The 72,089-nt window shown below is 47.1% G+C and overlaps 1 protein-coding gene and 1 pseudogene across 1 annotated transcript; both read right to left on the minus strand.

The window, feature by feature from the left end:
- Positions 1 to 23,807: 23,807 nt before the first annotated feature.
- On the minus strand, positions 23,808 to 26,050 carry LOC123067331 (BTB/POZ and MATH domain-containing protein 1-like). Its single transcript, XM_044490172.1, has one exon. The coding sequence runs from the start codon at positions 26,037 to 26,039 to the stop codon at positions 23,883 to 23,885; it is 2,157 nt and encodes a 718-aa protein (XP_044346107.1). The 5' UTR covers positions 26,040 to 26,050; the 3' UTR covers positions 23,808 to 23,882.
- A 2,920-nt stretch (positions 26,051 to 28,970) lies between these two features.
- LOC123064823 (uncharacterized) lies at positions 28,971 to 31,341 on the minus strand (annotated as a pseudogene).
- Positions 31,342 to 72,089: the final 40,748 nt, after the last annotated feature.

Consider the following 72,089-nt stretch of genomic DNA (forward strand, 5'->3'; position numbering starts at 1 on the left):
AATGAAAGTCATTTTAAGGAATAATGCTCAGGAAGATATAATTCACTAAATAAAGTTCTACTGATTAAAAATTGTTATATTGAGAGAGCATAGAAATCCAATACATTTTTGGGAAGTTTCCACTTGGGTAAAACTCCTCAAAAAAAGAAAGGTTCTGAAATCAACAGAAAATCCAGAAAGCAAAAATTTTAAACTCCTGGAATTTTTTTAATAATTAAAACCTGGTTAAATTTTTGGGTTGTTACACCTCCCCGCGTAACCATGGCTTCCAAGGTGGTGGCAACCCATGTTCCTCTCTTGAAGCCCCCTTCATGTACTTCGACTTTTCTTTGGCAGCTTCGGCATCGCAAGCCGCCTTGAATATTTCAAATCAGTCTTTTGTAATTGTCAGATTATCCTTTACAATCTTGGAGTAGGGTTCCTTTTTGTCGACGATCCTTGCTTTCACCCTTACTTTCAAGGCGGCCAACGCGTCGCTAAACTTGCTCATGGCGTGTTTGCTTATGTTCTTCATTGCCGGGTCTTTATCTGGATCATTATATTTCTTTTCATCCCGGCTCGAGAACAAGAATACTTGGTGCAACTTCGTTAGGAGGGAGGGCCTCATATTTTCTATCTTCCCTAGTTTCTCATCAATGATGGCGGCGGTTGTCCGTACGATGCATCATATTAGGTTGCCGTAGCATGCTCGCGCTTCGACAGGGTCTTTTGGTTGAAAATTGCCATCATCCACCTCCGTGACCACCACTCGAGTAGTGCTGAGCTAGTTTGGGCGTCGACGTCTCCTCTTCAATTTCGGTTCTATACCGGCTTCGCCAGTCTCGGTGCCGGTCTCGGTGCCGGTCTGGGTCTCAACGCCAGTCTCGGCATCGGTCTCGATGTTGGTCTCGGTTGTGATAGGTGGGCCCATCAACAACAATCGTTGATCATCGACAAGGCTCAAAAGTTCGTCTGCTGCCAGGTAGCGTCGTCGCAATCACGAGAACCCTGTCCTTCGTTGTTGCTAGCCATGTTTCCTACGATTAAATCTAGTGAATTAATTCTAAACCGAATAAAATGAATAATGACATAAAAAAGGCCTATGTTTTGCAGGAACGTTGATTGCTTCATGGTGCGGCAAATCCCAGGCACTCGATAGGTCCTAGTTTGTAGCACAAGTCATGCCGAAATTCACGGAAAATTTTGGCATGACCTTTGCTAAAAAGTGGACAAACCGAGCACCTGAAATTTGCCGGAATAGAAATGAATCAGCATTCCGACAAAACATAGGCCACTCGGCTTCATTCCCTGGAAACAACAAAAGGCCACTTGGGCACAATCGAAGCATTTCAATGAAAAGATATAACATGACCACTTCAATGAAAGGATATAATCAACAATAATGGAATATGCAAATAAACATCAATGACATATATCATATAACATCAATTCTGTTTTTTGTTTATAGCTAAATGCCATATCTACTATTTTTTATTTCTAGCTAAATGCTTTTGTTTTTTGTTTAAAGCTAAAAGTCTAGGAAGGGATCATCTTTAAAATAAAACTTGCCTAAATTCTATTCCTTGAAAAATAGTGGTCTTTGTAAAAATCAAAAACGAACTACATTTTCTCTAACCCTTCTGACCTAATGCTCTAAAATAAATTTTTGCTCTAACCTAGCCAACCTAGTTAACCTAGCTTGTTAACCTACCAAACCTAATTAACCTAGATAGTTAACCTATTTAGTTAACCTAGTTTACCTAGATAATTAACCTAATTAAACTAGTTAACCTAGCTAGTTCTCTATCAAAGCCCTAACTAAAATTTTGCACTAGCCTAAATAATTAACCTAATTAAACTAGTTAACCTAACTAGTTCTCTGTCAAAGCCCTAACTAAAATTTTGCACTAAGCTAGATAATTAACCTAATTAAACTAGTTAACCTAGCTAGCTAGTTCTCTGTCCAATGTTTGTGCTATGCATGAGAGAGAAGAGAGGAGGGGTGGGGGCTTACAGAGTGATGCAGAGCATCCCACAATCATCCCCATGGACACGTCTACATCTCCTATGACTCCACTTGGACCAATGACAGGAGCTCGAGCAAAGGCTATTGAAGATAAGGTGAAATCGCTCCTATCCGAACTACCACTTTCTATACATGAGACATGGCTACTACCTCAAGCGGAAACACTATGTGTGATCAGGTACTTGGAGGAGGGCCACAGAACAGTTACACCCGAGGGACAAGACGACGAGGACACCAACCTCGAAGGACAAGAAGAAGAGCTATGGAAGAAGCTCTAGCCACCGGACGACTGGTCGGGACCGGACGTCCGGTGCCTGAAGGCCAACCTGCCCAAGTCCCAGTCTATAGCGAGCGGACATCTGGCCAGGACCGCTTGACCAGCGACACCCTCCAACGAGCGGACGTCGGGCTAGGACCAGACGACCAGCGTCACCACCACCGAGCCGAAATTAGCGGAAGTCCGAAGTCACCGGACGTCTAGCGTCGCCTTCACAAAACAGAATTAGCGGAAGTCCGATGACACCGGACGTCCGGTCCTCCACGAGCCACCGGACGACCGGTCCCCAGCGGATGTCCGGTACCTGTCTGTGCACAGTGTTCGGGCCCGAGGCCCATGTATCCCTTTCCCACTTACCCCTTCAAGGACCTAGACTGTAAATACTCCTCCACCTCCTTCTATCTAGGGTTAGCGTTGTATTAGCTCATATGTGAGATAGAGCTTCGCTCATCCATCCGGATCTACTCCTCGAGAGAGACCGCGACCCGTCTCTGGAGAAGATCCACTTGGATTCAAGAACTCCTCGTGGAGAAGATCTCATCAAGATCTCCTCACGGAGAAGAACTGGTTACCCTTTGTTCGTCCCTTGTTGATCATGGATCATGTATGTCTTTGTGTTTCGAGGATCTAGCATATGTGTGACCTATTCTTGTTGGTTTGAGTGATTCTCTTGTGTTTCCCCACGTGTTCCCTCCTCGTGTTCTTCGTAGGATCCCCTCCAATCGTTAAAAATCGTGCCACTAGGGTTCTACCCTACATCATCTTGGTATCATGAGCCACATTGATCACGTATTTGGAGCCCCTACCCCTTGTTTTCTAGCTTGATTTTGTTGATTTTGCCCCAATTTAGAAAATCCCCACCAAAAATAGCCCCAATTTTTTTTGTGATTTCTTGGTGTGATGAAGTTTTGTTGGATTTGATCCATGCATTTTCTCTTCCACGATGGATCTAGCTTTCCCCTATCATCTCCACCATTTCTGTTGGGGATATAACTATTTGTGTAAGCCGCCCAGGAGGGGCCGGGTTACGCAAAGAAGACTTACCAGAGAGAAGCTCAAGACCAAAGGTGAAGATGGCGGTTCATAGAGGGCTTAAGGCCCACAAGCGACTTAAAGCCCATTGTAATAAACCGCCATAGTAATATGACTTGTATCATAAGGTAGACTTAACTAGTCACCGAGCCGGACACTGTTTATAAGCCGGCCGGGACTCTGTAAGCCGCAGGGTGTCAACACGTGTATATAAGGGGACGACCTGCTGGCGGCTTAGGGCAAGGAAACAACTCATCGAGAGCCAGGCATAGCGTATCTCGCTCCCTGATCATGGAAACATCAATACCAACCCAACTAGACGTAGGTCTTACCTTCACCGTAAGGGGCCGAACTAGTATAAAAACCTCTCGTGTCCTTTGTCCCGATTAACCCCTTCAAGCTTCCTAGTTGCGATGGCTCCAGAACTAAGTCCTTTCACAAGGACATCTGACGTGACAATTCCATGACAGTTGGCGCCCACCGTGGGGTCAGCGCACGGTGGACTTGAGTTCTTGAAGGGCAACTTCGAAGGGCTCAAGGGATAGGTAGTGGGCCGGATGACCAAGAGTTGTCGCGGCAAGATCTACTTCGACAATGAAGGCTGGGGCCTCGACGCCTGATCAATTGAGTACGGGTACCGGGTCCCCTTTGGAGGGATCCACGTCTTCATCGGCCGGATTGGTGAGCCGGGGCCCGAGCCGGACAACTGCACCAACCTCGTCGAGACGGCTCAGCGTGCGAAACCCGCCCGAGCTCAACCCGGCATGAAGCGTGTCTTTTTGGGCTGCGTCCACGGAGAAGAGCTTTCTGAAGGACCTGAAGATGGTGGTGAGACGGCCGTCCACTATGACGATGATTCGTCCGCTGGTTCAACAGATTCTCTATATCAAGTTCAAGATGGTGTGCTCGGGGGCTGTTCCGATGGCTTCAGTATTCCAGACCCCTATGAGTCACCGAATCGGGAAGGAGTCTTCATGGCTGGGACTCAACCCGGCCAAAACTCTACAGCCGCTACTGCAATTACGTCCGGGATAGGAGCGGCTGGGGCAGGAGGCCCTGTGCGCCCGCCGGCTCAAGTGCTGATAGACCTCATGGACACGCTTACGGCCCTATTAACCGCCACGGTTATCCCTGCGAACAAAGATGAGCATGACGCGGAGGTGGCACGGGTACGTGAGGAGATAGCTCAGGCCAAGGAGGCCTTGGCAGCTAAGGATACTAGACTAGCCACAGAGCGGGAGGCTCTCGACGCCCGGGCACAGCGGTTGCAGTCAGAGGCTTACCAGCTCACGATGAGCTTAAACGTGTCCAATGAGGTAATGAGGAGGAGACACTAGAAGACCCAATCCCGGTTACCTCTGAATTACAACCCTCGGGTTCTTTTCGCTACACCTGGAGCCGGCCCAAGTAACCCGCCAGATGCCAATCAGTTTATGACATCCGGAGCAGGAGGACCGGCTCAGCGTCGAGAGATGCCACCTCCTCATGTGAGCATGGCACCACCGCATTATGTGCCGATACCGAAGGGTCACTTTTCCAACCCCATGGAGAATTTAATCGCAGCGTCAACGCGTCTGGCGGCTCTTCCAGTTGACGGTGATGATCCAACAGCGGTGGAGACCCGAAGGATCAGGGAACTTGTCCAAACGGTCCTGGCTCAGCAAGAGACCTATTCTTATAGCCGGGATAGAATTCATTCAACTCCTCCGCCTTGGTTAGCACCGCCTCGTCAGAACCGGAGCCCGAGTTACAGCAGGCACATGGAGTCTGAAGCTTTGTCAAGAAATGCCCAACACCGTGACCAACATGGTGGCTATAACCCGGTGCAAGACCGAGTACGTCAGGAGAACGAGCGGGCGGCTCAGCTGGCGGCTCAACAGGCGGCTCATCAGAATATTCCAGAGTATCCAACGACTTCTATTGAGATGGGAGTAGCCACCAGAACCGATGGTGTTCCTTGTTTGATACCGACTTTGTGCAACGTGCGCCTGCCCAAGGACTTCAAGGGACCTCGAAAGGTGCCAAATTACACGGCCGACTTATAGCCTGGAGCATGGATTGAGAGTTATGAGATGGCCATGGAGCTGTTGGAAGGCAGTGACGCGGCAATGGCTAAATACTTCACCATGATGTTAGATGGAACATCCCGGTCTTGGTTAAAAAGTTTACCACCCAATTCCATTGGTTCGTGGGAGGAGTTAAAAGCCTGTTTCATCCAGAACTTCAAGGACACCTGTAAGCAATCTATGCCAATCGTGGACTTGAAAAATTGTAAGAAGGGGGAGGGTGAATCCACCACCCATTGGGTACGCCGGGTTAAGGAGATAATTCATTCATTTGATAAGATGGATGCCGGCTCTGCATGCCTCATGTTGGAGAAAAATTGCAGCTTTGAGCCGCTGAGGCAGAAACTAGGGCGCCTTAAGCGTGACTGTAGGGATATGGGTACGCTGATGGCGGCTTTAGTCAAATATGCCGATTCTGATAGTACCAAGGATCCCGCATCTGACAATGAGAAGACAGGGAAGGGAAAAAGGAACGGCAATGGAAAGGGTCAACAGCACAACCCGGTGAATCAAAGCGGTAGTAAGCATAAGGCGGACGGCAACCCGGAGCTTGTAGCCAACGCTAATACACAAGGTAACAATCAGAGACGTAAGGGTAAGTGGCCTCGATCCGGCGGGTCAGGCCCATCTCTTGAGCAGCTACTCAATGAGCCCTGCCCGAAACACGGCACCCGGGAGCACCCCTCTACACACCTGTGGAAAGACTACGCGATCATGAAGGCGTTTAAAAATTCCAATACCTTTGATGGAAGTCATGGATCTGGCGGCGGTTCAGGGGCTGGCGGCTCTCATGGCCCAGGCGGCGGTTCAAATTCGGGTTTTCAGGGACAACCGGGTGGAAATAATCAGCAGCAATCTGGTCAGGGGGGACAACAGCAGCAGCAGTCGGGTTATCAGAGCCAGCCGAAACAGTTGAATGGTGGGCAGTACCATGTGTTTACCACTAGCTTATGCAAACCTGACGAGAAGGTTCATAAGAGGGCTGTAAATTCAGTTGAGCCGGCAGTTCCTCATTATTTGAGATGGTCAGAGCAACCCATCATTTGGAGCAGAGAGGATCACCCTCCACGAGTCGATAATCCGGGTCAGTTAGCCTTGGTGGTAGCACCCCAGGTTGGTGGATATAAATTCACTAAGGTACTCATGGACGGAGGTAGCAGCATCAATATACTCTATTATGAGACCTTTCAGCGTATGGGGTTGACTGAGAAGAATCTGAGAACATCCAACACTGTTTTCCACGGGGTGGTTCCAGGCAAGTCGGCTTACCCAGTTGGCAAGATTGAATTGGAGGTGGCCTTTGGAGATGAGTATGACTCCAGGGCTGAGAAGTTGACGTTTGAAGTGGTCAAAATCAGGAGTCGCTCTGTTTGGGAGACCGGCTTATGCTAAGTTCATGGCACGACCGTGTTACGTTTATTTACAGCTCAAGATGCCGGGTTACAAGGGCACCATCACTATGCATGGGAGTCGAAAGGTGGCCTTGGAATGTGAAGAAGGCGACGCGGCTTATGCTGAGACTGCCGGTGCCGTGGAGGAGCTCAAATTCTATCAAGACAATGTTGACCCGGCGGATATGACCTCCCTCAAGAAACCAACTACTGAGCATGACCCGGCGTTGAAGTTTAAATCGGCCGCTGAGACAAAGCTTGTTGACTTTACCCCGGGAGATGCCTCTAAGCAGTTCAGTATCAGTGCCAATTTGGATCCTAAATAGGAAAGCGCGCTCATTGAGTTCATCCGTGAGAACCGGGACATCTTTGCATGGAAATCTTCTGACATGCCGGGTGTACCGAGGGAACTCGCTGAGCACACTCTGAATATTGATCCGAAGTATAAGCCGGTCAGGCAATTTCTCCGACGGTTCAACGAAAAGAGACGGAAAGCTATTGGGGAAGAGGTCGCCCGGCTCTTAGCAGCCGGGTTTATTGTTGAAGTTTTTCATCCGGAGTGGTTGGCTAACCCGGTGTTAGTGCTAAAGAAGAATGGCACTTGGAAGATGTGTGTGGATTACACAGACTTAAACAAGGCTTGTCCGGCTGATCCCTTTGCCCTCCCCCATATTGATCAAATCATTGATGCTACGGCGGGTTGTGAACGTTTGAGCTTTTTGTATGCTTACTCTGGTTATCATCAGATCAAGATGGCAGTTAAGGACCAGGAGAAGACAGCTTTCATCACTCCGTTTGGGGCCTTCTGTTATGTATCTATGCCGTTTGGACTCAAGAGCGCCCAGGCAACTTATCAGCAATGTGTACAGAACTTTTTGCACGATCAAATTGGGCGTAATGTTCATGCTTATGTGGATGACATCATGGTGAAATCCAGAGAAAAGGCAACCTTGATATTTGACTTGAGAGAGATCTTTGACAATCTCCGGGTTTACAAGATGATGCTTAACCCGGCCAAGTGTGTGTTTGGTGTACCTGCGGGCAAGCTTTTGGGTTTTCTGGTGTCAAACAGAGGCATTGAAGCTAATTCGGAGAAGATCACGGCGATTACCTCTCTGGCTAAGCTGGCGTGTATCAATGATGTTCAGCGCCTAGCGGGTCGTGTTGTCGCTCTAAGCCGGTTCATAAGACGGTTAGGGGAGAAGGCCTTACCGCTATATCAGATGATGAAGAAAACTGACACTTTCGTCTGGAGTGATGCTGCTAACGCTGCCTTTGAAGATTTAAAGAGACAGTTGTCTGAACCACCGGTTCTTGCGGCTCCCATTGATAGAGAGCCGCTATTGTTATATGTGGCTGCTAACTCGCGGGCCGTCAGTGTTGCCATCATTGTGGAGCGTAAGGAGGCAGGTAAGGAGCACCCGGTTCAACGGCCGGTTTACTACATTAGCGAGGTGCTCATTGAGTCTAAACAAAGGTATCCACATTGGCAGAAGCTTGTTTATGGTGTGTTCATGGCAAACTAGAAGCTGAAGCAGTACTTCCAAAGTCATCCTATAACGGTGGTAAGTTCAGCCCCTTTGGGAGACATCATTCAGAGCAGGGAGGCCACAGGACGAATCACCAAGTGGGCTATTGAGCTTGGGCCTTATGGTTTGAAGTATATGCCCTGTACTGCCATCAAATCTCAGGCCTTGGTGGACTTTATCAATGATTGGACAGAGTTGCAGGCACCTGAGGAGAAGCCGGATAATACGTATTGGACTATTCACTTTGATGGGTACAGGCAGTTAGAAGGGTCAGGGGCTGGAGTTGTTTTAACTTCCCCTCGAGGTGACAAATTTCGTTATGTGCTCCGGCTCATGTTTCCCTGTACTAACAATGCAGCTGAATACGAGGCCTTGCTCCATGGTCTCCGGATGGCTAAGGAGATGAATTTGAGCCGGGTAAGGTGCTTGGGCGACTCAGATCTCGTGGCTCAACAGGTCTCAAGCACGTGGGATTCTAAGGATCCCCTTATGGCGGCTTATCGTTGTGAAGTGGATGCTGTAGCTGGGTACTTCAAAGGGTATCAGGTGGAGCACATTGATAGAAGGAAGAATGAGGCGGCTGATGCGTTAAGCCGGTTGGGCTCTCAGCATAAGCCGGTGCCGCCTAACACTTTTCTTGACGTTCTGCATAATCCTTCTGTCAAGGTACCTACAGAGGAAGAGCTTGAAGTGCCAGACCCGGAGGCACAGTTGGTGGCCGCACTTCACGTCATCCCAGATTGGACATTGCCATACTTGGCTTATATGACCCCGGGAGAGCTTCCTGAGGATGAGACCTTGGCAAGACAAATTGTCAGGCGGTCCAAATCCATGACAATTGTTAATGGCAAGTTACATCACCTCAGTGTCACAGGGGCATTCCAGCGTTGTGTGTCACCTGCAGAGGGTCAAGAGATACTTCGAGAGATCCATGAAGGAGATTGTGGTCACCATGCCGGCTCAAAATCTCTGGTGGCCAAGGCCTTCCATCATGGTTTTTATTGGCTGACGGCTCATGCTAATGCAGAGGATCTTGTTACCAAATGTGACGGATGTCAAAAATTCTCACGACGAGCTCATGTGCCGGCTCAAGAATTGAGGATGATTCCAATTACTTGGCCGTTTGCAGTCTGGGGGCTTGACATGGTGGGACCCTTCAAGAGGTCTAAGGATAAAAAGACACACCTCCTGGTGGCAGTGGATAAATTTACAAAGTGGATTGAGGCAGAGCCGGTCAGTCAGTGTGATGCAGCCACAGCAGTTCAGTTCATCAAAAAGGTGATCTTTCGTTTTGATTTTCCACATAGCATCATAACTGATAATGGCACTAATCTCTCCAAGGGTGCCATGGAAGAGTTCTGTCAACAAGAGCATATCCGGCTTGACGTTTCGGCTGTTGCTCATCCTCAATCCAATGGTCAAGCAGAAAGAGCTAATCAGGAGATCTTAAGGGGTATCAAACCACGACTCTTGGTCCCCTTACATCGGACTCCGGGTTGTTGGGTGGAAGAGTTACCCTCTGTGCTATGGAGCATCAACACTACGCCTAACAGATCCACGGGTTATACACCTTTTTTCATGGTTTATGGAGCAGAGGCAGTTCTGCCAAGTGATATCCGGCACGATTCGCCCCGTGTGGCGGCTTACGTTGAGGCTAATAATGAAAAGGCTCGCCAGGAGGCACTTGACTTGTTGGATGAGGAGCGAGACTTGGCAATAGCCCGCTCAGCGATTTACCAGCAAGACCTTCGTCGCTATCACAGCCACCGGGTCAGAAGCAGAACCTTTCAGGAAGGCGACTTAGTGCTCCGGCTCATCCAGGATCAGTCCGATATGCACAAGCTATCCCCTCCTTGGGAAGGACCCTTTGTGGTCAGCAAGAATTTGAACAACGGGTCATACTACCTCATTGATATTCGAGAGCACAAAGACTCACGTAAGTCAGAGGAGGAGACCCGCCGGCCGTGGAATATAGCCCATCTTCGGCCTTACTATACTTAAGCCACCGACTCTTGATATGTATATATTTTTTGACGATGTATATATTATATAAAGTAATAAAGCAGGACCTATGTCCTTTTTCACCCTCAAAAGTTTATGTGTCTTTTTGTCAGGTGGTGGAAACAACCAACAGGGAGTGGATCATATCTGAATCCGGCTTTACCTTTGGTCCGGCTTATGATCATATCTGAATCTAGCCATGATCACTTGGGGGCTTCCTGTTCAAACATAGGTCGTATCCGAACCAAAGAGAACATAGCTGTCGATACCCACTTGATCGGCATACTGCCAAGCCTACTTGGGGGATTCTTGATCATATTTGAATCATAGCTTAACCCCTTTGGGTCTGACGTGGATCGTATTCGAATCATCGTCATTAAACAAATCTTATGGTCACTTGGGGGCTTGCTGTTCAAACATAGGTCGTATTCGAACCAAAGAGAACATAGCTGTCGATACCCACTTGATCGGCATCGCCAAAGCCACTGGGGGCTATATGATCGTATCCGAATCTTAGCTTAACCCCTTTGGAATGGTTTACTGATCGTATTCGCATCAGAAGCCCGTAAATTATTTTGACTATCCTGCGACTTTTGTGAAAGGCATTATGAGATGTTTTTTGTCTTTCTGGTTTAATATTGGTCACACCAGGTTGTTAAGTGCCAGGTGAGCATCATATCAACAGGAAAGTTTATCAAAGGATCGCAGAATAAGGTGAACAAATTTAACACGCCAAGGAAACAAAAGCCAAAAATATATAGCAGTGGCGGCTTACGAAAGTGTTGAGCGCTCGGAACATGCGCGAAGGCATGTCAAACATTGGGAAGTTTTTTCTACCCTATTACAAGACTCCCCGAGTCTGAATAAATGAAGCATTGTTTTTTGCAAAACATCTGGCGATTCACTCCTTCGGCGGGCTTGAAGACTCCGGGTTATCCTTCTCCGCTTCTCCGTCGGCTGTTTTGTCCTGGAAAGTTGACGAGGCCTAGTCAATGCCGCTCAAAGCTTCAAATTCAGCTTCATCATCTATTAAACCGGCTGGGTCCACTTTAGGGGAAAAAGTATGCTTACGAATTGGAGGGATCAGGCTGATTTGATCATATGGAGTGTTTGGAATTCTCCGGTTCTCACTGTCATAAGCCGGCGCATACTTGCTAAGGTCAGTGTCGTTTCCAATAAGGGTTGCCACGTGACGTATGGCTTTGACACAGGCGGTGAAATCATGGTCGTCAAATATAGTGCCGTCCTCCTTCAGACTTGGGTATCCAAGGGCAAGGTCGGCCGGGTCTAGTTTTGGGAGCCATGTTTTAGCCCGGCTCAATGCGGCTACGACCCCGACTCTTGAGGACGCCCGCCTTAAATCTTGGATCCGCTGACGCAGAAAAGCGAGGCTCTTCAACACGTCTTGCAGAAGGCGGGGAGGAGGGCTTGATAAGGCTACAACGGACAAAGCACGTTGTGACCCGGAGTACAGCTGTTCCACTAAGGTATAAACTGCTTTAAGATTGATCAGTATGTTTTGTTTAAGGTTGGTACTCCTGGGGCCTGTGTGTACACAAGTATAACAGTCAGCCGGAAGTAATTATTACAATAGTCATTGAGAGGTTACAATGTTTGAGGTTTTGCACAGTAACTTACCGAAGATGGATGAGGCCATTTGAGATATCTGCCGTTTTAAGTCGGACAGCTCGGTTGTTGCCTCTGCAAGAGATGCTTCTGCTGTCTCGGCCCGAGTCACCAGTGAAGGCTTCTCATTAGCCCAAGCTTTCTTCTCCGACTCAAAATTCTTCTTCAGCTTCTCATTTTCAGAGACACTAAATTCAAATTTGGAGTTAGCCTTCTGAGTCTCAAGTTCTTGAGTTTCGAGACGACTCTTCAGGACAGCAAGCTCCGATTCAAACTAACTTATGGTGGCCTGCATTGACACCAGGTTATGGTAACGATTATAGTAAGGTAACATTCAAGTCCCAAGCACTTTACAAGTAAAGATACTTGGCACTTGGGGTCTAATGTATGCTGAAGAATTTTAAACTTATCATACTGGGTCACACATATTAAGTCTCAAGCACTTTACAAGTAAAGATACTTGACACTTGGGGGCTAATGTATATTGCAAATTTAAAACTATCATGTTGTAACCGGGTTAAATATATTCTCTTTGAACCGGCTAAATTAACAAGTAAAGCAGATTTCTAAGTCTACAAGTAAATCTTACTTTCCAGGTCACCCTTCGGATCTTTTGCTTGGGCAAAGGCTCTGAGTCGGAGGAGATTATAGTTACCTCTTCATTGGCTGCTTGACTGTTTCCCGTATCCTCCTGAAGGGATAGAATGTCAGACAGATAATGACAAGGGAATTGAGAAAATTTAAAGATTACCTCTTCATCATCTGAAGAACTATCATCCAATTTGAGTAAGTCGGAGGCGCTGGGTTTCTTCTTTTTTGAGGTTCCCGTCTTAGCGGCTTTCCTTTTGGCTTTCTTGGTCGTCCTGGCTTGTTTGGCAGCCTCATGGTCATATTTGGCCTTCCAGAAGTTATCATCAGCCTGTGGAAAGGATAAGGAATTATGAGTACCAAAAAAGGTATAAAACAGCAAAGAGTATTTATTAAGATTGATAACTTACTGGAGGGGACGGATTCTTCTTGCAAAAGGGAAGTAAGCCGAATGTGTTACTCGTCACAGTGCCCTCCTTCAGCAGTGACTGGGTCGTAGCATCCACCACATCATCTGGTAAGTCGTCAGGGCTATGGCGTAACTGGTCATCCTTTTCGCCTATGTAAGTACACATTAAGCCGGGATGGCGGCTTAATGGAAGTATTCGCCATGTAACCCAGACTCGGACCAGATCGACGCCGTTTAAACCGTTTCCCAAGAGAGCTTTGATCTTCTTGATGGTGGGATTGAGAGGCAGACGTTCAACGGCCGTCAGTTTGTCTGCTAGCGGATGGTTGGACTCAAGGTGCGAAAGCCGGGCAGAGGCTTCTCATCAGCCGGAGAAGTGTCCTGACAGTAGAACCACGTCTGGTTCCAAGATTTTGGGTGACTCGGCAGCTCAGCATAAGGAAAAAGGCAGTCTCTCCGTCGCTGGATCGAGATGCCACCAAGCTCAAGACTGGGCCCGTTGGCACGTTCATTTTGCCGGTTCATGTAGAAAAGTTCCCTAAACAATAGCAGACTTGGCTCCTCTCCCAGGTACACCTCGCAGAAGACTTGGAAATTGCAAATGTTTGACACGGAATTGGGTCCGATGTCTTGAGGTCTAAGGTCAAAGAAATTCAAAACCTCTCTGAAGAATTTTGACCCTGGAGGAGCAAATCCCCGGCTCAAATGATCTGTAAAAATTATTACCTCCCCTTCTTTGGGTTGAGGCCTCTCTTCAGACGGGTCAGGGGCACGATAAGACATGATCTCCTTTTTTGGCAGATGGCCAGATTTCACGAACTCAGCCAGTTTGCTTTTGGTAACTATGGATGGGACCCAATTGCAGGTCACAGGGGCCTTGGTAGTCTTAGGAGCCATGATAACAATTGGCCTATGACAAAATAAGAAGATCCAATTCAATTTTAACCCAGAAGAAATATCTTAATTATTCAAGGTGATGGCTTAATAAGGGGCCCAATGATATAAGGATAGCTGTGCAACAGTGTATAAGCCGCCACAGGTATCAAAAGCAGTTCAAACCTCTTAAGGTCATAAGAAGCAAATAAGGTTAATAGATCAGTGTTATCTATTTGAACCGGCTACATAGGCAGTTGAGTTTAATGTGTTCAACAGAAGAAGTTTTCCGGGTGACACAAACAGGTTTCATAATCTGCTACTGTTGTTGGAGATCAAAGATCTGTTCAGATAAGAAAATTTTCTAGACCTAAAAGCTGTTGCAGACGTGTTCCTAGGCTCGAATGAGGCTCTTAGGCAGAGAAAGGGATCTGTTCTATATCCAAAACAAGTGCGAAAACAACTATCGCGGCCATTTTTATCATTCTCAGATCAGAAGAGGCATCTAAGAAGGGAACTAACTAGGGTTTGGTTCTAATGGTGATGAACTCCGACGAACTCAAAGGTCCTAATGCGGATCTAAGAGGCAGGAAAGAGGAGACTTACGGATCTGGATGGGCTGCGGAGGTTCGTCGCGTTTCTCTGGTCCAACCAGGTCGATGCAGCAACCTGAGATGATGAAGACAGAAAGCTCGACAGCAGCGGCGGCGGAGCTCAAGAGGAGGCAAGAGGAAGAAGACGACTGAAAGAGGGAAGAATGGAGGACCGGGGTCGCGCCTATTTATAAGAGAAGGATAACTGAGGCGGCGCGAGAAACGAGGAGATAAAATTTATTATCCAGCAGCCCTGACGCCTCGATTCTCGGGATGGTCAGTAAAGGCAAAGGTCCGTTGGAAGATATGACAGAGTAAAATAAGTTTTATTGAAGATGACGTCACGGTGATTTAACCCGGATCCAGATGATGACGTCACGACGGGTTAAAATCTTCGTGCAAGACAAATACTGAAGGACAGTTCCATAAGGTATTTTAAGATTGACATGAACAGGTTCAAATCAATCTGGGGCCTAATGTTGGGGATATAACTATTTGTGTAAGCCGCCCAGGAGGGGCCGGGTTACGCAAAGAAGACTTACCGGAGAGAAGCCCAAGACCAAAGGTGAAGATGGTGGTTCATAGAGGGCTTAAGGCTCGCAAGCGACTTAAAGCCCGTTGTAATAAACCGCCATAGTAATATGACTTGTATCATAAGGTAGACTTAACTAGTCACCGAGCCGGACACTGTTTATAAGCCGGCCGGGACTCTGTAAGCCGCAGGGCGTCAACCCATGTATATAAGGGGACGACCTGCTGGCGGCTTAGGGCAAGGAAACAACTCATCGAGAGCCAGGCATAGCGTATCTCGCTCCCTGGTCATCGAAACATCAATACCAACCCAACTAGACGTAGGCCTTACCTTCACCGTAAGGGGCCGAACTAGTATAAAAACCTGTCGTGTCCTTTGTCCCGATTAACCCCTTCAAGCTTCCTAGTTGCGATGGCTCCACAACTAAGTCCTTTCACAAGGACATCTGACGTGACAATTCCATGACAATTTCCATCCACAAAATTGCTTGGATTTGACCAATTTGGCTACCTCCACTTAGAACCCTCGCTGTTCATCCCGTGCCCGAAAATGCCCAGGCACCGGACGTCCGCTAGCTACCGGACGTTCGACGACCGGACGACCGCTCTCCCAACGGACGTCCGCTGATCCCTGAGAAAACTGAAAAATTTAAGTTCGGCCACCACCTTTTCTCCAGATCCAGATCCACCTCCGCTTACGCACTCCAATACCCCATTACCACCATCGTTTTCCGCAACCACCATAGCTCAACCGCGAAGAACTCTGACTCAATTTTGACACTATGGTTTTGTGATTTGAGTTGCGATTCATCGTTTCCTAGGGTGTTTCGGCTAACTAGGAATGATTCGACATCGACATCACCACCACTCATCTTCGCCAAAGGACTCGACATCGACCACTTCTCCTCGACCGTAAGCATGGACGGTAACATCAACGACACTTCGTGTACTCCATGCCATTACTTTGATAACCCCATAGCCTTACTTTTGCATCACTTACCCATCGAGACTAGCCTTTGAGTATTTCCGGCAACGTCACTTGTGCACATTAGTGATCATACTTCCCATAGCATACATACCATATTACTGTGGTGCATATCTTGGTATCATCTCTTGTGACACAAGGTTGTCATCGCATATACTCAATTGCTACCTTGGTTCGTGAAGTTTTTCATGAGAAAAGATCTCAAAAGAGAAAGAGCCAAACAAGCTTTTAAGCAAAGAGAAAAGATAAGCAAAGAGCTTATAAGCAAGAACCATAGCATCATAATACATTAAGATTGTCATATTCGATCATCTTGGATCATATCATCGGAATACCATACGAATAGCATACTTGGGATAGAAGTCGTTGCATTTTTGCTTAGTAGGCTGTTGCAAGTTTCGTATCCGCCTATTGTGCAATCGTGCTAGCGTCTCTCTAGTGTTGTGCAACAAGAGCATTTTCGTGGATTCCACATTTTGGCTCATTCCTTGGTTGCACGACCCCATCTATCTATTTGCGTGTGTGTATCCGTGTACCATATCTTGCTATTGGTCAACATGTAGCATTTGCAAATTTGTGAATCTTTTCCAACATTACTGAGGCTCATTAACAATTGCATCAAATTTTGTGCCACCATCCTAACCAAGCTCCACTATAAGCTTTATTTGTGTAGGTGTGAGAAACCAACAAGAATTGGTACCAATTGGGCTATTTCCTTGTTCCACATTTGAGTGATCATTGATCCATCTTCAACATCGGTCAAGGTACATTTGGTATAAGTTCTTCTCTTTCTCCCACTCACATATTTGCTTGGAATGATGGATAGGCCAAGTTCTTCTACCAACCAACTCTTCATCGAGCAAGATGGCGACATGTCCTACGTCACGAAGAGCCACCTATTTGGTGCACAACGAGCTTTGCATCAAGAGCAAAAGGCAATGAGCGAACGCATCGACAATCTCACCACCGACTTGCGACTCTCTGAGCAACATACAAGAGACTACTTCGACAACAAGCTCGACGACCACAAACAAGAGAATGACGCAAGAATGGACGAGATTCATGCTTTGTTGCTCAACCGCTCTTCTACCATTTCGTCCTACTCAAGACGGAGCCGCTCGAGTTGACACTCCGATGACACTATCTCCGGCTCAAGTACCCTGACATTAAACACTCTTCATCGTGCCGCGCGTCAAGATCGTCAAGCAAACCACAATCCTCTACACGACAAAAACTCTCAAGAGGAAGGTCGAGTGCAAGAACATCGACACCGTCAAAACCAAGCTACTTTCGAGCAAGCACAAGAACGGCAACACCAACACCAACGAGAAGAGGAGCAAGCGCGACAACACCAAGATGCACAAGATGCCGAGGCACAACGTCAAGAACAACTACTTCATGAAGCTCAAGCACTTGAGGCGCAACAAGCCCTTCGAGATTCAAGTTGAGCCGTCGCCACGCGCAACCGGCAAGCTCGTGAACAACAAGAAGCACTTCACGACGAAGTTCAAGAACGAATCTATCAAGCACGTGTGCATCGTCAAGCTCCTCCACAAGCTCGACTAGCTCCTCCATAAGCTAGACAAGAACCTCAAGTTCACCAAGAGCATGATGACTATGAAGATCCTCCTCGCCAAGAGCAATATGAGGTTGACAACCCTCCACGTCAAGGACGTCATCATCCCCGACCCCAACACAATGAAGAGCAATGCTATGGCAAGCTAAAGTTCACCATGCCCAAGTTTTCCGGAAGCAATGATCCCGAAGAGTACCTTTCATGGGCATTGAAGGTTGACAAAATCTTCTGCTTGCACAACTACGAGGAAGAGAAGAAGATCGCAATGGCATCCCTTGAGTTCCAAGACTACGCCCTTATTTGGTCGGAACAAGTCCTTGAGCGCCGAGAGGCAAGAGGTGAACCACCCATCACTACTTGGGCGCAAATGAAGGATGTCATGAGAGCATGTTTCGTGCCAACCTACTACAACCGCGACCTCTTCAAGAAACTCCAAGTCCTCAAGCAAGGAACCAAGAGCGTTGAAGAATACTACTCCCTCCATTTTTATATACAAGGCCACAAACTCAAATTACAGGTACCAAGGTAAAATTTAATGCCTTGCTATGTAATCTAGTTTTTCGTTTCGTTTACTAGGATCATTAATACGCTGCATGCATGCAAGTAATATGAGTGGAGTGTCATTATGACTGCTTGCATTCAAATATTAAATGAGTTGCTAGTACGAGAAAATACCATTAACTTTTGTCTCGATTACTGTTTGTGGCCTTGTATAGATGCAAAATGTATTTTTTATAGTGGCCTTGTATAAGTAAATGGAGGGAGTACAAGGAAATGGAGATTGCCATGATAAGATCCAATGTCACGGAAGATGATGAGCAAACTATGGCACATTTCTTGAATGGACTCAATCACCCTATCAAGAAGATTGCCGACTTCTAACCATACTCGAACCCCCATCGAGCTAGTGCACCAAGCTACCAAAGCGGAACGTCAAGTGCAAGTGACTTCAAATATGCCAAGTTCTCATCCAAGTCCTACGGGTTCTCCAACAACCAAGCTTCAACAACTTCAACACCTTCTACCTCCACCAAGCCTTCTACAAGCATCGGCAACAAGTCAAGTTATAAGAAAACTTCGACAACTTCAAGTCGCCCTCCTACTACAAGAAACTTCAAGCCGAGAGCTCCTTCATCTACTCTGACCGATGAGACCATCAAGACAAGTTCCTTCAAATGCTTCACATGCGGCGGCCGAGGTCACAAGTCCTATGAGTGTACCAACAAGCGCACCATGATTCTCAACGACGACAGAACCTACGACTCCATGAGTGAAGAGGAGATGGAAGCCATTGAGCAAGTGGCCATGCACCGGCAAGTGAACGAAGATGAAGATCAAGTCTTTTGTGACGAAGATTCAAGTCCCGCTCTTGTTGTCTCCAAGGTCTTGACTCTTCAACATCAACAAGATGAGGACCAAAGATGCCATATCTTCCACACCAAGGCCGGCATCAATGGAAGGTCAATCAAGGTCATCGTCCCTTGTTGATCGTGGATCGTGTATCTCTTTGTGTTTCGAGGATCTAGCATATGTGTGACTTATTCTTGTTGGTTTGAGTGATTCTCTTGTGTTTCCCCACGTGTTACCTCCTCGTGTTCTTCGTAAGATCCCCTCCAATCGTGAAACATCAGGCCACTAGGGTTCTACCCTACATCATAGAGGATGGCTCCGGTGGTGGCGAGGGAGGCAGGGGCGTCTCTAGTGACGGTGAGGGAGGCAGTTGTGGCGAGGGAGGCAGGGGCGTCGAGGGTGGCTCCGGTGGCGTTGATGAGGCCACGCGGCTCTGGTGGCGTTGGGGGCGGCTCTAGTGGCATCGACGGCGCGCGACTCTGGTGGCTCCGGGGGCTTCGACGTCGGTGAAGTGGGGCGATGGCGAAGTGGGAAGACGGCAGCAAAATGGGGCGAGGGATTTGGAGGAGAAGTGGTGGACCGGGGGGGGGGGGGGGGGGGGAAAACCTGGCGGGGGTTAAGTCAAACGTAGCAGATCTATTTTACTTTTCTTTTCTTATTTCCTTTTCCCTTTCAATAGCGCTTTTTAGTAGTAGCGCTTTTTCATGGAGACGTGCTACTGCTACATCCGTATCTATAGCTCGGTTAACGTGCACGCGCTATTGATATGTAGCACTAGCGCCCTTTTTAACAAGCACTACTGCTAAAGTTCTGTGTATAAGGTTTTCCCTAGTAGTGATTGTGTATAACGATGAAATCATCTCGGATGAAAGACTATATGCTGATGTGTTAGTGGTGCTATTAGATGCAATCTTTTATCATCATCACAAATAAGGTTATCATGGTTAAACCTTCGCTAAAAGTGGAGCATCCATCCCTATAGTTTTCTGTTAACAAGATGGCAGGTTTTACGTAGAAACTTTATTCTGTATAATAACTCCTATAGCATTCGGCGCTATCTTATCATGAAAGTGAGAAACCTTACTGCCTTAATTGGTTGTATATCTAGCACATATATCTGCATTTATCTAACAACCAACAACAAATATATCTGCCATGTGGGGGGCATGAGCTGCTAGACTCAGTTGAATTGTTCCTGCATGTCATTGTCTTGCCTAATAGGATAAGTTTCTTACTGATTAGGGGAGAAACCGAACTAGTAGTCCAGGTTGTGGTCTGATTGTGAGATTCGTAAGCTGTGGCGGTGGTGAGAATCATCTGACTGTTTTCCCACTTGAGTAGATTGGGAAAGTTTATTGTCGTCTGATAAAGCATAACTTGCTGATTAATATGATATATTCTTTTGTTGCTGTCCTATCGATGCTATAATATGAACTGGACTAGTGTGCAGGTGCTTCTTGTGCAATGATGCGTCAAAAGTTTTGTTGGCATCGCTATGCTGTTGTCGGGCTCTTATTAGCTTGAGGTGTGACTGAAGGACGGACGGAGGTCATGATGGTGAAGCCCGATGCCATGATGATGGATGGAGCCATTGGTTGTCGTTCGTCTAGACTAGTTACATCTTTTGAGAATTGTTGTGCTGTGTTTGTAGGATGGATGCATTGGACTAGGTATGTAGGTAGCAGCTCTTGGGTATCATACATCCTAGTAGTTGTATTGATGTTTGGTACAGGACGAGGCAAATCACATGTTGTATTTGTACCCGCAACAATATCAGATATATATAATGCTATTGTTCCGATGCTTCTCAAATTTCTACCCACCCGTTATGCTGCCGAAATTTCTAGCTGGACTTCCCCCGACTTGTCAAAAAAACGGCCTTCTTTGTAATGAAACAAAACCTTCAAGGTCTTCACTACAAAATCTTACAAAACCTTTAGGGCGTTGTCTGCAAATGTTCTGTGTTGGTAGGATGTTCCGTGAAGTTTGCCAAGTTTCTTATCAGCCGAGTCTAAATTTGAATCAAACTCGGTATCAAAACCATTAGGGTGTTGTCTGCAAATGTTTTGTGTTGATAGGCCGCGATGGCAACTAACGAGTAACGACAATAACTATTGCTTCGTTTGTTTAGTATGACTACAGTTCAGCCGATATAAACCCCACTGGAAGTGTAAGTAAGCAAGACCTTAGGGCTTTCCTACGATTGGCAGCAGTTAATCTTCAGTATTCTTCATTGGCTGAGGTTGACCCTATTTGTGCATATGATTGTCTTAGCCAGCTGCTATCAACAAAAATTATACTAGGTATCTGTACTCAAGTATTCTCATTTGACCCTATTCTCGTTTGACGCTATTTCTATTTAAATAGTTGGATGAAGTGGACATGGGGATGACATACGAGGAGTTATCGACATATGGGAGATTAAGGAAAATATTCCAATGCGGTGCTGTTTCAATGTTTCAGGTTGGTCTACAACTGACTTTATTATATTGTTTCCTAAACTAAAATTAGAATTCAAGTTATCCTCTTGCAGAACACTTAAAATATCCTTTTACATGGGTTATGTCTGTATGAGGAAGATGACATTCATTTGTAGTTACTGTTACATGAATTATGTCTGCTTTGTTAAGGAGTTTCCTTTTTATGGAGTGACAATTGATCCAACAACATAATGACACCAAGCCTCACTATCAATGACATATTTTCTAATCTTTCTAATCTTCAAGCGCATTTTCTCCATCTTGATCATGTGATCATTGACGACATCGGCAACATACAACTCCAGCTTCATCTTCTCTTCTTCAATTCTTTTCAATTTTTTTTCAAATACTCATTTTCATTTTCAACTAAATTTAACCTCTTGACAAGAGGGTCGGTTGGAATTTCCGATTCACATACCTCCTAGATAAAAATATCAATGTCAACTTGACGGGCATAATTTTTCATAAACACAAAATGCAACAAATATTTATAAAAGAGAATATAGCACATCGAAATCATAAACCGGACGAGGGCCGACAGAGACGGATATCAAAACCATGCCACTATGTATAACAAACAACGTACGGGTAAGAAAATTATACACGTAACTATATATATATATATATATATATATATATATATATATATATATATATATATATATATATATATATATATATATATCACAAAAACATGATTTTTTATATAAAAAGGATAAGAACAAGAGGCTCATCAAGGTGGTGCCAGCGACGGGACGGTGCGGGCGATCGACGGTGGTTAGAACGGGGACGGGAAGACACTAAGTAAACCACACCTACATATGCAAACTAAGAGTTAATTTGAGCTCAAATTGCATATAAATCAAATAAACTACCACATATAATTACTCCGAAACTAAAACCCACAAATCACTATATTTATAGAGCATTGCAAGAGCTAATCTAGCAATGAGAGATGAAAGGACAAAGTTGCTAACCTTTGTGATCACTTGGATGGATGGGGGGCTTCAAATCTTGAAATTTTTTGGGCAAAATGAAGGATGAGCTCGAGCAAGAGGGGAAGAACAGAGAGGAGAGGAAAGGGAAAGAACAGAGAGTTCGGGCTCGACGAAGGGTTTATATAGGATCATCTTTAGTCCCAGTTGGTGATACAAACCGGGACTAAAGGTGAGCCTCTAGTTTCGGTTGGTGCCACGAACCGGGATTAAAGGGGTTGGTGGGGTCCCAGCCTGACACCAGCCTGCCACCATCTCTTTAGTCTCGATTCGTGACACGAACCGGTACTAGAGGTTCAACACGAACCAGGACTAATGATGTCCGCCCGCATAGCCGTTGGAACCGGCAGTAATGATCACATTAGTGCCGGTTCATTTACAAACCGGGACTAATGTGTCTCACGTAAATTAGTTTTTCTACTAGTGAAACTGAATCTCAAAAATCTCATCTTTAGGTTCTTGAAAATTATAAATAATCACACCTGAATTATTTCTGTGCAAAATGAAAGAATTTGGACGGCTTGATTCAGTGATATGTGTAGAGAAAAGAGAAATAATGGAATCAAGGATATACAGCTAGCCCCGAAAAGAATAACTGTACCAAAAGCAATTTACTATCAAGATGTTCAGGGAGACATTCGTCGAGTTCAGCTGGTCTCGGAGCATCTTCGACAGAGCCTTGAAGAAACTTCCCCAATAATGGTTATTGGGATCTTCAAAATTTGGCGGACATTTTGAAATTTTTTAATTTGTAAAAAGAAAAAACTAAAAAAGGAAAAGGAAAAATATAAAAATAAATAAATGAGAAAACCCAGTGCAAGATGCTTCTAGTGTTTGGGATATCTTCTAGAAGGTTCCTAGAGCAGGAACACTGATCCAATCAAGATGACCAAGAAATCTGGATGACCTAGAAATCCAATGCCATTGTGATAGCTGTGAATAGCCATCTGCTACCTGAAAATAGGGCTTTCCGACATCTATTGGGCTCAAATTAAAAGGAAAACAAGCATCAACTGAGAGGGGCGTTATAAAGGACGGACTTCATGGAGCCGTTTTCCAAAAAGTAAATAATACTCCCTCCATTCCACAATATAGTGCATATAGATTTTTCTGGAAGTTAAACTTTATCAACTTTGACCAAGTTTATAGAGAAAATTGTCTACATTATGAAAATATAACTTATGATGTATCCAATGATGTGCATTTGGTATTTTTCTCTATAAATATGGTCAAAATTTGTAATGTTTGACTTTTGAAAGAATCTATAGGCACTCAATATGGAAGGGAGGAGTAATTGAAAATATATTGTAATGTTTCATCAACTAATTTGATTATCTGCATGCTACAAAAAGCCAAATATTTGGTCAGAAACAACAAAGAAAAAGCCTATTTTAATTGATGTATTTATATTTTCTGTTTACATCAGATTGAACATATATGTTCATGAAATTTTATACGTGTATACTACAAATATATGTGTATACTATAATTGGGCTGATTTTGATCTTTAGCAGACCAAAATTGACAAGAAAACAAAATAAGATTTGAACTGGTACTAGAGAGTAGAGACTATAGCTAGTCCTCCAAGCCGATGAATGTTTTCAGCAGGTCCTTGGCCACGTCTGGGGCGGAGACGAACTCGATGCAGTAATCTTCAAGCTCCTTGCAATGGTGACGGCGCGCGAGCTTCGCAGTGGCCAACAGGTTGTCTTTCGACAAGGACTCGCACAACAAGTTCTCACACATGGCCTTCATTCTCGTCAGCCCAAAGCGGCACGCCGCCGTGAGCATGTCCCCAGTCAGCAACCTAGTGCCATCTCCAGGAAGGAGCTCGTCGGTGTAGATAAAATGGAGCACGGCCTTGAACACCGCAGCCTTCATGTCGTCGACCCGTACCATGGCGGCGGCGTGGTCATCCTCCTTGCTGTTGTTGTTGTTGGTGGCCACCACCGCTTCGTGTAAGGCTGGTGCCCGCGCGGCGATCACGAGCTTGTGCGCGCGGATCTCGCTCTCCTCGACTAGGAAGGCCACGTCCGAGCCATTCTCGCTTGCCAGCAGCTGCTCGAGTTGCGTGGAGATTTCGGAGGGAGGAACGGTGACCATGAATCTGGCGCCAATGGTGCTAGCCCTAGTGTAGGGCTCTTTAGTGACGTCGACTTCGCAGCGTATGGTCAAGGAGCCATCACTTGCCATGTACTTTGATTTCGCATTTTCTATGCCGACACACTTGGGATAACCCCATGTTCTAGCGGTGTTCCCCCCAAAGAGAGTGACAGAGCTGCTCTTCACGGTGAGCGGCCACGTCCCGCTCGGGTCTTGGATCTTGAAGCACCTGGACGCCCTGACGCCGGGGAATCCTTTAGGAAGATCAGATACAAGCGAGAGGAAAACGGAGATGTACTTCCCAGCGTCGTCGGATCTCCCCGATGGGTACACGTCTAGCACCCAGTCATAGCCGCCGACCTTAAAAGGGCTGGAATGGATCTTTTGGCCAACGCCATGACTCCTCTGCACGGCGTTAAAGTTGGGGATCTTGAAGTCGTGCCAGCCGTGCACCTCCTCCGACGCGTTGAACGTCGATGAGCTCTTCTCCGACAGAAGGGAGGAGTTGCGGTCAAGGCCATGCATGGCCATTGCAACTCTCTCTACGATCTCGAGTATCAAAGGGCTGCAGGTTTCCTTGAGCTCCTCGTACTCCTGCGTCGCCATCACGGCCGCGAGCACGTCGGGGTGGGTTGCAATGTGCTCGATGCAGGATTGCTCGAGCTGCCGGCAGCTCTTCCGGCCACGCACCAGCAGCAGCGTCGACATGACGGTCGATGCGTTGAGGTTCTCAGAGAGGATCTTCTCGCACATGAGCCTCAGCCTTTCCAGGTCGTACCGGTCGGCTGCCACGAGCAGGTCGCGTGCCATGGCTTCACAGCGCCTTGCCTTCGAGGGGCGCCGTGCCACGTTTTTGCTTGGTTTGATGGGCATCTCGTCGGTGTAGATGAAGCGAAGCATGGCCCTGAATGTGGAGGCGCTCATGTCATCGATCCTGATGGCGCGCGCCCCCGCGGTGGAAGCGGAACCGTGCCACCTGAACTCGGCGGCGAAGACGGACGAACGCATGGCGAGCACGAGCTTGTGCGCCTTGATCTCGGTCTGCTCCACCAAGAACGTCACGTCCGGTGGTACGCTGCTGGACGCGTCTGGTAGCATAAGTTTTTCGAGATCCTGGGAGACGGTCGGCGATGATGGCACCGCGACGACGAAGCGTTTCGTGCTCTCCGTTTTGGCAACTGGTTTCTCGTCGAGCACGTCGACGGTGCAGAGAATGGTGAGGCAGTCGTCCTCCACGTAGCGCGCCTCATGGCCACGGAACAAATCTGGGAGCGTTAGCTTCCAGCTCTTGCCGGTTTTGGAGAAGACGTTGTGGCCGTCGCTCCGCCACACGGCAGCCGGCCACCGGCCGCGCGGGTCGTCCATGCGGAGGCTGGCCATGGCGACGACGACGTCTCCCTTGCTGTTGCCGGCGGCGACGAGCTCGAGGGTGATTGACGAGAGGTGATCATCGCCTTTCTCACCGAAGTCGCAGAGGAGGGCCCATGTGTGGCCGCCGGCAAGAAAGTCGCCGGACCTGATACGGCCGTTGATCCTCGGCACTCTGTAGCCCACGATGTGGAAGTGGTGCGTCGCTCTGAAAATGGACGACTTATGCGTCGACGCCGTGTTTTGCGGCGTGGAAGCCATGGCGGCCAGATTCATGGTTTGCTAGATCGATCTATATATCCGGGAAGAGGAAGAGGCCAATATCCATATATGGTCGTTGATGATTCGAATCGATCCCAACCGTAAAAGTTTCAATCTCTTTCCAAGTAGCACGCGCATGCTCTTTTTTAGTTCGACGTGAGGGCCGGGGGCCAATGCACAATGGTCACGCAAGAGACGTAGTGACTAAATATATATTTAAAAAATAATAATCAGTTTTTTCTTGCGAATAACAATAATCAGTTCTTAATGATGGATGGATATCAGATTGTACTGCTTCATCAAAGAACAATTTTACTAAAATCAGTCAACTGATTTCGATTTCGCTTTCAAGTCAAACACTGGTCCGTCCAATCCACGTCATGAATCTCAACGCGTTTGTGTCATTTTTGTTAGTCGTGGGTGGGTCTTGTTTCTTAGTTGGGCCTTTTCGTTCGTGTTTTCTTTCTCACCTTCTCTGGACTCCGACCCGTTTTCTCTGGGGCTCACTTTGTCGTTTTGACAATGTCGGGAGGAGGAGAGAGGGGTGGAGACGGTGGAGGTAGGCGACCTGTCGGCGAGCAACGTTTAGGAGGGAGAGGCTGTGGAGGGAGGCAAGCTGCGGGAGGAAGGAGAGGGGAGAAACAGAACTAAACCGACTAGTACAGGTTGTGGTCTGGTTGTGAGGGGAAGTTGACTGTCGTGTACCTGCTGATTAATATGATATCTGTTGTTGCTGCTGTCTTTTCGACACTATATCATATATGGAAGATGCACTAGTACTGATGTTTACCAAACTGGGCTGGTGTGCAGGTGCTTCTGGAATGATGCATCAAAAGCTTTATTGGCGTCGCTTTGCTGCTGGCGGGCTCTTGATAGCTTGTGGTGTGACTGAAGGACGGACGAAGGTCGTGGTGGTGAAGCCCGAGGCCATGATGATGGATGGATTCGTCAAGATTAGTTGTTTTGAGAATTGCTACGTTGTGTTGGTAGGATGGATGCACTGGAGTAGGTCTTGGAAATCATCTATCCTAGTAGTGGTATTGATGGGTGATATAGGATGAAGCAAAGCACACAGGTCATTGTATTTATACTCGCAACAATATTTGATATATAACACAATTGTCTCAATGCTTCTCAAATTTCTAACCATGTGTTATGCTGCCAAAATTTCTGGCTAGAATTCCCACGACTTGTCTAAATTTTGGCCTTCTTTGTGAGGAAACTAAAACTTCAGGGTCTTGACTGCAAAATGTAAGAAAACCTTTAGGGTCTTCTCTGCAAAATTCTCGCACATGGCCGGTGAATGTTTAGCGGTTTGGCGGCGGCGGTCTCCAGGGGAGGCGGCGGCGGCGAGAACGTGTTCCACGGGATGCTGACGGTGGTGAGCAACCCGAGGAAAGACGGCAGCCCTGCCGGAGTATGGACATATTGTTTAGACGTGTCAGGTGTACATACATTCAAACAGATTGTTCTGAACCCAATGATCTTTCTGAATGTTACAAAGTATTTACATGTAGTTGTCACTCCCTTCAGCTTCAGCTGAGGGTTGAGTTGTCTCAAACAAAAAAAAAAGATGAGGGTTGAGCCCTATATCACAAATATTCTTTGATACTTGCGTTCATTTATTGAAATTTGCCGACGTATTTGAAAACATTATTTTTTATTTTTTTGATCATGTTATAATGCAAATATTTTTTGAATTCATGAATAATTTTTAAAAACACGTTTTTAATTTTTTTGAAATCATAAACCATTTGAAAATTGTGAGCATTTTCCCAATTCTGAACATTGTTTGAAATCACGATTTTTTTGCAAGCTTTTGAAACTTTTTAAAAATTTGCGGACATTTACAAATTATTGTTTGTAAAATAAAAACAAGAAACAGAAAAAACCCAAAATAAAAATTAGAAACTCAATAAAGAAATAATCAGAAAACAAAAAAACCAGTTTAGAATGCTTCTAGAAGGTTCCCAAACCGGTACTAAAACACGGGCTAGAATTCTTCCATGTACCCTAAATGGGCGTCCCACTTGCTCTCGCTGGTGCGCTCGCCTGTGCGTTCTGGTGACAATTAGCTGCAACGAGCGATAAATAGGGTTTGGCGGCATCTACTGGGCTCGTCTTAAAAGAAAAAAAAGCATCTAGTGAGAGCGGCGTTGCAAAGGAGAGGCTCGATGGAGCCTTTTTTTTTTGAAAATATGTTTAGAAGTTTTAAAAAAAGGACATTTTTTGAAATAAATACATATGCATGTTCTTCAAGTATGTATAAAGTTCGATCAACTTTTTTTAGTGGGAAAACCTCTTTTATTAATCAATAACTAGGTTTACAAGGAATAACAAAAGGGTAATGGGAAACCCCGGTCACAAGTGGCACCCTGTTTCTAACTAGAAAGTTTAGCTAAGTTATGTGCCTCTTTGTTCATGTCTCGACCTTCAAACACAAAATCAGAAGTAGTAAACTCATGTGCACTCACACTGGTCTCCCTGATGATAGGTCCGTATCTTCGTTCAGTTCCTCCTTTAATCTCCGAAACAACAGATTTGCAGTCACATGAAATGATAACTCTTTGTAGTGAGAGGTCTAGAGCAAGAGCTGAACCTTCACGACACGCAAGCGCTTCCGACGTCGCGGCCGAATTCGTTAACAACAAAGAAAAAGCCCATTTTAATCTATGTATTTCTTATTTTTTGTTTACATCACATATGAACATATATGTTCATGATTTTCTTTACATGTATACTACAAATATATGTCTAAATATATACTTTTTCCAGATTTTTTGATGTATGGAAAATTTATTTTAGCTGAAAAACTAATAAAGAGCTCTATGGAGCTCGGCCTCTGTTGGCACTTTTCTGCATCTACTGAATTATACTACAGGCTGTTGGGTTGGATCGATGCATGTATGTAATTTGTTATGTGTTGAAATCAGATTGATTAAACAGCAACAAAATTGACCATTAGGATGCTTTTGATCTGACCAAAAATTGAGAAGAAATAAAATAAGATCTTAACAGGTACTAGGGACTATAATAGCTAATCCTGCAAGCCGATGAAAGTTTTCAGCAGTTCCTTGGCCACGTCCGGGGTGGAGACGAACTCGATGCAGTAATCTTCAAGCCCCTTGCAATGGTGATGGCGCGCCAGCTTCACAGTGGCCAACACGTTATCTTTCGTCAAGGACTCGCACAGCAAGTTCTCACACATGGCCTTCATTCTCGTCAGCCCAAACCGGCACGCCGCCGTGAGCATGTCCCCAGCAAGCAACCTGGTGCTATCTCCAGGCAGGAGCTCGTCGGTGTAGATAAAATGGAGCACGGCCTTGAACACCGCAGCCTTCATGTCGTCGACCCGTACCACGGCAGCGGCGTGATCCTCCTCCTTGTTCTTGGTGGCCACCGCCGCCGCTTCGTGTAAGGCTGGTGCCCGCGCGGCGATCACGAGCCTGTGCGCACGGATCTCGTTTGCCTCGACTAGGAAGCTCACGTCCGAGCCATTCTCGCTTGCGAGCAGCTGCTCGAGTTGCGTGGAGATTTGGGAGGGCGGCACGATTACAGTGACTCCAACGCGAGTGGTGCTAGTCCGACTAGCAGTGTAGGGTTCCTTAGTGACATCGACTTCAGTACTTCACAGCGTATGGTTAAGGAGCCATCATTTGCCAGGTACTTGGATTTCGCATCTTCCACGCGGATAAACGTGTTGTACCCCAATGCCATAGAGTTGCTAGTATGGTTGGTTGAGCTGCGACCCACCTTGAACGGCGACGACGGCCGGCTGGGGTCTTGGATCTTGAAGCACATGGCGGTCTTCACGCCGGCGGTTTGTACAGGAGGAGGATCAGACACCAGCTCGAGGAAGACGGAGATGTACTCGTCGTCTTGTTCCACCACGGTGGCATTCCCCGACGGGTACAACCTTATCTTCCAGTCGTGGCCACCGACCTTGAAAATGCCAGAATATATTGGTTGGCCAAGGCCATGGCTCCTCTGAACGGCCTTGAAGTTTGGGATCTTGAACTCGTGCGCGCCACACGCCACCTCCGACACGTAATACGTGGACGTGGAACAGCTCTTGTCTGCTGGCCGCGGGCAGTTGATGCCGTCGGAGGAGGAGCGGTTGCGGTCCAAGCTATGCATGGCTACTCTGTCCATGACCTCGAGTATTATAGAAGAGCTGGAGTTTTCCTTGAGCTTCTGGTACCCCTCCGTCCCCTTCACGGCGGCGTACACATCTGGATGGGATGCAATATACTCAATGCAGGATTCCTCGAGCTGCCGGCAGCTGTGCCGGCCGCGTACCAGCAGCAACGTCGACATGACGGTTGCTACGTTGAGGCTCTCAGTCAGGATCTTCTCGCACATGAGCCTCAGCCTCTCCAGGCCGTACCTGTCGGCGGCCACTAGCAGGTCGCGCGCCATGGTTTCACGGCGCCTCGACGCGTACTTCTCTTTGCAGGCGCGCCGCGGCCGTGGCATATCGTTGCTGTTTGGTTTGATGGGCATCTCGTCGGTGTAGATGAAGCGGAGCATGGCCTTGAAGGTGGAGACGCTCATGTCGTCGATCCTGACGACGCACGGCCCCACGGTGGTGGTGGTGCTGTGCAAGTCCAACTCCGCGATCAAGACCGGCGACCGCACGGCGAGCACGAGCTTGTGCGCCTTGATCTCGCTCTGCTCCACCACGAACGTCACGTCCGGTGGCACGCAGCCGGGAGTCATCTCGGCGTCCGTCGGCATAAGCTTGGCGAGATCTTGAGAGACGGTGGGCGACGACGGCACAACGGATACCGAGCGGTCCTTGTTCTTGAGGGTGGCGGCGAGCTCCTCCTTGAGGACGTCGACGGCACAAAGGATGGTGAGGCGGTCGTTCTCCACGTAGCGCGCCTCATGTTCGCGGAACGAATTTGGCACCGTCAGCTTCCAGCTGTTGCCGGTCTTGGAGAAGACGTTGGGGTCGTCGCTCCTCCACAGGGCAGCCGGCCACCGGCCGCGCGGGTCGTCGATGCGGAGGCTGACCATTGCGACGACGTTGGCCTTGCTGTTGCCGACCATCTGGAGGGTGATGGACGCGAGGTGACCATCTCCTTGGTCACCGAATTCGCAGGCGAGAGCCCAGGTGTGGCCGCCCGCATGGAAGTCGCCGGACCTGATGGGGCTGCTGACCTTGCGCACGCCGTAGCCGACGATCTGAAACTGGTGCGTGCCTCCGACAAGCGCTGATCTGTGCGTCGACGACGTGTTTTCCGGCGCTGACACCATCGCTAGGTTTTGGACTCTTGGTCGGCTCCGAGTCCTAGATCGATCGATCAGCCGTACGTACGTAGCAGTTAACTCTAGCTATATATGGCACTCCGCGAAAAAACCCCCCCAAAACTTCACCTATGTTATTGCAGGTTGTGATTTTTTCCCAAACGAACAGATAAATCCAGGAGTCCTCCCACTTTTTGATCTGAGCAACGCAAAGTGTGAGTGCGTGGAAAAAAGTTTGGGACCTAGATTGCCTGGCTAAAGTCAGAATCTTCACTTGGAAAACGCCGCATGGTATCCTACACTAGTAGAAAACATGACTTACATTCGGGCCAGATAAGTTCATTAGTCCCGGTTCAGTCACGAACTGGGACCCATGGGCCCATCTCGTCGCCGGCACCACCGTGGTGAGCCTCTTATTCTTATCTTCTTTCTGAAAGGAAAAAAATAATTCTTACTTGTATGTTTAGATAGATACTTGTATAATTTTCTTACTTTTATTATTGCTTCTTATTATTTAGTGCGATAGTTTTGGTATCCGCCCCCGTCGTCCCTCGTCCTGTCTATGATTCGGATGTGGTATATATTATCTTTATACCTATTTGGTTCATTTATTGTTTGTGATAATTATGCCGACCAACGTGACGTAGATTTTATTTATCTAGGAGATATGTGAACCGGAAATTCCAACTGACCCTATTGTCGAGAGGTTAGATTTAGTTGAAGAAGAAAACAATTTCTTGAAGGAAAAAATAAAAAAAAATTAAGGAGGAGAGATGATATTGGAGTTGCATGTTGCAGATGTCATCGATGATCACAAGATCAAAATGGATGCAATGCGCTTGAAGATTAGAAATATTAGAAAACATGCCATTCATACCAAGGCTTGGTATCATTATGCCGTTGGATCAATTGTTACCTTGGTTGTGATTATAATACGGTGATGCTGCAATGGGGGAAGCTGTTGAAGATCAAGAGGAACCAGACGATGTGTCCGATGATGATCTCCGCCGGGTCATTGTTGATGCAAGGAGTTAGTGCGAAAGTGAAAAGGAGAAGGTGAAGTTCGATCGCATGCTAGAGGATCACAAAAAAGGTTTGTACCCCAATTGCGAAGATGGCAACACAAAGCTCGGTTCCGTACTAGAATTGCTGCAGTGGAAGGCAGAGAATGGTGTGCCTGACAAAGGATTTGAGAAGCTACTAAAAATATTGAAGAAGAAGTTTCCAAAGGATAACAAATTGCCCGACAGTACGTATGCAGCAAAGAAGGTTGTTTGCCCTCTAGAATTGAAGGTGCAGAAGATACATGCATGCACTAATGACCGCATCCTGTACCGTGGTGCATACGAGGATTTGAACGCATGCCTGGTATGCGGTGCATTGCAGTATAAGATCAGACGAGATGACCCTGGTGATGTTGACGACGAGCGCCCCCGGAAGAGGGTTCCTACCAAGGTGATGTGGTATGCTCCTATAATACCATGGTTGAAACGCCTGTCCAGAAACAAAGAGCATGCCAAGTTGATGCGATGGCACAGAGATGACCGTAAGAAAGACGGGAAGTTGAGAGCACCCGCTGACGGGTCGCAGTGGAGAAAAATCGAGAAAAAGTTCTGGGAGGAGTTTGGAGGTGACACAAGGAACGCATGGTTTGGTTTAAGTGCGGATGGTATTAATCCTTTCGGGGAGCAGAGTAGCAATCACAGCACCTGACCCGTGACTCTATGTATCTATAATCTTCCGTCTTGGCTATGCATGAAGCGGAAGTTCATTATGATGCCAGTTCTCATCCAAGGCCCTAAGCAACCCGGCAACGACATTGATGTGCACCTAAGGCCATTAGTTGAAGAACTTTTACAGCTGTGGATTGGAAATGGTGTACGTGCGTGGGATGAGCACAAACAGGAGGAATTTGACCTGCATGCGTTGTTGTTTGTCACCATCAATGATTGGCTTGCTCTCAGTAACCTTTCAGGACAGACAAACAAGGGATACCACGCATGCACACACTGTTTAGATGACACCCAAAGTATATACCTAGACAAATGCAGGAAGAATGTTTACCTGGGGCAGCGTTGATTCCTTCCGACAAACCATCAATGTCGAAAGAAAGTGTTGTAGGGTGGAACCCTAGAGGGAGATCTTTCACGAATTGGAGGAGAAATCCCCAAGAACAAGAAGAACACAAAGGGGAAAAACAAGAGGAACACTCAAATTGACTTGATCCAATCACACATGTGCGAGATCCAATCACACAAAGAGAGATACAAAGGTCCAAATCCAACACAAGAAGATACAAGAGGAAACTAGTTCATCCCAATCCTATGAGGAGAGAGGTCTTGATGATCTTATGATGGGGATCTTTCCCTAGATGGGGTCTTGATATCCACAAGTGGATCTTCTCTCTTAGGAGGTCATGATCTCCATGAGGAGGAAGATGAGCAAAGCTCTCTCTTTGTCTATCCAATGCTTTGCTATCCCCTCTAATGAGATATGGAAGGGGTATATATAGCCTAGGGACGAAATAGAGGGGAGAGGGGGATAGAAGGGTCAAAAACCCCAACTTGCACGCAGGAATTCTCGGATGGGTCCGGGCACCCGGGGTAAAGTGGCCCGGGCACCCGGGGATGGTGCGGCTGTAGGTGGCTAGGCACCCGGGGCCGAAGGGCCGGGCACCCGGGCTGGTCAGGGCCGGCTGTAGGTGGCCCGGGCACCCCGGGGCGCGCCAGGCGGCTGGAGGCATGGGCGGGGCACCCGGGGAGGCCAAGGCCCGGGCACCCGGGCAGGGTTGGCGACACCAGGAGGCGGGTCAGGCACCCGGGGCTCCAAGGCCGGGCACCCGGGGCAGGCCAGGGGGGTGCGGGCACCAGGTCCCTCCAAGGTCGGGCACCCGGGGCCAGCAGGGGCCGCGCCCAGGTCAGGGCCGGGCACCCGGGGCCAGAGTGGCCGGGCACCCAGGGTAGCCAGGGGCTCCGCCGGCTGTAGGTGAGGGCCGGGGTGGTCCGGTACCTCCTTTGCTTCGTGCGTCTCACGCGTCCTTCTTCCTTCTCCTCCTCCGTAGGTCTCCGGTGAACTTGGTGATTCCTCTGTGCTTCCTCGCGACGATCTCCGAAGTACCTAAGAATGCACAACGTGTCTCTTTGAGGTAGAATCCCATTCTCAAGTGAATCCGGACGGAACTCGGAGAGGAAAGAGTTAACCTCGGTTTTGACGGTGCGTGCACGTGCTCTTGTCATTGGTCCATGAGGTGCTTGACCAATTGTAGTAGAGCCCATGGGGATGAGCGAGGGATGCTCAGCATCATCTCCCCCCCTGGGAGAGATCCGTCCACAGATCGTGATCTTCATCACCATGGAAAGAGAGGGCGTCGCCGTGTAGAAGTGGACAACCACCAAGCACCCACCGTCTTCAAGATCGAAATGGGCACTCTCCAATGTCGCACTGTCTCGTGATTTCTTCAAAAGGAACAAGTACAACAAACACTTGGAAAAACAAATGTGGTTAGCATGAGTGCAAAACCAAGCATTCAAGAGGTGACTCACCAAACAAGTGTCGTCATCAAGTGTAGCATATGGTGTGACAAGGGATTGTGACATGTCATTTAAGCGCATAAATTGAGCAAAATCAAGGACATCATGGAAACGAGCATATAAATGGGAGGTAGCGATGCAAATATGTGTGTCAAGAGAATAAGCATCTACCTCAAGATCATAGCAAACATGCATAAAGCGGTCGACAAATGGTCGATGGTAAGCATAAGAATCATTCACAACACCAAAGAAGAAGATATGTCTAAACACATGCATCAAGTGCAAGATAATCCAAGCATAATGTGCATATATAAGGTGTAGTGAAAATAGAGTGGCACTCAACACGATAGCAAGAGCAATTGTTCATCATGTGTGAGGCAATCAAATCAATCATGTGACAATCAATGGGACATGGCATATGTGAAAGAATGGCATTGTTGCAACCAAGCATGTGATAGGAGCAAGTAATCCAAGAATTTGGATGCAACACACAAGTCATATATATCATGATGCATGGAAGTGTGAAAATGGCAAGTCAAAGCAAGATCTCTAACAAGTGCGCAATCAAGTGGTCCAAGCTGACCAATAAGTCTCAAGGTGCAAGCAACACAAGTATTATGATCCTCAATATCCATGCTCAAGAAAGATGTCACCTTGAAGGCGTGTCCTTGTGCATTCTTCACAATGCCGAAACACAAGCAAGTGCGATGTAGAAGCGTCATGATCAAAGGTCGTTCGCTCTCAAGATCTCAAATGGTCAACTCACGTGAAGTGGAAGTCGAGTCGAAATCCAAGTATCCTACACATGCACACAACAAAACAAAGAACGTATGCGCATGGTAGAGAAACACATCATCCATCATGATGGTTCTCTTCTCTTTCACATAACCATTAGAATCACAAGTGCATGAATAATAAGATGCAACAATGGCTATATTCATGACACTAGGTATATGGTGCAAATAGCTAAGACAAGCATGCTTCACAAGAAATATGTCAAAAGCTCCAAATATATTCGAGAATGCTATGGTGGCAATCTCATTGTACAGACTAAAAGCATTGTTGCACTCAATATATGGCAAATTATTTAGCATGAGAGAGGCAACACATGGAGATATATGATAAGAAGCAATAACAATCATGTGCAAAGCATGTAGATGGTTGTCATCAACCGTATAAAGTGAGCAAGTATGAATCAAGGGTGATGCAACATAAGCAAGCATATCAATCATGTCGTGCAAACTAGTGGAGCAAAGATGCAACACACTAGAATAAATCATGGCAATCATGTCATGTGTGCAAATAATAGGCATAGACAATGCACATGACATATTGCAAGAACGAACAGAAAGCAAGATCATAGTATCATCATAGGAATGGGTCATAGATGGAACATGGCCATAACAAGCAATATCTCCACCAAGCTTGCAAATACACATACAAGTACTAGAATCAATCATCATGTGTAATGCAAAGCATGAGTCAGAAATGCATGGCAAAGGCATAGGAAAGATCATATCATGCAAAGTGAACATGGCAATATGTGCATATAATAGGTAATGGACAATAACCCATAGCCAAGTGAGTGCCATGTAGAAGAAATGCGCGAAGTCTTTGCGCAAAGAGAGCGGTGTGAAAGACAATCCATGGGATCCCAAGTCATCATTGCTCTCTAGAGCTCGTTTTGTCAACTCCTGGGATTGCGAGGTTGACAAGTATTCATGGGTACCTACACAAAAGAGACAAAAACCAAAGCAAGTGTGTGCGTGGTAAATGTACACATCATCCATCATGATGTGTATGTGCACGTGTGAGTTAGTACAAGATAAGCATCGCTCAAAGAAATTTGATGCATGGTATAAGAACATGTCATCCATCATGAAAGAATAGTTATTATGTATAACATGATGGTGATGCGAATCTAGCATGCAAGTATATGGCACATCAGTAGCATTTTCATTCATGGGGAGCATATGGTGCACACAAGTATTGGGATCATGGAAAGGGTAGGATGGATCAAAATCTCCTAAAATGTATGAGGAAACTATGGGGGTGTCCTCATGAGCAATAGTGGAAACATCATATGGAGAAAATGGAGAACATCCAAAACAATGCATATCCGAAGCTAGGTGGTCATGGCATGGCATATGAGATAAATGATGCAAAGGAAGCACATAAATATCATCACAAGAAAAACAAATGCCAATAACCAAGGGCTTGTCATCTATGCCATATGTGCAAATTGGGTTAATTTTAATGGCATATGCATAGTCACTACGATGAGATTGCAAATATGACATATTGTTGATCTCATGCATAGCATATGACAAGTCAAGTGGATTGTCAAACATGATGTTTCCAAGAGAATTATACAAGAAATCCTATGTAACATGGCATCACAACTAACAGACTCCACATGGCAATCATCAAACTCATCATAAATGGGTAAATCATCGCATGGGGAAGTCGCACTAGCATGAAGCATGACAATAGGTGGATCAACATCATGCAAGCAATCAATGTCAAGAATGTCCACTAGTGGGACTAGAGCATCACCTTCACCTATGTTAACTTGTGCATTCCACTCAAGTGGTGTAGGTGAGGTGGCAAAGACCAAATGGTGGTCATCATCATCCACTTGATGGAACCATGTGGGGGGTGCATCATATTCCACCATGGCCATCGTCTTGTCCAAAGGGAGGACGAAGTCGTCGAGGATCGGTGCGTCATCATATATGGGACCTAGCACCAAAGGAGAAGACACAATAGAGGTAGATGTTAAGTCGTTAGAAATCATAGTGGCCTCACATGCCCTATCAACTACCTCACTCTCTCTATGTGGTGGTGGCTCACTCGGTCCCTCAAGGTAGGTGCACTCAATGTCACATATGGTGGAGTCACTCAAATCACTCAAGTGGTGGTGGTGGTGGCTCTCCTCACATGGGAATTGTGGCAACTCATCATATATGGGGCTAGTGGTGAAGTCACTCTCACTCTCAATATGGTGGCACAAGTCACTCAAGTCATCATACGTCGCCGTGGTCGAAGGGAAAATCCCATGCTCAACCATCTCGTCGTCGTTGCCATGGATGAAGGCCAAAGACGGAACATCATCGCTCTCCTCCATGACCGAAGGGAAAATCCCATGCTTGATCATCTCGTCGCCGTCATCGTAGATGAAGGCCGATGTAGGCGTACTCGTTGAAGGTAGGCGAAGATGCCATACGTTCAAAGGCGAAGATGCCTTGATAACACTTGGCAAAGATGCCTAAGTGGTGGTAGTAGCCATAGCTTCCTCTCGGGGTGACGGTGTTGTTGTAGTCGATGGTTCTCTTCGTCGCCATACACCTTGGGCTTGCAGTCGTCTCAAAGATGATGATGGTGCCACATGGTACTTCCATCTTGTGGCCCCTCTGAAGACTTGCGACTTGAGCGTCTCCACCTTGAAGATGACGAAGAGGAAGAAGACTTGTAGTTGGCCCACACGTGTCAGATGTCATCCAATTGTGCATCCAACGTGGTGACGATGTAGTGCCTTGTCCGTGCTTCGCATTGGTGAATGTCGATGGTGAGTCGCTCAATGCCTCACATTGCTCGTTGTTGTCCGAAGATGGGCATTTTGGTGATGTAGTTGTTCGCGCCATTGTTGTCGTGGAAGAACGGAGATGAAATGCCTTGCCTATCCATCACAAGACTCGAGCAAATGTGAGTGGAAGAAAGGAAAGAACTAGACCAATGTACCTTATCCAATGTTGAAGATGGATCAGTGATCACTCAATAATGTATCAAGGAAATAGCACAATTGGTACCGAATCTTGTCAATTCTCACACCTACACAATTAAGGCTTATGGTGGAGGTCGGTGAGGATAGTGGCACAAAAATTTGATGCAAAATGTTAGCAAGAGTCAATAATGTTGGAAAAGATTCACAAATTCGCAAGTGAAACAAGTAGAACAATAGCAATATGGGGCACATGGAAACACACACACGGATAGATAAATGGGGTCGTGCAACCAAGGAATGAGCACAAAATGTGGAATCCACGGAAAACGCTCGTGTTGCACAACTCAAGAGAGACACTAGCACGATTGCTCAATAGGCGGATACGACACTTGTGCACAACCTATAGGATAAAAATGTATGATCTTTCTATCCCAAGTATGCTATGTGTATGATGTTCCCGATGTTCTTCTCAAGGTGATCCAAGATGATCGGATATGACAATCTTATGTGCAATGTGGTATGATGCTATGGCTCTTGCTTACAAGCTTCTTTGCTCTCTTTTTTTTGCTTAAAAGCTTATTCTTTTTTTTTGATATGGCCACTTATGCGAAATGCACAAACCAAGATAGCAAATGTGTATATGCGGGAACAATCTTGTGACACAAGGGATGATATGATGATACCAAGATGATACCAATATGATATGGTATGTATGCAATGGAAGGTACGGGTCACTAATGTGCACAAGTAACGTTGCCGGCAATACTCAATGGCTAGTCTCGATAGGCAAGTGACGCAAAATGGGCTAAGGTGTTAACAATGTAATGACAAGAATGTACAATGAAGGGATACCACGATACCAAGGTGATATGGAGGTGACCGTTCTTGCTTATGGTTAGGTTGTCAAAATGGTAAAGCGGTCGATGTCGAATCCTTGTCGAAGGTGAGCGGTGGTGTTGTCGATGTCGAACCATTCCTAGTTAGCTGAAACACCCTAGGAAACGGAGAAACCGCAAACTCAAAATCTCAAAGGAAAATGTCAAATGGTGGTAGCGGAATGCGTTGGTGGTTCTGGAGTTAGCAATGCGTAAATGGTGGTGGTGGTTGATGACAAAGCAACCGACCCTAAGTAGCCGAAACACCTTAGGAGACTCAAGTCACCGCTCAAGCAACCACAAATGCTAAATGGAGCAAAATGGGTAAAGTTGCAGAAAGCGATGGTGGTATGGTGGAAGATATGGTGGAGGGCCTATGAAAAGATGCCAAAATGCCAAATTTTGGATGGAGTCAAATGGTGTTGCAACCTATCTAGATGGATGGGGATGTCAATAGCTACTAAACGAGCTAAAGAATGTCAAAATTGGACTCCGAGAGCAAAATTTATGGCCGAAACGGTTTTTGTTGGTGAGCTGAAACTGGGAGGTGCAGGTGCCCGGGGGTTGGAGGTGCGGTCACCCGGGGTGGTCAGCGACGAACAGCCCGGGGGTGCGGGTGCCCGGGGCTCGGGGTGCGGCCACCCGGGGGGGAGGGGGGGTCAGAGGGGATGCACGGGGGGGGGGGGGGGTCCGGGTGCCCGGGGTGTGAGGTCTGGGTGCCCGGGGGTCACGGATTTGGGCAGAAATTCGTGAGAAAATGGGAGAAATTGGTGGATTTCGTGGAGAGAAAGGTGGAGATGGATGGGGGGAATGCTAGATCCACTTGAAACCAAGCAAATCCATAGATCAAATCCAATAAAACCTCATCAAACCAACAAGTCACAAATTTTTTTGGGGCTATATTTGGTGGGAAATTTTCGAAATTGGGGGAGAACACAACAAAATTAGGCTGGAGAACAAGAAGGGGGGATCTAGTTTCATGAGAAACCATGGCTCATGATACCAAGATGTTGTAGGGTGGAACCCTAGAGGGAGATCTTTCATGAATTGGAGGGGAAATCCCCAAGAACAAGAAGAACACAAAGGGGGAAAACAAGAGGAACACTCAAATTGACTTGATCCAATCACACATGTGCTAGATCCAATCACACAAAGAGAGATACAAAGGTCCAAATCCAACACAATAAGATACAAGATGAAGTTAGTTCATCCCAATCCTATGAGGAGAGAGGTCTTGATGATCCTATGATGGGGATCCTTCCCTAGATGGGGTCTTGATATCCACAAGAGGATCTTCTCGCTTAGGAGGTCATGATCTCCATGAGGAGGAAGATGAGAAAAGCTTTCTCTTTGTCTATCCAATACTTTGGTATCCCCTCTAATGATCTAGGGAAGGGGTATATATAGCCTAGGGACGAAATAGAGGGGAGAGGGGGATACAAGGGTCAAAAACCCCAACTTGCACGCAGGCATTCTCGGACGGGTCTGGGCACCCGGGGTAAAGTGGCCCGGGCACCCGGGGATGGTGCGGCTGTAGGTGGCCGGGCACCCGGGGCAGAAGGGCCGGACATCCGGGCTGGTCAGGGCCGGCTGTAGGTGGCCCGGGCACACGGGGGTTCCAAGCCCAGCCGGCTGGAGGCATGGGCCGGGCACCCGGGCAGGCCAAAGCCCGGGCATCCGGGCGGGGTTGGCAGCACCAGGAGGCAGGCCGGGCACCCGGGGCTCCAAGGCGGGCACCTGGCCCCTCCAAGGTCGGGCACCCGGGGCCAGCAGGGGCCACGCCCAGGTCAGGGCCGGGCACCAGGGGCCAGAGTGGACGGGCACCCGGGGTAGCCAGGGGCTCCGCCGTTTGTAGGTGAGGGCCAGGGTGGTCCGGTACCTCCTTTGCTTCGTGCTTCTCACGTGTCCTTCTTCCTTCTCCTCCTCCGTAGGTCTCCGGTGAACTTGGTGATTCCTCCGTGCTTCCTCGTGACGACCTCGCGAGTACCTAAGAATGCACAACGTGTCTCTTTGAGGTAGAATCCCATTCTCAAGTGAATCCGGACGAAACTCGGAGAGGAAAGAGTTAACCTCGGTTTTGACGGTGCATGCACATGCTCTTGTCATTGGTCCATGAGTTGCTTGACGAGTTGTAATAGAGTCCATGGGGATGAGCGAGGGATGCTCCGCATCAGAAAGGCAAGCACTTCAAGGCGAGGAAGATCACAGGAAGAAGCCTTCCATGCATACCAGTGATCATGTACTTGCTATGGTCAATGATTTAAAAGTGATCTTCGGACAGGGTCCCGGCGGACTATCTGTTTCGAATGACGCTTGTAAGTGCATCTAGTGCCCCTTAGTGATTTTGGTGTATTGAAAACTTATAGGTTAAGGGACTAATGTGTTTGTGAGTGTACACAGGTCTATAAGTCTATGAGGAGTTTGATATTTACAGGGAAAGTCGACCCCTAAAAATGAATATCTTGGACTGAAGATTTTGGTATTTCTGAAGACTTTCATGAAGACTTTGAAAGTGAAGAAATTGGTGTAACCATGAAGAGTTGATATTCATGCGAGGAATATGAAGCTTGAAGACTTTTGTTTTCATAGTTTTGTTTTTCTCTTTCTTGAGTCATAGGAAACACCGTACTGTTAAAGGGGGTCGAGGAAATACTAAGGAAAAATTTCCATGTGATGCTCAACTCAAAATCCTACACCTACCAAACCCTTCGAGTGAAGCCCTTGGAAATCTCATACAGTTCAGTCCATTTCTTCAGTGACAGAGACGAAGTTCTTCTGGTCGCTGAGGAATTTGTTCTGACTGAGGAGTTAGGAATTCGCCAGTGCAGATTGCCTACACAGTGAGGAACATGATAGCCCTGAGGAATTTGAGAGTCAAATTTCCGACCGTTGCTGTGCTGCGCGCCAGCTGTCCCAAAATATCTTATCCACCTAACGGTCATATCAGGCAAGGGCATTTATGTCTTATCATTCAGGCTGCTCCCTAGGCTATAAATAGCCGCCCCCTACAACCACTAGCTGGTTGGCTGCTCTGAGAGAAACTAACACTTGTCATTTGAGAGCAACCCATCCTCCGAGGACATTGAGCGAAAATCATCGAGTGAGGAAAAACCCCAAACCCAAACACCTACAAACCCAAAGTGATTGAGCATCACTGAAGAGATTGATCCTGCGTGGATCCGACGCTTGTTACCTTTGAAGACTGTGCTTCTTCCAGACGGTTAGGCGTCATGGTCTAGAGCATCCAAGAGGAATTGTGGATCACCGAGTGACCGAGTCTGTGAAGGTTTGGAAGTCGCCTCAAGACTTACCACGAGTGATTGGACGAGGTCTGTGTGACCTTAGTTCAAGGAGAATACGGTGAGGACTTGGTGTCCTGAGCTGCGTGCTCAGCGACTGGGTGTCCGGGACTGTGTGTCCTCGATTTTAAATACTCAGCCGCTCCAACCAGATGTACAACTGAGACAGCAGTTGGAACTGGTCTACCAAATCATTGTCTTCACCAACCTTACTGGTTCTATTTCCTCAACTGTTTCATTTCCTCATTACTGTGTTGAGTGATTGTTCATATATGTGTTTGAAGACTTTGACTGAAGACTTTCTCAATTTCTTCAGTTCAATTTCTTCAGTATGTTTGTCTTCATCTTGTGTTATCCTGTGTTTACGCTTCCTGTACTCTGTGCTTGTCTTCATTTCATCATGATGACTATGTTTGTATCCTGTTATGCTTACTTCTGAGTACTTATTCCGCTGCTAGTAGTTCTTCGCTAAGGAATTTCCTCACCGGATAATTCCTAAGTGAAGAATTCATAAAAATCGCCTATTCACCCCCCTCTAGTCGATATAACGCACTTTCAATTGGTATCAGAGCAAGGTACTCCCTTGTTCTGTGTGATTTTGGTTTAACCACTTGGAGTTTTAGTTATGTCGACCACAAGTATGATCAAGGTCTCCGCTGGGTGTCCTACCTTCGATGGCACGGACTACCCCCACTGGAAGAATAAGATGCGAATGCATCTTGAAGCAATTGACAATGATCTCTGGTACGTTGTGGAAAATGGTGTTCCCTCCGTCATTCCTTCTCTGAATGCTGCTGATGTGAAGAGATTCAAGCAACTCGATTCTCAAGCGAAGAATATCATATGTGGTCATCTGAGTAAAGGGCAATATGGTAGAGTGAGTGCTTTGGAAACTGCTAAGCTTATCTGGGATAGGCTCTCCAAAGTAAACGAAGGAGTCTCAACTCAATATGACTCTCGTGTTGACGTTCTTCGCAATCTCTTCGACCGCTTCAAAGACTCGACAATGAAAATGTTCAGCAAACCTTCGATCGCCTCACTGACATCTCAAATGAGCTTCAAGCGCTTGGCGCCACTGACATCACCGACCATGAGGTGGTGAAGAAATTGCTGAGATCGCTAGATTCCTCATTTGATACTCTGGCACTGATGATTCAAGAGCGAGCTGATTACAGGTCACTAGATCCAGCTGATATCCTCGAGAGGCTAAATACTCATGAGTTCCAGCTTGCTGAAAAGGGAGATCTCTATGGTTCAAGCTATGGCAAAACACCTGCCCTGAAGGCCAAGGCTGTGTCTGAATCTGAATGTGAAGACTCTGGTAGTAGCCTCGGTGATCCTGAAGAATTGAGGCAGGAGCTAGCACTGCTCGTGAAGAAGTTCCAGAAGTTCTCAAGACGTGGTCGGTTTGGAAAATCCTCAAGAAGCAGTGATTCCTCATCAAGTGACTATAAGAGAAGACTTTGCCACAAATGCAAGAAACCTGGTCACTATATTCAGGATTGTACTCAATGGGAAAAGGAATTAAAGAAGAAGAAATACAAGGATTATAGTTCTGATGACGCTAAGAAGAAGAAGAAATCTTCAAAATCTTCATCATCAAAATCCTCGAAGTCTTCATCTCACAAGAAGAGCAGCTCCAAGAAGGCTCGGGCATTCATTGGCAAGGAAATGGACTCTGAAGCTGAATCTGAGGAACATGAGGAAGAGGAGGCATCTGAGGAGTCCGAGTCTGGTGTGGCGAGTCTGGCTCTCGCTACTACTTTCGTCAGCAAGTCTATCTTCAACCTTGAAGAAATTGACTGCACCAACAAGGCTGACGAAGACAATGATGACTACGCTCCCACCTATTGCTTCATGGCAAAGGGTGCTAAGGTAACAAAATATCCCTCCTCTGAATCTAGTGAGGATGAATCTGATGAAAATCTTAAGCCTAGTTACTCTAAACTTGCTAAGATTGCTGTGAAACAACAGAAGGCTATTGAAAAACTTCAAATCATGCTAGACAAAAGTGATGATATGTTGGGTGATGAAATGGACCGCACTAAAGACTTAACTGAAAATCTTCAGAAACTTCAGTCTAAGTTTGACAACCTTCAAAGTAATCATAAAACTCTCTTATCCGATCACGAGAAGCTTTCCTATGAATTTCTTCAAAGGAAGAAAGATCTTGAGAAGCTAAGAGTGAGTTATGAAGATCTTCAGAAGGAGCGCGATTCATTACTTGCTCAACAAATCAGCGCTTCTCAGGAAGAATTTATTCCACCATGCTTAAAGTGCATTGAACGTGAATCTGCTAATTCATCACCTGAATGTTCAAATGCTTCAATTGTTACAAATTCTTCACCTGCCTCTGCTATCACTAATTCCTCATCTGAGGACATTGCTAGTATCACTAACGATGCAGGGCTGAAGGAATTGTGCACGACAGGCATGTACAAAAGCCTCAAAGGGCATCAGATTCTTTGTGATGTGCTCTGTCAGTGTCAAAACCGGCGGATCTCGAGTAGGGGGTCCCGAACTGTGCGTCTAGGCGGATGGTAACAGGAGACAAGGGACACAATGTTTTTACCCAGGTTCGGGCCCTCTCGATGGAGGTAAAACGCTACTCCTGCTTGATTAATATTGATGATATGGGTAGTACAAGAGTAGATCTACCGCAAGATCGGAGTGGCTAAACCCTAGAAGCTAGCCTATGGTATGATTGTTGTTCATCCTACGGACTAAAACTCTCTGGTTTATATAGACACCGGAGAGGGCTAGGGTTACACAGAGTCGGTTACAATGGGAGGAGATCTTCATATCGTATCGCCAAGCTTGCCTTCCACGCCAAGGAAAGTCCCATCCGGACACGGGACGGAGTCTTCAATCTTGTATCTTCTTAGTCCGGGAGTCCGGCCAAAGGTCTTAGTCCGGCCATCCGGACACCCCCTAATCCAGGACTCCCTCAGTAGCCCCTGAACCAGGCTTCAATGAGGATGAGTCCAGCGCGCAAGTTGTCTTCGGCATTGCAAGGCGGGTTCTCCTGCAAATTCTCTGTATCCATCGAAGAGTGTCCGGCTTCTAGTGCGCGCTGTCCTCCTCGGCTTCTGTGCCCCATAATGACCATCTTCCACGCGTTAAACGAATGCGAAAAGCCAGGGGGTTTTCTTTTCACTTACCCCCCCGGTTGCGTTAATGAGCCGCCCATAAAAGAGATGGGGATTTAGATCCAATTCGCACCATCTTCCCTCCGCGAGTCTTCATCAGAGCGCCTCTGACAGAGATCCATTCCATCATGGCCAGTTGGTGCCGCTCCTCCTCTCGCCCCTCCAGCCCTCGGCCCGGAGATTGGGGGCGATGTTCTGTCCCGCATAGCAAGTTAGTAGTGCTTCAGTCCAAGGGGCTTCTCCCCCCAGCATATATGGTCCTAGTTCGAGCCGGGATTGCTGCCTATAGCGGCGGAGAGCAGGCGGAGGGCATTCCAAATCCCTCTCAAGGAGAGCGGGTATGCTTAGTCCCTTATTTGATGAGAGGACTAGGATTTCCAATTCATCCATTCCTCCGAGGGTTGCTGGAGTTCTATGGCCTCCAGCTACATAACCTCACGCCCGCCTCCATTTTGCACATCGCGGGCTTCGTGGCCCTCTGCGAGCTGTTCTTGGGTGTTGAGGCCCATTTCGCGCTGTGGAAGAGGTTGTTTTGCCTTGTGCCCCGTTCTCAGGAGGGGTCTATTTATCAGGTGGGCGGAGCCGAACTATGGCGCATCGCCGGGACCGTATATCTATCCGGCACCCTAAAGAGGGCATCCGAAGACTGGCCCTCGGAGTGGTTTTATATAGATGATGTCCCCCTGCCAGACCCTGTACGGATCGGCCTCCCCGAGTTCAATAATGCCCCGTTGAAGAAGCGCCTGAGTTGGCGCCCACGGAACCCTCAGAGGGAAGCTGACAGGGACGTCCTGTACCTGATGAGCCGGATAAGGTTGTTGGCTCATTTCGGACTGACCATGATTAAGGTCATGGCCATATGCATTACGCGAGGGGTGCGGCCGCTTCAATACAGAGGCCACCCCATGTGGGATTTCAACGGAGAGGATGACGCTACCCGGTGCGGTCGCAAGGGGCCAGATTCGGCTGCCACTTTAACGAGAATCTTATCCGCTTTGTACAAGAGGGAAGAGGAAGAATTCCTCCGTGTCAACCCGAAAGGCGGATTCTCCATGTACAATCCTCCTAGTTGGGTGAGCGGACACTTTCAGTTGCCTATCCGTTTTTGAAATTCCCGTAGTTGAGTACTTAGACTAGTAATGTTTAAACGCAGGAGCTGCGCCAGGCTGTGAAGGAAATAAACAGCCCTTCTCCACAACCCGAGGACCCAGAACGGCCCCTCGATCCGGACTCCTAAGAAGATCCGGACTTATGCGTGGAGCTGATTGATGGAGTATTTCATCAATTGAGCAAGGATAACTCCTTAGTGGCCATCACTGCCGACTATCCCGGACTACTTCCAGCCTCCAAGGTAACTAAGACCGAAGTCCCAGTATTCTCATGCTTTATCTTGCATGCCGTGTACTAACAGCGTTTCGCAGGGCAAATCCTTGAGGCGGAAGGCCGAGCCCATGGTGGGCAGCCAACAAGGGCCGCTGAAGCCAGGCGGGCCAAAAAGAAGTGTGGACCAGATCGAGATTCCGGCGCAACGGTATGGCATGTGAATTTGACGCCTAGGGTTTATGCCCTTGAGTCTTACTAATGGTCATGATTTTCTTAGTAAGAAGAGAGCCCGCCGGACTATGTCCGCCGGCCTAGGTTCGAGGCCGGGTCCAGAAGCGGAGGCGGACACGGGACGCGCCTCGGGCGCTCCTCCGACAGAGGGCGCCGACGGGCTATCTGCCACCAATTCATAGGTGGAGAGTGCCCTGAACCACAGGCGTCGCCGGACTGTTCTTCGTGACGCGTGTTTTTCCCCAGAGGTGTTGGACGCCTTTAATACAGGAGATGCGTATCTCCGTGCTGCTCAAAATGGTCTAGCCAGAGCCACGGAGCAGTATGTGAAAGACATACAGGTGAGTAGAATTGAAGGTTATATATGTCAGTAGCCCTCGAGACTTGAAACAATGAAGATAACTGTTTGAAGGATCATGTGCTATGTAGTGTCTTACAAAGAAGAACACGCAATTGTCCTAGGAGCTCGAAGAGTGCAAGGCCCAGCTCGAGTCCGCATTGGCCACTTCAGAAAATGTCAAGGGGACGCCGGCAGGTAATATATGCTTCGAAAGGTACTTCCATTTTGAAATGCGGCAGGCATGCAACCCTGACGATAATAATGCAGATGAGACCGGAGTAAATACGGACAAGCAACAACTCCTACGCCAACTAAAGGCTGGCAAGAGCGTGCTGACGAGGGTGAGGCAAGAGAAGAACAAGCTTCAAGACGCCAATACCCAGCTGGGCGAGGAACTGAAAGATGTTTGTATTCAACTATCTTCTGCCGTGAAGGTGAATCGGCGACTTTGACGCGACATTTTTAGTAAGTCCTGGAACGAATCTTCGAAAAAAAGAATTCGGCGAGGAAGTCGATTAACAGAGCTATGTCTGTAGGTCTGCTGACGGGTCGTCCTACGGAGGAAATGCCCGGTTCAATGGGAGACCTTCTTCCCGAGCTGTTGCAACTACATGAACGAGTTCGGCAGGCAATGCAAAGCGTCATCCAGGCTATGTGGCCATCCCTCTCCGTGCCCGAAGGCCTTGAGGAGCTTACCAAGAAGCTGGAGGGAGTGCGGCATCGCTTCCGGTTGTGGAAGATATCGGCTTGCCGTCAAGGTGCCAGGGAGGCCTGGGCCATGGTGAAGACTCGGTACACGAAGGCTGACCCCAACCACATGGCCGAGGTCGGCCCTATAGGTCCGGATGGAAAGGAGATCCCGGTCAGCTTAGCATATGTCTAGGTGGAGCTAGCTGCAAAGTATTCCCAACAGGACTGTAAATTAGACCGCCTGTTGGATGGTATTGAAGAAGAATATGCCGAGTCGGATTGACTCTGTAAAAATGACATAAAAAATGCCTTCTAGCCGGATTGTAGATCGTTTGTCATTGCGGACCTTTTCGCTTCGACCTCTGGACCCTATAGTCCGGAGTGTGTCCGAATACCCTCTCGATTATGTAAGAACCGGGGCATGCATGGAGACAAGGCGTAGGGGTCATAAGTGCTTTAGCAGAAAAGTGCCCAACTAGTTATGTTATATTACATGGTTAGTAAGAAACATCTTCCAGGGAGAATAGTTCCGTTAGGGGTTCCTTTCCCTGGGAGGCATGCCCTAAAGTGCATGTCTGAACTGCCAGAAAGAGCAGAAAAGCATCTGGGGGCAAATGAATAAATACGAAAGATCATCTTTTAGTTCACCGACCGAATATTCCCTTAAGAACGCTAGCTTTCGGCTTCACCCAGTCTGAGGTACACATCCAGCTGACCCGGCAGTAACAATCGCAGAGGTGCTCCCTTTACCACCTAGCCGAACGAACGGGAACATAGGGGTAAGCACAGGAGCCAGGCAACCCAGCTTGGCCAAAACTGAAGTCATATCGATGCATATAATGGTGTATAAAAGGTTCATGCGGAAGCATCACACATGTTTTGGGCATGAGGCCCGTTTTATATAAACTTCTTGGTAAAGAAGCCCCCAGGTATTATGAGCGCAGGTAGCGCGTCGGGTATGTGCGAACAATGCACAGGCAAGCCCCTAAGGGCTTGTGAGAAAAAAGGGTAGGGAGAAGGAACAAAATCCCGGACTGCCAATAAAAAATAAAAATAAAAAATAAAACAAAGGGACGGAGGAAGGAAACGAACACGGAGTCCGGCGCTAGGCGTAGAACCTTCGTAGGCGTGCTGCGTTCCATGGGTTCGGCTCGAGTCGGTTATCCGATGCGTTTCGCAGACGGTACGCTCCGCCGGTCAGTACTTGGTCGATTATGAAGGGGCCCTCCCATTTGGTCTTTAATTTATCATTTTTCTTGTCCGGTAGGCATAGAACTAGTTCACCAACGTTATAGGTTTTGGCCCGTACTTCTCTGCTTTGGTATCTTCGAGCCTGCTGTTGATAGAATGCGGAACGAGCTTTTGCCACGTCGCGCTCCTCTTCCAATGCGTCCAAGCTGTCCTGCCGATCAAGCTCGGCTTCTCTTGCTTCGTACATGCACACTCGAGGTGAGTCATGGATTATGTCGCATGGCAGTACTGCCTCTGCGCCGTATACCATAAAAATGGTGTGAATCCGGTAGTGAGATTCGGCGTGGTCTGTAGCCCCCAGAGTACGGAGTCAAGCTCCTCTACCTAGTGCGTGTTAGATTCCTTGAGGGATCGCACTAGTCTGGGTTTGATGCCGCTCATAATGAGACCGTTGGCCCGTTCGACTTGACCGTTAGTTTGAGGGTGATAGACTGAAGCATAGTCGAGCTTGATGCCCATGTTTTTGCACCAAAGTTTGACTTCATCGGCCGTGAAGTTTGTGCCGTTGTCGGTTATGGTGCTGTGGGGGACGCCGTAACGGTGTATGACCCCGGATATGAAGTCTATCACTGGTCCGGATTCGGCCGTCTTTACAGGCTTGGCTTCTATCCATTTGGTGAATTTGTCCACCATGACCAGTAGATATTTTTGCTTGTGGGTTCCTCCTTTAAGGGGTCCGTCCATGTCAAGCCCCTAGACCGCGAAAGGCCAGGTAATGGGTATATTTTGTAGGGCGGTAGGCGGCATGTGGCTTTGGTTGGCGAATAACTGGCAACCAACACATCGTTGCACTAAGTCCTGAGCGTCTGCCCGGGCCGTTGGCCAATAAAATCCGGTACGGAAGGCCTTGCTTACAAGGGTCCATGCTGTGGTGTGGTGCCCGCCGAGTCCGGCATGAATTTCAGCCAAAAGGTCTCGCCCTTCCTCTTCGGAGATACACCTTTGAAGGACTCCGGTTGTGCTTTTCTTGTAAAGCTCTCCCTCGTGGACTTTGTAGGCTTTAGATCGCTGCACTATGCAGCGGGCCTCGTTTTGGTCCTCGGGAAGTTCCTGCCTAGTTAGGTAGGCTAGGAATGGTTCTGTCCAAGGGGCAATGATTGCCATTATTGTGTGGGCTGATGGCGTTGTTTTGTTGGCGGAGCCCCCAACTATGTCAGAATGTTCGGCGAGGGACGATGTAGTTGTGTCCGGGCTATTGTTTCCGGATTCTCCTTCCCATGATACGGATGGCTTGAACAGCCTTTCTAGGAAGTTGTTGGGAGGGACGGCCTCGCGCTTGGCGCCAATGCGTGCCAACACGTCTGCTGCTTGGTTATTTTCCCGGGCTATGTGATGAAATTCAAGCCCCTCAAACCGAGCTGACATCTTTAAGATGGCGTTGCGGTAAGCTGCCATTTTCGGATCCTTGGCGTCGAAGTCTCCATTTATTTGGGATATTGCGAGGTTTGAATCCACGCGGACCTCTAGGCGCTGAATGCCCATGGAGACTGCCATCCGGAGGCCATGTAACAGGGCCTCATATTCGGCTGCGTTGTTGGAATCCGTGTACATTATTTGAAGTATGTATTGGACTGTGTCTCCGGGTGGGGACGTCAGAACGATGCTAGCCCCAGGCCAGCCAACATTTTGGAGCCGTCAAAGTGCATGGTCCAGTTGGAGCATGCGTCGTACTCTTTAGGGAGTTCGGCTTCAGTTCATTCGGCGATGAAGTCGGCCAAAACCTGCGACTTAATAGCTCGCCTTGGCTTGTAGGTTATGTCGAACGGGAGGAGCTCGATGGCCCATTTGGCAATCCGCCCGTTGCGTCGCGGTTGTTTATAATATCATTAAGGGGTACTTCGGATGCCACTGTTATGGAGCACTCTTGAAAGTAGTGTCGTAGCTTCCGGGATGCCATGAACACCGCGTACGCTTTCTTTTGATAATGCGGGTACCGTGACTTGCATGGAGTTAGTACAGTGGACACGTAGTACACTGGTTTTTGGAGGGGGAACTTGTGTCCATCCGCTTCTCGTTCGATGACGAGCACCGTGCTTACAACTTGATGGGTTGCCGCGATGTATAATAGCATTGGTTCGCCCGTGTTGGGCGCGGCCAGGACCGGATTTGTTGCCAGTATGGCTTTTATTTCTTCGAGTCCGGCCATGGCGGCGTCCGTCCACTCGAAGTGGTCGGTGCGTCGCAGGAGGCGATAGAGGGGTAATGCCTTTTCTCCTAAGCGGGAGATAAAGCGGCTTAGAGCCGCCACGCATCCTGTCAGTTTTTGTATCTATTTGAGGTCCTTTGGGGTATCCAATTGTGACAGAGCTCGGATCTTGGCTGGGTTTGCTTCAATTCCTCTACCGGATACGATGAAGCCCAAGAGCTTTCCGGCTGGTACGCCGAAAACGCATTTTTCTGGGTTGAGCTTAATGTCATATGTTCGGAGATTGTCGAACGTGAGCCTCAAGTCGTCTACTAGAGTATCGACGTGTTTTGTTTTGACGACCATGTCATCTACATATGCTTCAACTGTTTTGCCGATCTGGTTGGCCAGACATGTCTGAATCATGTGCTGATATGTTGCGCCGGCGTTTTTGAGCCCGAAGGGCATCGTGTTGAAGCAGAATGGGCCGTATGGGGTGATGAATGCCGTTGCGGCTTGGTCTAACTCTACCATCTTGATTTGATGGTAGCCAGAGTATGCATCGAGGAAACACAATGAGTCATGTCCTGCGGCGTCGTCGATGATTTGATCAATTCGGGGGAGTGGGAAAGGGTCCTTTGGACAGGCCTTGTTTAGGTCTTTGAAATCGACACATAGGCGCCAAGATTTTTCCTTCTTTGGTACCATCACCAGGTTTGCTAGTCAGTCCGGATGTTTTATGTCTCTGATGAATCTGGCTTCCAGCAGTTTTGCTAGCTCCTCTCCCATGGCTTGTCTCTTGGGTTCGGAAAAATGCCATAGAGTCTGCTTGACGAGTTTAAACCCTTTTAGGATGTTCAGGGTGTGCTCAGCCAGCCTGCATGGGATTCATGGCATATCTGAGGGGTGCCAGGCAAAAATGTCCCAATTTTCTCGCAGGAAGTCTCTGAGTGCGGCGTCTACATCGGGTTTTAGTTGTGCCCCGATGGAGGCCGTTTTTGTAGGGTCCGTTGGATAGACTTGGAATTTGACTATTTCGTCCGCTGGTTTAAAAGAGGTGGACTTGGATTCTTGTCTAGTATCACATCGTCCCTGTCCACCGTAGAGCGCAACGCAGTTAATTCCTCGGCCGCTAGGGCCTCGGATAATGCCTCCAGGGCCAGTGCGGCTGTCTTGTTTTCAGCGCGGAGCGCTTGTCCGGATGACTTGGAAAATTGTAAATGCTTCTCGCCCTAGCAGAGCGTGGTATCCGCTGCTGAATGGGGCCACTTGAAATGTGACCTCCTCGGATCTGTAATTATCCGGCATGCCGAACACCACATCCAGTGTGATTTTTCCTGAACAGCATGCTTCCCGGCTTGGAATTATTCCCCTAAAAGTTGTGTTGCTTCGCTCAATGCGGCTCCAGTCAATTTCCATTTTTTGTAGGGTTTCCTCGCAGATGAGGTTGAGTCCGCTGCCGTCGTCCATGAGTACCTTTGTAAGTCGGAAGCCGTCCACTATCGGACTGAGGACCAATGCGGCTGGTGCTCAGGATGTCCGAAATTTAGGTTCGTCACTGGCATTACAGGTGATAGCCGTGTCACTCCATGGGTTTATTGTTGCTACTTGGTAGACATCGGCAAGGTTGCGGAGCGTTCGTTTCCTTGCATTGTTTGATGTGAAGGTCTCAAAGACTGTCGACACCATACTGGGGAGGTATTCTTCGGGTGCTGGAGTTAAAAGCTCCTCGCCACTTCGGGCCACCTACCGTAGTATCCAACATGCTCCAAGGCTGTGCGTTGGTGTGGCTTCCCCTGAATTATGAATTTTACAGGGTCCATTGAGCCATCCTTCCAGTACGGTCCCGTACCCTGTAGAGGGTTTTTGTTTTTTGATGTTTGGCTCAGATGCCTGGCAATAATGCGCCCTTTTGTTTTGGACTCGTGTTATATTTGGGGCCAGATTGTCCCCAAATTTATCTTCGGTTTTCCGAACGCTTTCAGTCGCACAGTACTTTCGTACTATGGATGTCAAGTCGGCGAATCGTGTAATTTCGCGGTGACTTATGGCGTTGAGGATTCTGATGTCCGTGCAGATGTTACAGAAGAGTGAAATTGCTTCTGTCTCACGGCAGTCCTTTATCCTGTTCATAACCAGGAGGAATCTGTCCCAGTAGTGGTGTACTGTTTTTCCGGGCTCTTGCCGTATTAGCGATAAATCCCGCATAGTTGGGTGGGCGGGTGGAATTAATCCAGAACCCTGCCCGATGTAAGATTCAGGGGCCAAGCGGTTTCCGAATTCGGAAGCTGGCTTTCTTGGACATTATTCAATGAACCAGGCCTGCTGCCTGACTTTAGGTTCAGGGTTTGGGCGACATCCTCCCCTCCGCGGGTATCCGGCTTGGAGGGATTGGGAATCCGGACACATCTGGTCCTTAGGGCGGGCGAAGACTCGCCGCATTGTTCTTCCACCACTTCGACGTGATGGGTGATCTGGGGAGGGTCAATCTCTCTGATCAGGTTTAAGCCCAATCTGGTCGTAATCAGTAGCGACTCCCAGGGCCGTGATGCGATCCAAGAGCTCATTCAGGGAGAGGAGCTCCATCAGATCTAACTGCTCGGCAAGCTCCAAGCTGATGTGAAGATTGCTTTCGATGGCCCGAGAGGTCATCGTCGGCGCGGCGGCCGGACAGGCGGTCATCAAAAACCTGCCTAGCCGGAGAGTTTGGCCGACAGCCAAAGCTCCTTTAGCAACGACGCCGTCTTTAAAGATGGGATGCGGCATCCTTCTTGATGGTGACGACACAGCGGAACTCTCAATGAAAGCACCAATGTCGGTGTCAAAACCGGCGGATCTCGGGTAGGGGGTCCCGAACTGTGCGTCTAGGCGGATGGTAACAGGAGACAAGGGACATGATGTTTTTACCCAGGTTCGGGCCCTCTCGATGGAGGTAAAACCCTACTCCTGCTTGATTAATATTGATGATATGGGTAGTACAAGAGTAGATCTACCACGAGATCGGAGTGGCTAAACCCTAGAAGCTAGCCTATGGTATGATTGTTGTTCGTCCTATGGACTAAAACTCTCCGGTTTATATAGACACCGGAGAGGGCTAGGGTTACACAGAGTCGATTACAATGGGAGGAGATCTTCATATCGTATCGCCAAGCTTGCCTTCCACGCCAAGGAAAGTCCCATCCGGACACGGGACGGAGTCTTCAATCTTGTATCTTCATAGTCCGGGAGTCCGGCCAAAGGTCTTAGTCCGGCCATTTGGACACCCCCTAATCCAGGACTCCCTCATGCTCAAACAGCATATCCTCAACAAAAACCCTAGGAAAGAGGGTATTGCCTTTGAGAGGAAACTCAATGCTGATGGAACATATTGGAAGCCCGAGCAGTACCCCAAAACCTCATGGGTTGCTGCAAAGGGACCTCCAGTTGATCCATCCAACTTATCTGGCTTTACATGTGAATCTCCTCATTCTTCTGATGAGTCATTTGACTCCAACTATAAACTGTTCAAAAATCAGAATGGTGAAGTATTTGCTAGATATGTTGGGACTAACTGCAGAAACGGTTCCCCTATGAAGAAAATCTGGGTTCCAAAAGTTATGTTGAAAGTGTTCAGGTGAATGTCCTCATGACACCACCTGTGAAGAATAGGAACCCCAGATCAAACTCTTCATATGGACCTAATTCTTCATATGGATCCAAGTCCTCATACGGACAAAATTCCTCACGTGGATCAAATTCCTCAAATGGATCAAAGTCCTCATATGACTATCATCGTGCTAACAATTCTGTTTCGCAGGGTAGAGCTAAGGGCTATGAATATGCACATTATTCTTCAAATCATTATGTTCATAAGTCCTGGAAGAATTTCTCTGCTTATTCATATGCTTACCCTAACCCCTCTTATGTGAAACGAAATGGATTGGCTTCTATGCCACCATTCTCATATGGTGCTCGCAGAGTGATGAACTCTTTGCCACCCCTTCAGATGTGGGTGTTGAAGAAAAAGAACTAATCCCTTATGCAGGGTCAGGTCTCCAGACGTGCTTTAAACGTCTGAAGAATTTGCTGGAGGCCTGACAAAAATGCCTGAAAGGACGCGGGCTTATCATGATGAAATGAGCTTTCATTTCACACGTCCTCATACTGAAATATCTGTTTTACTGCTTAATGAAATTCATCTGATGAACTTGATATCATATTCTTCACTGATGAAGTATATGAGATCGTAAGTTGCACTAATTCATTTACAGGATGATCATCCCAAAGCAAACGAGTGGGTTCTCGATAGTGGATGTACAAATCACATGACTGGTGACAAGAACCTATTGATGGATGCTCCCTTAACACCATCACATCTAAAGCACATCATCTTCGCTGACAAAGGCAAAAGTCAGGTATTGGGTCTAGGTAAGGTTGCGATCTCAAAAGATCGACACATGGACAAAGTCATGCTTGTCGAGTCCTTAGGATACAACCTCATGTCTGTCTCAATGCTTTGTGATCTTGATATGGTTGTTGTCTTTGGCAAGTATCATTGTGTTGTGATCATGGAAGCTGACCATTCCAAAGTCTTCGAAGGATTTAGGAGAGGAGATCTGTATATTGTTGATTTCTCTATAGGACCACAAACAACCGTGTGCTTACTTGCAAAAGCTTCAGAAGGCTGGCTATGGCATCGACGACTTGGTCATGCTGGCATGAGGAATCTGAACACGCTTGCGAAGAAGAAGCATGCCATTGGCATTGAAAATGTCAAATTCCTCAAGGATCGCTTATGCGGAGCTTGTGAAGCTGGAAAGATGACAAAGGCCAAGCATCCAGCGAAGACTATCATGACCACTACTCGTCCATTTGAATTGCTTCACATGGATATCTTTGGTCCTAATCATTATTCTGCTGTTTCGAATGATGCATCTCTATATGGCTTTGTTATTGTTGATGACTATTCTCATTACACATGGGTACACATTGTCACTTACAAACATGAAGTGCAGGAAATCTTCAAACGATTTTCCTCGAGGGCTTCAACCAACTTTGGTGTGAAGATCAAGCACATCAGAACTGACAATGGAACCGAGTTCAAGAATTCCGGTCTTGATGGCTATCTTGATGAACTTGGTATTACTCATGAGTTATCTGCTCCTTATACTCCTCAGCAGAATGGCGTCATTGAGTGCAAGAACAGAACCCTCGCTGAAATGGCTCGCACTATGCTTGATGAATACAAAACGCCTCGTCATTTTTGGATTGATGCAATTGATACTGCGTGCCACATCATCAATCGGGTATATCTTCACAAATTCTTCAAGAAGACTGCCTATGAACTCCTCACTGACAAGAAACCCAATGTGAGTTATTTCAAAGTCTTCGGTGCAAAATGTTGGATTAGAGATCCTCATCACAATGCTAAATTTGCACCGAAAGCACATGAAGGTTTTATGATTGGTTACGGAAAGGACTCGCACACCTACAGAGTCTTCAATAATGTTCTTCAGAAGGTTGTTGAAACTGTAGATGTGCGGTTCGATGAAACTAATGGTTCGCAAAGAGAGCACCTACCTTCTATAATAGATGAACCAGCACCTGAGGATTCTATCAAGTTCAAGGCTACTGAGGAAGTTATTCCTACCGAAGAATGTGTTAAAGTATTCATTTTAGAACATGAAGAAAATTGAGCTGGTGCACCTGATGAAAATGCTGAAGAAAATGGTGCTGAAGAAAATGCTGATCAAATTCCTCAACGACAACCAGCTCATCCTCACATTGCAAAAGAAGTGCAAGTGGAAAAGATCATCGATGACATTCGAGCGCCAGGTCCTCTCACACGCTCAAAAGCTTCACATTTATCTAACTTTTTTGGGCACTATGCTTTTGTCTCTATTACAGAGCCTACTAAGGTAGATGAAGCATTTTTGGACCTGAGTGGATTGAGGCCATGCAAGAAGAATTACATCAGTTCGAGGTCAACAATGTCTGGGAACTGGTCAAATGTCCAGATCCTCGCAAGCATAATATCATCGGCACAAAGTGGATCTACCGCAACAAGCAAGATGAAAATGGCCGTGTGGTGAGGAATAAGGCACGACTTGTAGCTCAAGGCTACACACAGGTTAAAGGAATTGATTTCGATGAAACTTTTGCAAATGTTGCTAGACTTGAGGCTATTCGCATATTACTTGCTTACGCTAACCATCATAATATCACTTTATATCAAATGGATGTGAAAAGTGCATTCCTCAATGGTAAGCTTGAGGAAGAAGTATATGTTGCTCAACCCCCAGGTTTTGAAGATCCAAAGAATCCTGACAAAGTCTTTAGACTCAACAAGGCCCTCTATGGCCTCAAGCAGGCCCCTCGGGCGTGGTATGATACTTTGAAGGAATTCTTCGTGAAGAATGGCTTCACACCCGGTTCACTCGATCCTACTCTCTTTACTAAATCTTATGATGGTGAACTATTTGTGTGCCAAATATACGCTGATGATATTATCTTTGGCTGTACTGACCAATGTTATAGTGATGAATTTGCCTATATGATGAGTGAAGAATATCAAATGTCTATGATGGGAGAGTTGAAATTCTTTTTAGGTCTTCAAATTCGTCAACAACACAATGACATATTCATATCTCAGGAGAAATACCTCAAGGATGTTCTGAGGAAATTCGGCATGCAAGATTGCAAAGACGTCAAAATTCCTATGCCCACAAATGGCCGTCTATGCACTGATGAAAATTGTATTGACTTCGATCACAAGGTATAACACTCCATGATTGGCTCTTTATTGTACTTATGTGCATCTAGGCCAGATATAATGCTTAGTGTTTGCATGTGTGCCCGATTTTAAGCTACACCGAAGGAATCACACCATAAGGCTGTGAAGCATATTCTTCGATATTTAGCTCACACACCAACACTGGGATTATGGTACCCCAAGGGCTCAACTTTTGATCTCATTGGATATTCTGACTCTGACTATGCTGGTGATCATGTGGACCGCAAGTCAACATCTGGTACTTGTCATTTCCTCGGATGGTCTTTGGTCTGTTGGTCCTCGAAGAAACAGAACTGCGTATCCCTGTCTACTGCTGAAGCTGAATACATTGCTGCTGGTTCTTGTTGTGCTCAATTGCTATGGATGAAGAAAACCCTCAAGGACTATGGCGTCAACGTGAAGAATGTGCCTCTCCTGTGTGATAATGAGAGTGCCATCAAGATTGCTCACAACCCAGTTCAGCACTCGAAGACAAAGCACATTCAGATTCGTCATCATTTTGTTTGTGATCATGTGTTGGAGGGCGACATCTCCATTGAGCACGTGAAGACTGAAGAACAGCTAGCCGATATCTTCACAAAGCCCTTGGATGAGAAGAGATTTAGCAAGTTGCGGTGTGAGCTAAATATCTTAGAATCTTCGAATGTTCTTTGAAAAGGACACACATCCTGACACTTATGCAAAATTGATGACTTAGATGTGCAACACATGAAGAAACGTTTTTCTTCAATCAATGAAGAATAACACTCTAAGTGTGAAGAAACTAATGAAGAATCTGATTCTCAGAACCCTACGACAATTGTACGCGGTGTCTGAAATCATCATTCTTATATGGTGGGTCACGCCACCACCAAAGTTGAAAATCTTCATTTTTGAAATTCCTCAGTTTTCAAAATTCTTCAGTTTTTCAAATTCTTCAACTTTGCAAAATCTTCAATGTTTCCATCGTTTTTCTTCATTGGCTATATATATATATATGAGTTTATGTCCTCTGCAACATTCACTTATGGCTATTTCTTCAAGTTGCTTCTTCTACTAAGTGAATGTGATCGGACCCTTCCCCCTCTATGCTATACTCAACCCAATCTATTCACAAATTCTTCATGTGTGTTCTATTTGAAACTCGTTCAAAATCTTCACTGTGTCCTTGATAGCTGAAGAATTTGCGAACGGAACTTTAAAATTAATCTTATCCAAATTTTCGGTTTTACCGCTCAATCCGTTCCGGATCCCACGTTAGACTTATCTATTCACCCACGATCTAACACGATCTCCACTTCTCAGTATGTGGGTGACACATGTCAAGCGAAGGAGAAGGGTCAGGGGCATGTTCGTCCTAAATCTTCGGGCAAACAATTTTTCACTACCACTATAAATACCCCCTCTCCCCTTCCTCACTTCCTTTACTCCGCTCGACCGCTCTCTCCCTCGCTCGAGCTCCTCAAACCCTAGCGCCGCCGCTACTCCATCATCGCCGGTGAGGAAGAGCTTCACTGCCTCGACCTCGTCGCCATCGTACTCGCGCCAACCACGGAAATCTTCACTCCGCCGCATAGCTGTCTTCCTCCGCCAAGTTAGGGCGTGGAAGATCTACACCGACGAACTTCACTGTTCTGCTTCTCAGTTTGTCGTGTTCTTCATCCAGGGTAATTAAAAGTTACTTTTACTGCCCTCTTTTTATTCAAAATTTCACAACAAAATCTTCAAAGGTGTTTTATTCTTCAAATCCTCACACACAAAGCACCTCACTAGTCATCTGTTCTTGATTCGTTTCTCTAAGCATCGTTTTTCTTCAAGATTCCTCAATTGTGTGGATCTTCGATCTATACAACTCTGGAACCTAAGACAAAGAACGCTTAGTGAAATTCTTCAAGACTCATCTGGTCAAATTCCTCAAACTTGTTCTTTTTGAAAAACTTTCTGAGAACGCATATGACCTCTCCAAATTCCTTGCAACTATACTCTGTTCACAGGTACTCATGTCCGCTGCTGAATCACTAGGTTCTCATCAACTTAACTCATTTGCAGCGTTCCTTGAAGAAAAGTTGCACACTTCTTCAAAAAATTCGATTGTTCAAATTCCTCATCTGAAGAATATGGCTGATGGTAAGAAGCCGCAGAAAGGAGGAAAGAAACCTGAGGTCATGACTGCTTTTGAAATACCTGAGGTCATCTATGCTGATTATTGCACACCTGATGAGGCTAAGTACGGAAAAGAAACTAAAAATCAGCGCAAGGTGCGCATACAGAAGATTAAACGGAGATGAGCAAGAGAATGGAGGGAGTACAGATATGTGACTCCAAAGTATATGAAGAAATTCGCACTTAATCCTCCATGCCCACGAGCTCCATTGGCACCTGGCCAAGAAGCTGACCCCACCAGCATCAAGCGTGCTGAGGACTTTCCTGAAGAATGGGCCAAGCGCCAAGCTAAGTTGGCAAGACAAGCCAAAGAAGTAGTGAGGAAATTCAATGAAGACTCTGCTGTTGCTACTACCACTGAGGCCTCTGTCAAGCCAAGAAAATCAATGGCAAAGAAGCTTGCTCACAAGCCAAGTGCTTCACCAACTATGCCCTCACGGCCAAGTTCCTCAGCAATGCCCTCACGGCCAGAATCTTCAAAGCCCTCACGGCCAGATTCTTCAAAGCCCTCATGGCCAGTTCCAACTACTACTCCTCCTCCAAAGTCCTCAGCTCTCCGGCAAAGTCCTCAACACCTGTACATCTGGCCACGTGCCAAAGGACAACAGGCATCTCTATTGCCTCTAGTGCCTCAACAAGTTCCTCAGCTGCACCAAAATCTTCATCAGGCCCCACTCTGCTGAAGACTAAGGCAATGGCTGGTCGAGGTCCTCGGCCAAGTCCGAAGAAGAAACAGGTTGCCTTCCAAGTGCCATCTGACGATGAAGCTGATGATGATGAACTTGCAGAAATCATCAAAGACCGACAAGAAAGGTCCCCTAGAGCCAAAGGCACAAATGTGCCACTGCTTTTGGATCCAAGGGCGATCCTTGATTACATTGATCTCTGGCACAAGGATCCAAATACTCCTATGCCTGATTTCAATTTGACTCTGGTCAAAGTCACATGCTGACCCATTTCATCACTGAAGAGAAATGGAAATTTGAGAAGGCCAGGCAGTTCAAGAAGACTCAGTTCAGAAAGGAGAAGTTCCTGAAGAATAACGTTGTCAATATGACAACTGATGAACTCCTCAAGATCCAAGCTGAAATCAAAGCCCTCAACGATGATTTCAATGCTTACTATGCTGATTGGCAAGGAGCCAAAGTCAGGTTTGTGAAACTGACTGAGAAATTCACAAATGTTGCAGCCCCATCGCAACAAGAAATTCCTCAAGGTGAAGCGTCTGCTCAGCCAACTGAAGAACATGCCAGCACCGCTGATGACATTCAGGCTACTAAAGAAAATGCTAGTTCCAGGGCTGATGACTTCATTCCAGCCACTGAAGAAATTGTCAGGGCATCCAATAGTGGTGCGCCTGAAGAAACTGAAGAAGTCAGGGCAACTGCATCAGTTGCGCCTGAGGAAATTCAACGAGATTCCTCAGTTCCATCTGCGCCTACCCCAACTCCAATTCTTCCATGTGCATTCGATGTGAAGAAGACCAAGGCTGCTGAGCGAGCTGCAGTGAAGAAAAGGAAAGCATCCAGTGCTTCAGAATCTTCAGCTCCAAAGAAGATGAAGCCTCTGACAAGCTCTATTGAAAATCCAATTGAAGCTGTTGTTGTTGAACCTTTGAACACACAGACTGCCACTGAAGAGGAACCAGAAATTCCTCAGCCTGAAGAACCTGAGATTGCGATTCCAGAGGTTGTGATGCAACTCACTAACACTCCCGTGCCCAAGCCAACGGATCCATTCTCAAAGAAGCAAAAGTTCAAGGCTGAAGATTTCTTCAGCGAGCATGTGTTCTTCACTGACTATAACCCCTATGACTCTGCCGCATAAGGAAGAGGCGTTTCTGGATTGCTAGTCAAGACAATTTCTATTCCTCAGTACTATTAGACAAAGACAAAGTCTTCGATCATGCACATATTCCTCATGTGGACATGGAGTCTCTGCCGTGCTTCGAGCCAGTCCTCAGTGTTCTTCACGATGCTGGATTGCTAAATTTCTGCACTGACATCTGTGACTGGAATGAAGAACTCATTCTTCAATTCTATGCAACGCTGCACATCACAGGAAACTCTGAAGATGTGAATTCATGGGTGCTGGACTGGATGTCTGAAAATACTCACTACAAGGCACCAGCAACTGAATTGCTTCGTGCCCTACCACTCAGTCCTCCCCTTGACAGTGCTCATTGCGTCTACAGTGAACCTGAACTTTCAAATCATTTCATGCAAGTGCTGATGAAGCCTTTGAAGCCAGGACAGGCTCCTCGAACCAAATTCCTCGTCAAGGAATTACTATATGTGCCCGGACTGTCTATCGCATTCTGACGAAGACAATGAGTCCAATCAAAGGCCACGACTCAAATGATGAAGAGGTCGTTGGCATCATGAAGAACATGCTTTTCAATATCATTCATGGCGTTCCCGTAAACTTCCTTGATTTCTTCATGAGGACTCTGGCGAATATTGCTATGTCACCATTTGAACTGAAGCCTTATGCACCATGGATTATGAGATTCATCAGGACAAGGGCTTCACTAAATTACAAAGCTGACACTTTGAACCATGGCAGCTACTTGCCTTCGATTGAAGTCCTCAAACGGACATATTCCTCAGCTGATGACAAAGGCAAGGCAACTGCTATGATAGATGAAGGCATTCATCCATTGGATGGTAAATTTCGCAAGGCTGCATCCTACTCCACCAATGATGACTCTGCCACACATGACTCTGCCGCCAAGCAAAATCCTCAAGCCACAGCTCCCAGGGTGATGACTGATCGTGAGTTACTCCTCAGTCTTCATCAGAAGGTTGATCGCAATCATAAATGGGTCAAGCGTCAGTTTGGTTCAGTTATTCACAACATGACCTCAACACACAATACAATGAAGAAAAACCACTACTACCTCCATGAAACCTTCAACCGTACCTGGGCTATTCTATCACATGTCTACAGCGCTGCAGATCTGAAGAATATGGGTCTCAAGGAAGAATTTTACTGGTCTGCACCTCCACCGAAGAAATTCAAGAAGGTCAAGGTTCCTTCCTTGGTGGCCAGCTCCTATTCTTCATCGCGTGACACTGATGAAAATGAAGATTTGGACGACACTGCGACAGGCCCTACTACGATTATCGACCCCAACGCTGGCGCTCCTCCATCAACTTGATATTCTTCAGGGGCGTTAGTCCTCAGTTTTGAACCTTTTGGTCATTCAATGACAAAGGGGGAGAAATTTGAGTTAGTCTTCAAGCGGGTCTATTATATGGGCGTTGTTTTTGCTAAGTTACAACTCTCGTTCTTCTGAAACTTTATTGGATTGAGTTGTAATCTTAAACCCGATGGTGCTCTGATACTTTTGATGCACTGTGCTTGGATACTCTTGATACGTTATTCTGCATGCTTGTTCCTCATTAACATTATTGCACGCATGCTGAAATTCATCAGGCACCATATTTCATCATGCATTTCAAATTCTTCATATTATATGTCAAATGCGTGTATGAATTACAAGATATAGGGGGAGATCTCCATGATTCAACTCTTCAAGTGTGCACTGATTCAAAAGCAAATTCCTCACTATGCACATCTTTAGGGGGAGTTCTTCTATATCTTGCAATCAAATTCCTCAATATCAGTACTTACACTTCACATGTTTATCCCCATTGAAAACTTAACCTATATTGTCATCAATCACCAAAAAGGGGGAGATTGTAAGTGCATCTAGTGCCCCTTAGTGATTTTGGTGTATTGAAGACTTATAGGTTAAGGGACTAATGTGTTTGTGAGTGTACACAGGTCTATAAGTCTATGAGGAGTTTGATATTTACAGGGAAAGTCGACCCCTAAAAATGAATATCTTCGACTGAAGATTTTGGTATTTCTGAAGACTTTCATGAAGACTTTGAAAGTGAAGAAATTGGTGTAACCATGAAGACTTGATATTCATGCGAGGAATATGAAGCTTGAAGACTTTCGTTTTCATAGTTTTGTTTTTCTCTTTCTCGAGTCATAGGAAACACCGTACTGTTAAAGGGGGTCGAGGAAATACTAAGGAAAAATTTCCATGTGTTGCTCAAGTCAAAATCCTACACCTACCAAACCCTTCGAGTGAAGCCTTTGGAAATCTCATACAGTTCAATCAATTTCTTCAGTGACAGAGACGAAGTTCTTCTGGTCGCTGAGGAATTTGTTCTGACTGAGGAGTTAGGAATTCGCCAGTGCGGATTGCCTACAAGTGAGGAACATGATAGCCCCGAGGAATTTGAGAGTCAAATTTCTGACCGTTGCTGTGCTGCGCGCCAGCTGTCCCAAAATATCTTATCCACCTAACGGTCATATCAGACAAGGGCATTCATGTCTTATCATGTCGGGCTGCTCCCTAGGCTATAAATAGCCGCCCCTACAACCACTAGCTGGTTGGCTGCTCCGAGAGAAACTGACACTTGTCATTTGAGAGCAACCCATCCTCCGAGGACTTTGAGCGAAAATCATCGAGTGAGGAAAAACCCCAAACCCAAACACCTACGAACCCAAAGTGATTGAGCATCATTGAAGAGATTGATCCTGCGTGGATCCGACGCTTGTTACCTTTGAAGACTGTGCTTCTTCCAGACGGTTAGGCGTCATGGTCGAGAGCATCCAAGAGGAATTGTGGATCGCCGAGTGACCGAGTCTGTGAAGGTTTGGAAGTCGCCTGAAGACTTACCACGAGTGATTGGACGAGGTCTGTGTGACCTTAGTTCAAGGAGAATACGGTGAGGACTTGGTGTCCTGAGCTGCGTGCTCAGCGACTGGGTGTCCGGGACTGTGTGTCCTCGAGTTTAAATACTCAGTCGCTCCAACCAGACGTACAACTGAGACAACAGTTGGAACTGGTCTACCAAATCATTGTCTTCACCAACCTTACTGGTTCTATTTCCTCAACTCTTTCATTTCCTCATTACTGTGTTGAGTGATTGTTCATATCTGTGTTTGAAGACTTTGACTAAAGACTTTCTCAATTTCCCCAGTTCAATTTCTTCAGTTTATTTGTCTTCATCTTGTGTTATCCTGTGTTTACGCTTCTTGTACTCTGTGCTTGTCTTCATTTCATCATGATGACTATGTCTGTATCCTGTTATGCTTACTTCCGAGTACTTATTCCGCTGCTAGTAGTTCTTCGCTAAGGAATTTTCTCACGGCAAATTCCTCAGTGAAGAATTCATAAAAATCGCCTATTCACCCCCCTCTAGTCGATATAACGCACTTTCAACACTGAGGGACACGCACCCATGTGGTAGAAGAAATCTATATTTTGGGACCTACCCTACTGGAAAGACCTAGAGGTCTGCTCTTCAATCAACGTGATGCACATGACGAAGAACCTTTGCATGTACTTGCTAGGCTTCTTGGGAGTGTATGGGAAGACAAAAGATACATCGGAGGCACGGGAGGACCTGCAACATTTGCACGAAAAAGACGGCATGCCTCCAAAGCAGTATGAAGGTCCTGCCAGCTACGCTCTTACCAAAGAAGAGAAGGAAATCTTCTTTGCATGCCTGCTCTTTATGAAGGTCCCGTCTGGCTACTCGTCGAATATAAAGGTTATAATAAATATGGCAGAGAAAAAGTTCTAGAACCTAAAGTCTCATGACTGCCACGTGATTATGACGCAACTACTTCCGGTTGCATTGAGGGGGCTTCTACCAGAAATATGTCCGTAACCGTGCTAGGCCAGAAGGAAGCATCTCCATGGGCCATCAAACATAGGATGTCATTGGGTTTTGTGTTAACTTCATTCCTGACCTTAAGAAGATAGATCTCCCTCAATCGCGGTATGAGGGGAGACTGGGTGGAAAAGGCACGCTAGGAGGGGACTCAATAGTATGTAGGGACGGGCATTCTTGGTCTCAAGCACACTACACGGTTCTACAGAATTCTACCTTGGTGACCCCGTATGTCGATGAACACAAGAACATTCTATGCTCCAAACACCCGGACCAGTGTGACGATTGGATTACATGTGAACACATCAGGAGTTTCGGCAGTTGGTTCCAAACACGTCTCAGGTGTGACAACACTGTTTTTGATGACCTATACTCATTGGCGAGGGAACCATCTTCGACTGTAATGACTTACAAAGGGTACGAGATAAATGTGAATACATTTTATACGATCGCCCAAGATCAAAAGAGCACCAACCAAAATAATGGTGTCCGCTTTGATGCAGCAACCAAGAGTGGAAAGGACACATATTATGGTTACATAGTGGACATATGGGAACTTGACTATGGATGTGATATTAAGGTCCCCTTGTTTAAGTGCAAATGGGTCAATCTGTCAGGAGGCGGGGTACATGTAGACCCATAGTACGGAAGGACATCAGTAGATCTGAACAATCTGGGATACACACACGAGCCATTCGTCTTAGCCAATGATGTGGCGCAGGTTTTCTATGTGAAGGACATGTCTACCAAACTGACTAAAAGAAAAGACAAGGAAGCGGATACATCATACGATGAGCCAAAGCGCCACATAGTTCTTTCAGGAAAAAGAGACATCGTGGGATTGGAGGGTAAGACAGAGGTGTCTGAAGATTATGAAAAGTTTCATGAAATTCCTCCCTTCAAGTCAAGGCTGATCCATGCACCCTATTAAATGATGAAGATTATCCATGGTTACGACACAATAAGCAAAGAACACAAGCGAAGAAAAAGTGAAGACTTTCTATCAACAACTATTATGATGATGCCTCTGATGTAGAATATCACTGCAGTTACATTTGAACAAATGAAATCCCTTTGTAACAGATGAGTTTTTATCCGAAACCCTGATACTTCCAAAGAGATTGTCCGCTTTGTACTCGAAGTGCATCCAATTTTTATTGTAACCCTCTCAACTTTTTAGCACATGCTATGTGCGTGAAATGATGATACCATGCCACCTTTCAAACTTTTCAGAGTTTATTTGAAATGCTTTTATAAACCTCTAGTATTATTGAAAGTAAAATTATATAAAATTTATGCAACTAAAATTATCAAAGTATTTTCTGTTCAAAACATTAAAGCAATTTTTTTTTTCATAAAATAAATAAAAAAAGCAAAAAATAAAAGAAAATAAATAAGTAGAAACAAAATAAAATAAATAAGTAGAAACAAAATAACTTTAATAAATAAGTAGAAACAAAATAAACTTTAGTAAAGTAAAATAAATAAACTTTAATAAAATAAATAAAAATAGCAATAGTAAGTAGAAATAAAATAAATAAAGAAAAAAAAGATTTTTCATAAAATAAATAAAAAGCAAAAAAGAAAAGTAAATAAATAAGTAGAAACAAAATAAACTTTAATAAATAAGTAGAAACAAAATAAACTTTAATAAATAAGTAGAAACAAAATAAACTTTAACGAAGTAAAATAAATAAACTTTAATAAAATAAATAAATATAGCAATAGTAAGTAGAAACAAATAAAATAAATAAAGAAAAAAAGTGCCACCTACTGGGCCACCACGGCCTGAATACGACTAGAAACCCAATCACGGGCCAGGATTCAGGCCCGCAGCAGGCCCAGTAGGCCCACATGCACACACTAACAGGTTAGACCTGAAAGCCTGCAGTTGAGAGGAGCTCGAGAGGGTGGGCGCAACAGCGCTTATAAACCACTCTCGAGCTCTCTCAACTAGGGAGGTGGGACTAAACTTTGGCCGCGACGCGGGCAGCACAAGGCCTTTGGTCCCGGTTGGTGGCACCAGCCGGGACTAAAGGGGTGCATTGGTACCGGTTTGTGGCACCAAGTGGGACCAATGCCCCCCCTTTAGTCCCGGTTGATGCCACCAACCGGGACCAAAGGCCTCAGCTTCCCGCCCTTTGGGCTGCCGAAAAGAGACCTTTGGTCCCGGTTGGTGGCACCAACCAGGACTAAAGGGGGGCATTGGTCCCAGTTGGTGCCACGAACTGGGACCAATGCTCTGGGTATATAAGCAAGACTTGTCAAAAATTTCAGTTTTCATCCATTCCCCCTCGACGGCCCCGACCTCCACGCCGCCGCCAGGCTGCCCCGACGCTGCCCGCCGCTGTCGCCGTTGCCCACGCCCGTCGTCGCCATCGCCGTCGCTCGCGCCCGTCGTCGCCGCCATCTGCCCCCGCCATCGTAACCGCGCCGTATCTGCCCCGACACCATTGCCCTGCCTCGTCGTCGCCGTCGCCGCCCCCGTCGTCGCGCCCTCGCCGTCGCCGCCCTACCTCTGCGACCTCACCGTCATCCAACGCATCCCCAACCTTGCCGTTGCCTCCGCCTCATCGACCTCGCCGTCGCCTCCTCGCACTAGCCCCTGCCCTGCCCTGCGCGCGCCACCTCTGCCTCAGGCCAGCCCCGACCTCGCCTCACCGACACCGCCTACAGTGATGTTGGGGAACGTAGTAATTTCAAAAAATTTCCTATGCACACGCAAGATCATGGTGATGCATAGCAACGAGATGGGAGAGTGTAGTCCACATACCCTCGCAGACCGAAAGCGGAAGCGTTATGACAACGCGGTTGATGTAGTCGTACGTCTTCACGGCCCAACTGATCAAGCACCGAAACTACGGCACCTCCGAGTTCTAGCACACGTTCAGCTCGATGACGTCCCTCGAACTCCGATCCAGCCGAGTGTCGAGGGAGAGTTCCATCAGCACGACGGCGTGGTGACGATCTTGATGTTCTACCGTCGCAGGGCTTCCCCTAAGCACCACTACAATATTATCGAGGAGGACTATGGTGGAGGGGGGCACCGCACACGGATAAGAGATCAATGATCAATTGTTATGTCTAGAGGTGCCTCCTGCCCCCGTATATAAAGGAGCCAAGGGGGAGGGGACGGCCGGCCAAGGAGGGGCGCACCAAGGTGAGTCCTACTCCCACAGGGAGTAGGAATCCCTTCTTTCCTAGTTGGAGTAGGAGAAGGGGGGGAAGGAGGAGGGAGAGAGGAAGGAAAGGGGGCGCGCCACCTGTGGTGGTTCTAAACCTGACAGTAGAAAGGGGGGTAGGTATGGAGAGGCAAGATCTCAGCTATGGCGAAGATGTACACACGAGGTTTAGGAGTTCAGGCCCTTCTCAGAGGAAGTAATAGCCCTACGTCTCGGTGATCGGAGGCGGTCGATTGGACTATATGTGTTGTATTACAAAGGGTGCGAACCCTTGTGCCAGAAGAGGGGGGGGCTTATATAGAGTGCGCCAGGACCCTAGCCCCACTCCATTACAAGGGAACTAATGTACATAAAGTAGGGGCATTACTGGTAACGCCAGCAGTAAGTACTCTTAATGCTCATGAAGACTAGGGAGTAAATATCTGGCCGTTGCGTGCTCTCCTGACTACTGGTCTTCGATATGGTCGAGTGACGACAGGTAACGACCGTCGAGTGATGTGACCGTCGAGTGGATTACACTCGACGTATGAGACTGGTGCTCTTCCGTTGACTCTTAGTCTTTTCATTTCCAGGGTAGTGACCTTGGGTAGGACGTATAGGTCGAGCCTATGACCCTACCTTGGGTCTATATCCTCGTCAGTAGCCCCCGAATGGATTAAGGTGTGAGAGGAAAGTAAGACAACATTGGACCTGTCCTGTGTTTTGTGTCTCCGCGAGTGTTTCCTGTTAGACTGGACGCCTACATTGATACTTTGGGGTCGACTCGGTTGCCTTGATCCATTCAGTAAGTTGTCGACTGAATTGGTGACTTCATGCATCGAGTGTCATGCGGGAGTGCGAGATCTCGGGCGCGATTTCCCGCGGGGGATCCCCGATTCTGCGAGATATGAAATTTCGGGGTGCGCGCGAGCAGAACGGCACCGAAAAAAGGGGGACCCGGATAAGCAGCGACGCCTCGATCATCGCGCCGCCTTTCTCGCCACGTTCGCTGCGCACAACTGTAGCAAGATTTGACGGGATTGCCCGACCCCACGCGCCAGTCACTCGGAAGTGAACCTTTATAAGGCGACGAGGCCGGGGTGCTTGCACTATGCACGCCTGCCTCTTCTTTTTTCTCATCTGCTCCCCCGCTGCACCAAGCGCCTCCGCCTCTGACACCGCCGCTCTCCCACCATGGCGAAGGACAAGACGGCGGTGCTAGAGCGCGCCAAGAAGGCAACGGGGGAGGCGAAGGGCAAGAAACCAAGCCGTGGATCATCGTCGCACTCGGGGCTGCCGCCGGGCTGGATCCAAGGCGATTGGATCCGGTCTTCGATCCGGCAGGAAGATCTGACCAATCTAGAGGAGTCTCGGCTGATTGCAGCGGGGGCGGCGAGGCTGCCGAAGGGAGAGACGGAGCGACAATCTCGACTTTGCCTTTTTAACCGACTGGGAGCGAATGGTGAAGATATGTTTGAAGAGACCCCAGTGCGGTCGACACCCTAAGAAGTTCTCGCACATACACCCACCTTATCCAGATGTGCGGGGGCTTAGGTATCCAAAAGAGGAATAGGAGCGCTTTCCCTACTGTGACCCTCCCTGAATCCGTTAGAGGTTAGCAATCATCCTGGTTCTACTGCCAAGACGTTGCGACTCCAGGTCATTCGACCGGTCTTCCTCCTTTTTCATTCGACCGTGTCCAAACTCCGGCTCCACTAAAGGTTACTACTGCCGAGACCATGGAGACGGGGATGTTAGTGGACCGGGTGGTCCACCTCATCAATGACGGTGTCACTGGCCTGGACTTGCTAGAGGTGTTCCTCGCTCGGCGTATCCAGCCTCTCCAGGCCCATGATCACTCGATGTGGTTGTATTCTGGACCAGACGACACCACTCGGGTCCATCCAGAAGAAGTGTCGCTCGACACCGTGGCTCATGCTTGAAGAGTATTACGGGCACTCAAGATAACCCTAGAGGATCCAGGCGAGTCGTCCCTTTAGGAAGTGACAACCCACCTGACAAGGTACATTCTCCGTTCCGAGTGTTTTCCGCTTGCGTTCCGACTGTGCTCGATGTTGACTGACTCTTGTCTCGACCGATTTGCTTTGCAGGTATTCACTAAGATGTATTCAATGCCCAATGGCAAACAGGCTTTGGTGCCGGACCAGGAGGGGGAGGACAGTGCGGAGGAGAGTGGCGAGTGGGAGTCTCTGGAAGGGGAGGAGGAGGAGGTGAGCGAGGAGTCGGACGAGCAGGAAGAGGTTGACTTGCCGCCGCGCTCCGAGCATCGATCCAAGCAGCAACACGATCCGTCCGGCGATCGTGTGAAGAGTGCGGCTCCAAGTGCCGCCACCCAGAAGCGCGCTCGGACGTAGACTCCGGAGCCGACGGAGAAGGTGGCTAAGAAGCCAAAAGTCGCCCCTTCCAAGACCCGAAAGACATTGTCGCGAATCAAAATGGACGTCCCTGTTGCCTCAAGTGGGTATCTT

Source organism: Triticum aestivum, chromosome 3B, assembly GCF_018294505.1.
Source record: "Triticum aestivum cultivar Chinese Spring chromosome 3B, IWGSC CS RefSeq v2.1, whole genome shotgun sequence".
Taxonomy (NCBI): Eukaryota; Viridiplantae; Streptophyta; class Magnoliopsida; order Poales; family Poaceae; genus Triticum; species Triticum aestivum.

Excerpts from the sequence above, each read along its gene's own strand:
- LOC123067331 (XM_044490172.1), bottom strand. The coding sequence starts at position 26,039 with ATGGCTTCCACGCCGCAAAACACGGCGTCGACGCATAAGTCGTCCATT.